At 38.8% G+C, this 72,089-nt stretch overlaps 2 protein-coding genes across 2 annotated transcripts; both read left to right on the top strand.

Annotated features, from left to right (window-relative positions):
• Positions 1-48,663: 48,663 nt before the first annotated feature.
• Positions 48,664-54,311, top strand: LOC110897432 (signal peptide peptidase). The gene is made up of 12 exons (XM_022144180.2): positions 48,664-48,860; positions 50,085-50,217; positions 50,326-50,441; positions 50,533-50,684; positions 50,776-50,861; positions 50,958-51,085; positions 51,311-51,361; positions 51,455-51,541; positions 51,626-51,695; positions 52,951-53,087; positions 53,370-53,447; positions 54,086-54,311. Exons 2-12 carry the CDS (start codon positions 50,178-50,180, stop codon positions 54,164-54,166), a joined length of 1,026 nt encoding a protein of 341 aa, XP_021999872.1. The 5' UTR covers positions 48,664-48,860; positions 50,085-50,177; the 3' UTR covers positions 54,167-54,311.
• A 1,289-nt stretch (positions 54,312-55,600) lies between these two features.
• LOC110900435 lies at positions 55,601-56,809 on the top strand. Its single transcript, XM_035985478.1, has 6 exons — positions 55,601-55,608; positions 55,692-55,801; positions 55,885-55,981; positions 56,239-56,366; positions 56,464-56,548; positions 56,650-56,809. The coding sequence occupies exons 1-6, from the start codon at positions 55,601-55,603 to the stop codon at positions 56,807-56,809; spliced, it is 588 nt and encodes a 195-aa protein (XP_035841371.1).
• Positions 56,810-72,089: the final 15,280 nt, after the last annotated feature.

Raw genomic sequence — 72,089 nt, 5'->3', positions numbered from 1 at the left:
CTGAACACGTCCCGTGCTCAGCGAGCACGGGGCCGTGCCCAAGAAGCAGCAGAAAAGACAAACCTGTAGAAGCTTCTATTGCTCACCACGGGGCCGTGCCCAGTGAACACGGGGGCGTGCCCAAAGTACTGCAGGCGCATTAATTGTAATTGCGAATTACAATTAATGAAGAGAGATAGTGTCAGACAGGCACGGGGCCGTGCCCAGCGGACACGGGGCCGTGCCCAGGCCTCTGTTCAGCCTATAAATAGGAGTGCTTGGATTCATTGCAACTCATCCCTTGGCACACTACCTCTCTCACACTTCATCCACCACCCACCACCATCACAACACCATCATCCACCACCATCATCCATTGTCCATCATAGAGTGTGTGAGTCGTCTCGGGATCCAAGATTGATCGTAAGAGTTCTTGACAATCAAGGCCATGTATGCATAAGTCTCTTACATCACTTGGTGAAGACAAGTGTTTAGTATAATACTTTTTATTTTTAATCTTTTGCACTTCTTAATTGGTTTTGTATTAATGACTTTAATAACTAGTTGCTTATGTTGAAGGTGATTCTTCCTTATTGTTTGTCCGTGGTGTCTTGGCATTATTTTACTGTCTATATAAAATAAAAGATTTTCACCATTCATATCTCCACGGTCTATATGGAGGTATGTTGGCTACCTGGTCAGGGGTTAAGGGAACGGTCTGGTAAGGGTCTTGCCCTTGTTCAGCGTTTAGAGGTCCTGCAAGGGACCTGGGTCAAATTTAGTAGGACCTCCTTCAATACCCAAAGGTATTGGATGGCGGGGGTCCAAACTCTTTGATCCCCGCATAAGTTAACTACTATTAATACTATAACCCGGCTATTTCGGACTGTATCCCTGCTAACTCAGACTACTTAGTCGAGGGTAACGTCACCTCCAAAAGAGGGGCCTACCATAATTTACATTAATAACTTAATTAATTATCTTTCAATAATCCGACCCTTTAGGATTGTATCCTTGCTGACTCAAACTGCTGGGTTGAGGGTAATGTCGCCTTCAAAAGAGGGGCCTACTACAATAACTAAGATAATCTTTTAAACAAGTGCAAAACTGCGAAAATAATCAAAGGTTATACTAACACACGAGTCGGATCCAAGTGATTCATCTTGTCTATCTGTTTTTATTTTTATTTTATTTTTCAGCATTTAGTTAGTTTTATTTTCTTAGTTTAAAAATCTTTTTCTAACATTTTGATTTGATTAGACGTTGAGGATAAACCGGTACTAAAAGCTCTTGTGTCCTTGGACGACCTCGGTATCTTACCAACACTATACTACGTCCACTATGGGTGCACTTGCCCATATGTGTGTTTAGTGTTAGTAAATATCGTGTTTTGTAAATTTAAAACTTGACTAAAAAGTGTAAAAAGGGCTTAAAATATATATTTAAAATATATACACACCAACGCACATCAAGTTTTTGGCGCCGTTGCCGGGGACACAAGGATTTTAAGAAAGTTAGGAATCAACGGCCTAATCATTTTTTTATTTTCTTTTAAATTTTTTAGGATTTTCTTAGTTTTTTCAGCTTATGCAGAGCTCAGCACGGGCCGTGCCTGCTGAACACGCCCCCGTGCTCAATCATTGGAACTGGCAATCTTGTTTTAAGTCAGACAGTAAGCTGAACACGGGGCCATGCTCACTCAACACGCCCCCGTGCCCAAGATTCAGTTACTGAAAACAGAACCGTTAGATCCCGGCGGTTGGTAATTTCTGACACAAACATGAGTGATGGTAATTCTTTTTACTTTCGGCACTCTTATGGTACGTGGTGTCAATTATGTGGAGGCAAACATAAATAATTAGAATGTTACTTTCTAAATTATAAGCCCCACTATATAGCCCACCGTCTCCCTATAACCTTAAGAGAGGCGAAAGTAAAAATAATCACTATCTCTCCCTCGAATGCGCCCAACCAGATATTCTAGGAGAAATGCTCCTTGACGAGTTATTTCAACTAAAAATTCTAGTCCTAAATTGGTTAAAAGAGCTTAGGAAGGTTTTCATTGATCCATCCCAAGACGATGACCAAGAAGAAATGTTGGGGTCGCATGACAACAACCTCGTTGTTCCCAATCCTACCTTCGTACCTAGCAAAGACATGGACGATAGTCGTCCCTGTGCCGATTGCGCCGTGAAGGACTCTCCATCGACTTCGTTCGGTGCATACATAGACCTGAGCGATTCGGCATATACCTTCTTTAACGAGAGCCCGGAAAAGGGTTGGACTTGTCCACCTAAAATAAAAATAGGAATTACCCTCACCGACAACCTCTTGCGTTCTCATCTTAGTCTAGGGCAATTAAGGTATCTTAGGCACTTTGGGGTTGTTCCATCCAGTAAGGAACCGCCCGATCCAAATAGATTCCTTAGAAATAGACGAACTTCATAATCAGCCCCTTGACACGGGGCCGTGTCCAGCCAACACGCCCCGTGTCCACCAAAAGATTCCCTTCTGACTTTTACGTCAGAATACGGACAAACTATGTTAGGATTCTATCTGCACACGGGGCCGTGTCCAGCCGACACGGGGCCGTGTCCAGCACGCTGTCGTTTTCTATAAATGAAGCCAAGAATTCTACACATTTGGACCATCTAGGGACAGAGATTTGAAGGAATCTTCTCTCAACTATCCTAGGTATGTTCTAAAAGAAGTTTCCAACAACCCTCTTGTCCTTTCCTCTTTTATCCATTTCCTCTTCTTCATCTTTCTCCAAAAACCTCCACTAAAGTTTGAGAATTCAAGCTTTATGGCAAGAAATATTGAGTTTTGTTCAAGGAATCTTGTTAAAAATAAATTGTATAACATTGTTTTAAGTTACTATTGATCAAAAAGGCTTCACAAGTTAGAAAAAATAACTTAAAACTCCAAGATTCCTTGTTTCAAAATTCTGCAGAAAGGTGAAAATGGGGCCGTGCTCATTGAGCACGGGGCCGTGTCCAAGATATTGTTTCATTAAATAAGCTGTTTTCGGTTTATTTTCACAGAATGTCAAGTGAAAACAGTGAAACATCGTCAGTGCATTCAAGAAACATAGAAGTGGAAGAAGGCCTTCCATTGAAGCTACCCTTGTACACTACGTCATGGCACTACGGGAAGCAATCGATGAGATGACTTCGGTAGAGGAGGTCCTAATAGACCGTATAAATTATCTTACGGTGGGGCTGGAAAATAGTTTCCAAGAAATTAACCTCTTGCACCAGAGGTTAAATATTCTTGTAACACCTCCCATGGAACCCATCCTCCCTCAAGAGGATTGGAACCTAGCGCTCGAAGTCAATAACCCTACCGGCTGGGATGATATTCTAGCAGAACCTCCCCTTGGAGATCTGCAAGAAGTCCCGGTGGAAGTCACACCTCCTCAAACCAATGCCAATGAGCCCTCCTTTCTCCTCCCAAGGGAGATAGAGGAATGGCTCGCCGACATATGAGGGGTCCATAACCGGAAGAAGGAGTTCTATGAAGCCACATTCAACCGAGACTACTATCTTCTCGGAAATTTTGCTAATTAAAATAACTTGTAGGCTAGGGGCTCCTTGGGTTAAAAACTTCTTGTGCTTACTTATCTAACTACTAGTATTTTAGGACTATGTAATTCTCTATGTATTTAATGAAATGATGGTTTTAAGGTTTGGATGGTGTCGTAATAAATAAAACACACTCATGGTGGTCAAGGATGAAAAGGGAAACGAGAAACATAACCCCATGCACGAAAACAAGGCCATCCGACAACAATTTCCCCATTACAGTAAGTTCAGCACGGGCCGTGCCCAGCCAACACGGCCCCGTGCTGAACATCCTGCAGACAAATGCCCAGTTCAGGTAACTGGACACGGGCCGTGTTCACCGAACACGCCCCCGTGTCCAGGCTTCTGTTTCTTTTCTTTAATTATTGTTACTGACACCTGAACACGGGGCCGTGCCCGGTCACCACGGGGCCGTGCCCAGACTGCTAGTAACATAAAAATTTTGCTTTTAACACCATTTTGCACATTCAATCAACCTAAAAATTTATTTTTGGGACACATTGAGGACAATGTGTAATTTAAGTGTGGGGGGGGGGGATACTAAAACCTTGAATTTTGCAAGTCCTAATAACAAGCCTTACACAAAACTCTATTGGAACCGCTAATCACCCCAAATTTTTTTCAAAAAAATCTTTCATTTTTTTTACTTGTCTAAGTTTAAGTTGGGAATTCCAAGACTAACAAGGTTATATTTTTATAAGTTTACAACTGATAGCGTCGTGATAAAAAGAACCAACATAAGAAAATTATAAAATGGCATGACAAGCTTAGTTAAAATTCGATTATATATACTTGATCACATAAAAACCCATTCCCACAAAAGTGAGTTTTGAGCCTTTATTGAGCATACAAATATATATCTTTACGCTAAATGCTCATTTTTCGTTTCTTGTGTGAATAGCCGCTTGGTTCTTACGACTCTAGAACTTGCCACGACAATGCATTCCCGGTCCTTACCAACTTAAACCCAAGTAAGTAAATGATGGAGGCATTAGGACTAACCCTTTTTCTTTCAGCACCATTATTTTTATTTTTCTTTTCACCTACCCGAAAAAAAATTCCCCCTAGTTAGCCCCTTTGAGCCCAAACCTTTTCATTTCTTAACCCAAAACCCTTTTTACCCACCAAAAACCCTTTTTATTTTTACCTTTTATTTTACTAACAAGCTCGGTTTTCGTGTGACAAAAATAAATAAATAAATAAATAAATATATTTTACAATGAAGTTAGAAATAAACAAACAAAGCTCCTCAAACAAAAGCTTGTTTGAATAAATACTTCATTAAATAAAAAGTCACAAAAACAAAATGTTTTACGAAAACCGACGCTTTTTACGACTTTCGTCTTTTCTACTAACCACTAACCCAACCACCCACCTTTAGCCCAAGCCTAACCCTTCACCCAAAAAGTCCTCTTGATATTTACAAAGGTATAAAGTTAAAAAGGAGGAGGATTGATTGCTTGGCAAGCTTATAGTAGGAATAAGTTCCATGCCGCTCTCGAGTGATTCACTAAAAATACACCTTCGGCCGAGTGTGAGTGATTTCTCCCGTGAGGTATGTGAACTTATATATAAATGGAATTTTAGAAAGGTATGTTATGCCTTAATAAATAATTTACCTTATGAAAAGTTTTTAATAAATCATGACAAATACGATTGTAAATAAGTAAAAATAAAACCTAAACAATCTTGGAAAATCTCGACACTCTATGACGAGCCCAAAACCTTCTCTTCTACCCATTCCATTTTGGGAGTGTAAGCCACATATTAAAGAGTTTTGCTTGAGGACAAGCAAAAATTCAAGTGTGGGGATATTTGATGTGTGTAAAATGCAACATATAAATTACAACAAATGAGGCATAAAACTAACCCTTTTTAAGTACTAATGTTGGAAAAAGTGTGTTTTTGTCTTCCTTTTGTATTTTTAGGATTAAATGAGCTCAAATTAACAAAAGAAGCAAAAAGACAGCTAAATCTAACATAAATACAAGAAAAGGAACATAAGTGGACTGCCCGACCCCGCGACAACATCCTCCCAAGCAAAACAAGGAAGACAGAAGGCTGAACTCGCTGAGCACGGGGCCGTGCCCAAGAAGCAGCAGAAAAGACAAACCTGTAGAAGCTTCTATTGCTCACCACGGGGCCGTACCCAGTGAACATGGGGCGTGCCCAAAGTACTGCAGGCGCATTAATTGTAATTGCGAATTACAATTAATGAAGAGAGATAGTGTCAGACAGGCACAGGGCCGTGCCCAGCGGACACGGGGCCGTGCCCAGGCCTCTGTTCAGCCTATAAATAGGTGTGCTTGGATTCATTGCAACTCATCCCTTGGCACACCACCTCTCTCACACTTCATCCACCACCCACCACCATCACAACACCATCATCCACCACCATCATCCATTGTCCATCATAGAGTGTGTGAGTCGTCTCGGGATCCAAGATTGATCGTAAGAGTTCTTGACAATGAAGGCCATGTTTGCCTAAGTCTCTTACATCACTTGGTGAAAACAAGTGTTTAGTATAATACTTTTTATTTTTTATATTTTGTACTTCTTAATTGGTTTTGTATTAATGACTTTAATAACTAGTTGCTTATGTTAAAGGCGATTCTTCCTTATCGTTTGTCCGTGGTGTCTTGGCATTATTTTACTGTCTATATAAAATAAAAGATTTTTACCATTCATATCTCCACGGTCTATATGGAGGTATGTTGGCTACCTGGTCGGGGGTTAAGGGAACGGTCTGGTAAGGGTCTTGCCCTTGTTCAGCGTTTAGAGGTCCTGCAAGGGACCTGGGTCAAATTTAGTAGGACCTCCTTCAATACCCAAAGGTATTGGATGGCGGGGGTCCAAACTCTTTGATCCCCTCATAAGTTAACTACTATTAATACTATAACCCGGCTATATAAGACTGTATTCCTGCTGACTCAGACTACTTAGTCGAGGGTAACGTCACCTCCAAAAGAGGGGCCTACCATAATTTTCATTAATAACTTAATTAATTATCTTTCAATAATCCGACCCTTTAGGATTGTATCCTTGCTGACTCAAACTACTGGGTTGAGGGTAACGTCGCCTTCAAAAGAGGGGCCTACTACAATAACTAAGATAATCTCTTAAACAAGTGCAAAACTGCGAAAATAATCAAAGGTTATACTAACACACGAGTCGGATCCAAGTGATTCATCTTGTCTATCTGTTTTTATTTTTATTTTATTTTTCAGCATTTAGTTAGTTTTATTTTCTTAGTTTAAAAATCTTTTTCTAACATTTTGATTTGATTAGACGTTGAGGATAAACCGGTACTAAAAACTCTTGTGTCCTTGGACGACCTCGGTATCTTACCAACACTATACTACGTCCACGATGGGTGCCATTGCCCATATGTGTGTTTAGTGTTAGTAAATATCGTGTTTTATAAATTTAAAACTTGACTAAAAAGTGTAAAAAGGGCTTAAAATATATATCTAAAATATACACACCAACGCACATCAAGTTTTTGGCGCCGTTGCCGGGGACACAAGGATTTTAAGAAAGTTAGGAATCAACGGCCTAATCATTTTTTTATTTTCTTTTAAATTTTTTAGGATTTTCTTAGTTTTTTCAGCTTCTGCAGAGCTCAGCACGGGCCGTGCCTGCTGAACACGCCCCCGTGCTCAATCATTGGAACTGGCAATCTTGTTTTAAGTCAGACAGTAAGCTGAACACGGGGCCGTGCTCACTCAACACGCCCCCGTGCCCAAGATTCAGTTACTGAAAACAGAACCGTTAGATCCCGGCGGTTGGTAATTTCTGACACAAACATGAGTGATGGTAATTCTTTTTACTTTCGGCACTCTTATGGTACGTGGTGTCAATTATGTGGAGGCAAACATAAAGAATTAGAATGTTACTTTCTAAATTATAAGCCCCACTATATAGACCCACCGTCTCCCTATAACCTTAAGAGATGCGAAAGTAAAAATAATCACTATCTCTTCCTCGAATGCGCCCAACCAGATATTCTAGGAGAAATGCTCCTTGACGAGTTATTTCAACTAGAAAATCTAGTCCTAAATTGGTTAAAAGAGCTTAGGAAGGATTTCATTGATCCATCCCAAGACGATGACCAAGAAGAAATGTTGGGGTCGCATGAAAACAACCTCGTTGTTCCCAATCCTACCTTCGTACCTAGCAAAGACATGGACGATAGTCGTCCCTGTGCCGATTGTGCCGTGAAGGACTCTCCATCGACTTCGTTCGGTGCATACATAGACCTGAGCGATTCGGCATATACCTTCTTTAACGAGAGCCCGGAAAAGGGTTGGACTTGTCCACCTAAAATAAAAATAGGAATTACCCTCACCGACAACCTCTTGCGTTCTCATCTTAGTCTAGGGCAATTAAGGTATCTTAGGCACTTTGGGGTTGTTCCATCCAGTAAGGAACCGCCCGATCCAAATAGATTCCTTAGAAATAGACGAACTTCATAATCAGCCCCTTGACACGGGGCCGTGTCCAGCCAACACGCCCCGTGTCCACCAAAAGATTCCCTTCTGACTTTTACGTCAGAATACGGACAAACTGTGTCAGGATTCTATCTACACACGGGGCCGTGTCCAGCCGACACGGGGCCGTGTCCAGCCGACACGGGGCCGTGTCCAGCACGCTGTCGTTTTCTATAAATGAAGCCAAGAATTCTGCACATTTGGACCATCTAGGGACAAAGATTTGAAGGAATCTTCTCTCAACTATCCTAGGTATGTTCTAAAAGAAGTTTCCAACAACCCTCTTGTCCTTTCCTCTTTTATCCATTTCCTCTTCTTCATCTTTCTCCAAAAACCTCCACTAAAGTTTGAGAATTCAAGCTTTATGGCAAGAAATATTGAGTTTTGTTCAAGGAATCTTGTTAAAAATAAATTGTATAACATTGTTTTAAGTTACTATTGATCAAAAAGGCTTCACAAGTTAGAAAAAATAACTTAAAACTCCAAGATTCCTTGTTTCAAAATTCTGCAGAAAGGTGAAAACGGGGCCGTGCTCATTGAGCACGGGGCCGTGTCCAAGATACTGTTTCATTAAATAAGCTGTTTTCGGTTTATTTTCACAGAATGTCAAGTGAAAACAGTGAAACATCGTCAGTGCATTTAAGAAACAGTAGAAGTGGAAGAAGGCCTTCCATTGAAGCTACCCTTGTACACTACGTCATGGCACAACGGGAAGCAATCGATGAGATGACTTCGGTAGAGGAGGTCCTAATAGACCGTATAAATTATCTTACGGTGGGGCTGGAAAATAGTTTCCAAGAAATTAACCTCTTGTACCAGAGGTTAAATATTCTTGTAACACCTCCCATGGAACCCATCCTCCCTCAAGAGGATTGGAACCTAGCGCTCGAAGTCAATAACCCTACCGGCTGGGATGATATTCCAGCAGAACCTCCCCTTGGAGATCTGCAAGAAGTCCCGGTGGAAGTCACACCTCCTCAAACCAATGCCAATGAGCCCTCCTTTCTCCTCCCAAGGGAGATAGAGGAATGGCTCGCCGACATATGAGGGGTGCATAACCGGAAGAAGGAGTTCTATGAAGCCACATTCAACCGAGACTACTATCTTCTCGGAAATTTTGCTAATTAAAATAACTTGTAGGCTAGGGGCTCCTTGGGTTAAAAACTTCTTGTGCTTACTTATCTAACTACTAGTATTTTAGGACTTTGTAATTCTTTATGGATTTAATGAAATGATGGTTTTAAGGTTTGGATGGTGTCGTAATAAATAAAACACACTCATGGTGGTCAAGGATGACAAGGGAAACGAGAAACATAACCCCATGCACGAAAACAAGGCCATCCGACAACAATTTCCCCATTACAGTAAGTTCAGCATGGGCTGTGCCCAGCCAACACGGCCCCGTGCTGAACATCCTGCAGACAAATGCCCAGTTCAGGTAACTGGACACGGGCCGTGTTCACCGAACACGCCCCCGTGTCCAGGCTTCTCTTTCTTTTCTTTAATTATTGTTACTGACACCTGAACACGGGGCCGTGCCCGGTCACCACGGGGCCGTGCCCAGACTGCCAGTAACATAAAAATTTTGCTTTTAACACCATTTTGCACATTCAATCAACCTAAAAATTTATTTTTGGGACACATTGAGGACAATGTGTAATTTAAGTGTGGGGGGATACTAAAACCTTGAATTTTGCAAGTCCTAATAACAAGCCTTACACAAAACTCTATTGGAACCGTTAATCACCCCAAAAATTTTTCAAAAAAATCTTTCATTTTTTTTACTTTTCTAAGTTTAAGTTAGGAATTCCAAGACTAACAAGGTTATATTTTTATAAGTTTACAACCGATAGTGTCGTGATAAAAAGAACCAACATAAGAAAATTATAAAACGGCATGACAAGCTTAGTTAAAATTCGATTATATATACTTGATCACATAAAAACCCATTCTCACAAAAGTGAGTTTTGAGCCATTATTGAGCATACAAATATACATCTTTACGCTAAATGCTCATTTTTCGTTTCTTGTGTGAATAGCCGCTTGGTTCTTACAACTCTAGAACTTGCCACGACAATGCATTCCCGGTCCTTACCAACTTAAACCCAAGTAAGTAATGATGGAGGCATTAGGACTAACCCTTTTTCTTTCAACACCATTATTTTTATTTTTCTTTTCACCTACCCGAAAAAAAAAATTCCCCCTAGTTAGCCCCTTTGAGCCTAAATCTTTTCATTTCTAAACCCAAAACCCTTTTTACTCACCAAAAACCCTTTTAATTTTTACCTTTTATTTTAGTAACAAGCTCGGTTTTCGTGTGACAAAAAATAATAAATAAATAAATAAATATATTTTACAATGAAGTTAGAAATAAACAAACAAAGCTCCTCAAACAAAAGCTTGTTTAAATAAATACTTCATTAAATAAAAAGTCATAAAAACAAAATGTTTTACGAAAACCGACGCTTTTTACGACTTTCGCCTTTTCTACTAACCACTAACCCAACCACCCACCTTTAGCCCAAGCCTAACCCTTCACCCAAAAAGTCCTCTTGATATTTACAAAGGTATAAAGTTAAAAAGGAGGAGGATTGATTGCTTGGCAAGCTTATAGTAGGAATAAGTTCCATGCCGCTCTCGAGTGATTCACTAAATATACACCTTCGGCCGAGTGTGAGTGATTTCTCCCGTGAGGTATGTGAACTTGTATATAAATGGAATTTTAGAAAGGTATGTTATGCCTTAATAAATAATTTACCTTATGAAAAGTTTTTAATAAATCATGACAAATAGGATTGTAAATAAGTAAAAATAAAACCTAAACAATCTTGGAAAATCTCGACACTCTATGATGAGCCCAAAACCTTCTCTTCTACCCATTCCATTTTGGGAGTGTAAGCCACATATTAAAGAGTTTTGCTTGAGGACAAGCAAAAATTCAAGTGTGGGGATATTTGATGTGAGTAAAATGCAACATATAAATTACATCAAATGAGGCATAAAACTAACCCTTTTTAAGTACTAATGTTGGAAAAAGTGTGTTTTTGTTTTCCTTTTGTATTTTCAGGATTAAATGAGCTCAAATTAACAAAAGAAGTAAAAAGACAGCTAAATCTAACATAAATACAAGAAAAGGAACATAAGTGGACTGCCCGACCCCGCGACAGCATCCTCCCAAGCAAAACAAGGAAGACAGAAGGCTGAACGCGCCCCGTGCTCACCGAGCACGGGGCCGTGCCCAAGAAGCAGCAGAAAAGACAAACCTGTAGAAGCTTCTATTGCTCACCACGGGGCCGTACCCAGTGAACACGGGGGCGTGCCCAAAGTACTGCAGGCGCATTAATTGTAATTGCGAATTACAATTAATGAAGAGAGATAGTGTCAGACAGGCACGGGGCCGTGCCCAGCGGACACGGGGCCGTGCCCAGGCCTCTATTCAGCCTATAAATAGGAGTGTTTGGATTCATTGCAACTCATCCCTTGGCACACCACCTCTCTCACACTTCATCCACCACCCACCACCATCACAACACCATCATCCACCACCATCATCCATTGTCCATCATAGAGTGTGTGAGTCGTCTCGGGATCCAAGATTTATCGTAAGAGTTCTTGACAATCAAGGCCATGTTTGCCTAAGTCTCTTACATCACTTGGTGAAGATAAGTGTTTAATATAATACTTTTTATTTTTAATCTTTTGCACTTCCTAATTGGTTTTGTATTAATGACTTTAATAACTAGTTGCTTATGTTGAAGGTGATTCTTCCTTATCGTTTGTCCGTGGTGTCTTGGCATTATTTTACTGTATATATAAAATAAAAGATTTTCACCATTCATATCTCCATGGTCTATATGGAGGTATGTTGGCTACCTGGTCGGGGGTTAAGGGAACGGTTTGGTAAGGGTCTTGCCCTTGTTCAGCGTTTAGAGGTCCTGCAAGGGACCTGGGTCAAATTTAGTAGGACCTCCTTCAATACCCAAAGGTATTGGATGGCGGGGGTCCAAACTCTTTGATCCCCTCATAAGTTAACTACTATTAATACTATAACCCGGCTATTTAGGACTGTATCCCTGCTGACTCAGACTACTTAGTCGAGGGTAATTTCACCTCCAAAAGAGGGGCCTACCATAATTTGCATTAATAACTTAATTAATTATCTTTCAATAATTCGACCCTTTAGGATTGTATCCTTGCTGACTCAAACTACTGGGTTGAGGGTAACGTCGCCTTCAAAAGAGGGGCCTACAACAATAACTAAGATAATCTCTTAAACAAGTGCAAAAGTGCGAAAATAATCAAAGGTTATACTAACACACGAGTCGGATCCAAGTGATTCATCTTGTCTATCTGTTTTTATTTTTATTTTATTTTTCAGCATTTAGTTAGTTTTATTTTCTTAGTTTAAAAATCTTTTTCTAACATTTTGATTTGATTAGACGTTGAGGATAAACCGGTACTAAAAGCTCTTGTGTTCTTGGACGACCTCGGTATCTTACCAACACTATACTACGTCCACGATGGGTGCACTTGCCCATATGTGTGTTTAGTGTTAGTAAATATCGTGTTTTATAAATTTAAAACTTGACTAAAAAGTGTAAAAAGGGCTTAAAATATATATCTAAAATATATACACACCAACGCACATCAGTTCACTTCGTTGTCCATCTGAATTTTAAACATTTACCACATATTAATGTCACAAAATAATATTTAATACAACCAATCATACGGAACGCATGTGGATAAAACACGTCGAGCATTGCGACTTACTCTTTTTATATATATTATATGCATCTAATACAAACCAGTACTGAAATTAAAAATTACAATACGACTGAAATAAAAAATACACTACTAGTAGGTATCCATAGCTATGATTTTTTTTCATACACACATATTATATATTATTATATTATTATTATAATTATTAATTTTTTTACTACCTCCACTATCACCTTCAAGGATATGGATTCATCCAGAAATCCATATTGCGCCCGTCGTACTTCCAGACGAGTCGCTCTCCCGCCTGTCTCATCCTCTCGTTACTTTCTAAAATTTCCTCACCGAATGTCATGAGTTCTTGCACATTTTCTGCACTCATTGGGGGTGCAGGTTCTGGGACTGGGTTTGGAATCTGGGGCATGGGTTCCAGGTACGGATAAGGATTCTCTAAAATTTCTCTAATGTACTGATCACTATCGTAGTAGGGATCTAGAGGGTCCAAACCTAGGTAAGCTCCTAGATTCGGCATGGGCATGTCTTCTAGTATCGGGTAACGTAGCACATAGTCCCTATTATCATCCCACCACGGGTCATAGTCTAGGTCTAAGGGATTGGGTACTGGTACCCTAGGTATCTCTTCTGGGTTAAAATCATGCATTTCTACTTGATTTTCTGGGTTTTCTATTACCATTGGCTGGTTGGGAAATAGTGGTAGTGGTTGGGGTGCTATCAATTGCTCCAGGTTAGGGTCGGCTGCTGTGGTTGCTAGGATATGAAAATTGGCTAAACTTCTATTAAGCATATCCTGTGTGTGGGCATCTGTCTCTCTTTTTGCGGCTGCTAGGGCACTCTGCTGTTACAACTTTTTCATTCATTTCCTACACTCATGTGCTCCCCTACTGAACCATCCTCTCTTTTTAGGAGGGAATGGCTTTTCAGACTGAGCCTTAAACACGAATATTCCTTCTTCATTATCAGCATAATACCCTGAGAGGGCAGGCTGTGAAGAGGCGCCTTCACTTCTAGGCGAACCAGACAATTGATGGTACGCGTCGGATGGTCCTTGGTCGCTCATACTGTACCCTAACAAATAGTCAAATAACACACAACAATAAAATACAATTATGCACGCATTTTCGTAATTTATTTCCTAACACTTTGGATAATATCTTGGTGTCAGCAGAACACTTCTGTGGCTGAATCAGTGGCTTAGCTCTGATACCACCTTCTGTCGCAACCCTCGTCCCCTAACAAACCCGGGAACGGGCGGCCACGGCCAGTTTTGGTGGTATCTGTTTTTATCCATTTTGGCAGCGGAATTTACATCAGGACCATAGTTAGGAAATATTTTATCAGAGTAAAATACCATGCTTTTACTCTATTAAACACATGGGAAAAAACCCAAGTTTCAAGTACACACATTTTCATAGGGATAAACCCTATTTTATTTAATAAAAACATCTATTTATTTTAGGTAACTTTATTGCCACTTTTCCAAGCCTTCAGTGCTATCCAGCTGGATTCTATTTGGCTTTCACATTTTGTTACCTGAAACACGTTTAAAAAAATTTTGTCAGTGGGAAACACTGGTGAGTGAATCCCAGTTTAATCAACTTTAATAATGACTATTGTACAGTATTGAGGACGGTCGCGCAATTACATTTGTTTCCATCTATTCAATTACCACCCACGGTACTTCAACCCGACTTGTGGTCATGTTACTCCTCGCAAGGTAGTAACAAATTTTGTATACAAAACCCCAACATACCGACGATAATTGTAGAATACAAATACTCAATAACTATTTAATATATTATTAATTGTGTGAGGTTTTGTAAAAACAATTTGCAAAAGGGAGATTACTCACATTGTTGTCTTAGGTTTTCTATAAAGGTTTCCTGGTGATTATCTATAAATTACACAAATGCACACGCGTTAGTATAATAACCCATTTTAACATTAGTAATACCCTACCCGAGACGGCATTCCAATGACTACGTCGGGCAAAACCTCGACAGCCGTTACGGAACCCTAGATCAATCGGGCAACGTATCTAATACGTATCCACGGGTTATGATGCTTACAACGGAGCAGAATTTCGTTATTTGGGGGGTATAATGCCTGAGAATAGCTTATACTACTTAGAAATTCGAGAGAGAAAGTGTGTGTGAGCGTCGAAAAATGAAGGCTGAGGTTCCCAATTTATAGGGCTGTTCAGCGAGTTCCTCGCGGCCCGCGACGGAGTCAAGGCGGGCTTTCGCAGCCCAAGAGCTAGGTGTGTAGGGCCTTAGGGTTGATTGGTCACGGGGTAGGTTCGACAGCGAGTGAGACACGTGGCGGCCTAGGGCTGCGCCTACTGTCCCCCTGGTCGCGGCCCGCGACGACTAAAGACAAGGGGGTCGGGCCCCGCGACGGCCTAATTAATTTTGTTTTTATTTAATTTTTGTAAAAATAAATTCGAGGCCCGTTTTCGCATATGGGGTGTATTTTACGACATATTAGTGTATATTAAATATTTTAGGGGGTCGAAAATATTTAGGAGGGTTGTTATACTTTCACTCAAAAACCCTCACAACTATCTATGCACACTTGAGAAAACAAGTCAAAACACAGATTTCCACTCCGTCATTGATGCTCTTTCATCATCAAAGTACAAAACTTTGTTGACTTGCAACGCACCTATCTATCAAGAAACCCTACGTGAATTCTGGAAAAATGCCAAAACTGAAGTTCAGGACAAAAAGCCTTGGGCTATCATATCAACAGTAGGAGAAATTCTTGTTTCCATCACACCACAAACAATATCAGAGGTTTTTGAGATGAATGATCTCACAGGTAAAAATTCTTTCCCTAAAGATGAGTATCAGACAGATCTAATCGAAAGAGGGTATGTGGGACAAATGACAAAAGCAACTTTGCAAAAAGGGAATTTCTCACCTCCCATGAAATTTTTATTCCATACCCTGCTCATGTGTGTTTCAAATAAAAACAACTGCTTTCAATGAAATACCATTGAAAATCCAATACTTGGGATATGCTATCATGGCAGAGGTTGATTTCAACTACTCCCAAGAGATTTTCAATGATATGGTCAAAAATATATATAATATAAAAGAAAAGAAGAAACCATTTTTGATGTTTCCTAGATTTTTAAACTATTACTTACAAAATAAAACCCCAATGGATAATGCACAAGTGCTTATCCAGGATGCTCTTTGTCAAATAAACAGCCTTTCTTCTGAAACTTTTACAAGGCTGTCAGAGTCAAAAGATTTGAAAACACAAACATAGGAACCTGAGCAAACTTTGGATGAGTCCACATCTGCTCCTCAGGTTTCTGCTGTTGAGCCTACTACTCATGATGACCACAGCAGCACAACCACTGCTGTGCAACCCCCACCATGTAACACCCCGTGTTTCGAAGTCAAAGTCAAAGTCAAGATTGAAGTCAAAGGAACAAAAGATTGCTAATTGCAATCTGTCTCTCCTTGCTCAATTCCTGTTTTGACTTCTTTGACTTATAGTTAGCATATTTTATGTTTTACGTCAGTTGTATTATGTGGAGTAATTAATTATAATCATAGTAATCGATGAATATTTGTCGCTAAGAATCGCCTTACGACTGTGAACAATAGGAAGTAACAATGCGATAAAGTTAACCAAACGCTAATCGAACTAATCTAATCAACATCGCGCTCGCAACTCGAATTATACATTTTGGTGAATGTATATGTTTGTGTGTGCCTTATGTGTTACTTGTGCATGTTTACTTATGTTATGTGTGGTAATCAATCGAAACGCAATCGAACTCAATCGCAATCGAATCGCAAACGCTAAACGAATACGAAATAAGGATGATTGTATGTTGATATAGTATGATAATTAGTGGAGAAGAGATAGCGCGAGATATGAGTAGTTGGGATTAAAAGTAATTTGACTAAGAAACTCTATCGCATCGCAACGCTCGTAATCGAAATCGAAACAGCAAAACTCGTCGCATCGAACACTCGAATCAGGCGACCGATCGATCAGGCAACCAGCCGATCGACCAGCCATCCGCGCGGACTGCCGTCCGATCGGACAGGCTGTCCGATCGAGCTGCCTGGCCGATCGACCAGCCCCTTTCCTCTTTTGGAACTCTATAAATACCTCTTGTCACTTTCATTCTTTCTACTTTTGGCAACTCTCTGTCCGAACAGCACGCTCTCCTCGCTTTTTGTCACACCCCCAAAATCCACACGCGGAGTATCACCGCTTGGGAGCGTGACATGACCAGGATCAAGCCATCAATCATATCAAACATAGCATTTAATAATAAAAGTAGATAAAGTAATTCATCACGACATGATTGATGTTTCAAAACCAAACTTTGTTTAAGTAGCGGAAGCATAATAATGTAAACCCAAATAAGTTATAAGTTCAAATGTCGTTCACGATCCGTATCCCACAACGACCTGCTTCTCCCTGTGCAAGCTCCATAATGTACCTAAGGTCCTGCAAGGCATGCAGCAGAGAGTCAACAACTAGTTGAGCGAGTTCACAGAAAGTAAATGCGTAATAGTACGTTCATGAGTATCAGGTGGCTCTACTGGGCCAGTATAGGTTCCTATTGGAGGGGGCTTCCCATGTTATTTATCCAATTAGACTATGCGTATCCATAAGTGTTCTTCACAACCGAGAACAGTAATACGTACAAGTTTACGTAGGATTTACGTAAGTATCCTTCACAACCGAGGATAGGGTACGTGGGGGTTTACGTAGGTTTTACGTAAGTGCCTGACACAACCGAGGCAGTAGTGAGTATCCGTTCATGCAGGTTTTACGTGAGTATCCTTCTCAACCGAGGATAGCGAGTAGCATAAGTGTACATAGGTTTTACGTACGTGTCCTGCACACCCGAGGACGATGGTATGGTAGTCTAGTAACGGTGTCCGTATGAGTCTATTCAACCTTATCCTTATCAAACCCATTCCCAACACCCCGGGAATCCCATGCCTTGGTAAGAGTGTGAACTCACCTTGGGTTGCTCGGCAGATACACAGAAAGTACAGGTAAGCTAGTAAGTGGTCAACCACGTCCTATCATGGTTATTGCACAAGTAAGGTTTTGACTTCAAATGATACACGTATATTTACACATAGTCCAACAAGTCACAAGCACGTATAAGTCATGGTAACACGTATTCAATCAAACACGCTTTAATAGTATACCGTATGCAAGACTTGGACTCGCACAAGCCCAACACCCTTGTGCGGTCCAACCGATGAGATCCCATAGTTCCCGGCCCAAATAACATAACAGTCCAATTAGCAGTCAAGTACGTAAGCCCAATTACTTGGCCCAATCGGTTGGGCCCGTGACAGTGTAGGTCCAAAACAGTGTACGTGCTTAACTGGTCTCGAGTCGCAACCAGCGATCTCGAGTCGCAACAGGGGGTTTTGAGTCGCAAGAGCTGGTTTCGACTCGTCATGGTCCGGTCTCGAGTCGCAACGGGACTCGCAACCGTGGTCTCGGCTTGTCATGGTCTGGTTTCGAGTCGCAATGGGATTCGAAACCGTGGTTCCGGTTCGTGCTGCTGTGTGAGGTTTCGAGTCGTAACGGGACTCGCAACCATGGTTCCGGGTTATGCTGCTTGTGGTCTCGAGTCGTGATTGTGAGGTTTCGACTCGCAATCTATGTCGCAACCGGATGTGTAACTAGTTTCCATAATTCATGCAACAATTATTCCGTGATTCAAGCTAACAACTTAGGCAGTTTCGGAAACAGATCAATCAACGTTTATTCAGCATTCAATCATATTCATAACACCTTCAAATCATCATCATTTAGCATGTTCATAACAGCATCAAAACAAATAATCGGATTATCAAACAAACCTAAACCGAATCATAATCATATCATCAGACTAGCATGCAACCTAGCCGGTTATCATTCATACAAAATCTGATTATATTTATCATCATAACAATCAATCCGAGGACCAAGCATAACAACATAATCTAATCGGCCCTAGTTTATTATCATGCAACTCTAATCGGTTTAATCTAAGCATGTAATCATAACATCACTTAACACGAAAGCATAAACAAAACACTAACCGATTTCGAGTAAAGAAGTGTAACCCGAACGAGAGGGTGATCTTGTGCCGTCGGGTTCCAAGCAAAACGAGAGAGAGAGAGCTTCTAGGGTTTCTTGTGTGTGTTGTGATTTGATAAAAAGTGAGGGATGGTTACAACACCCCTATGTGTTAATCGTGTAAAATGGGTGGGCCGAACTCCTACATGGGCCGCCCTAATGGTTCGAGTGTAGGTAATGTGGCCCAAAAGGCCTTGTGCGGTCAAGTGGGTGTTGTGCGATCGATTTCATTAACATACATACACATTATATACACAACACACGTAGCACGAAACAACATAGCGTTCATTTAAATCAAAGCTCGTATAATCATAACACGTTCACATACGTTACACAAGGTAAGTCTAAAGTTCGAGTTGTCACATTATCCCCAACTAAAAAGAAATTTCGTCCCGAAATTTGGTATGCACTCACTGCGGAAGCTAGGTAAGTTCAATCGTTCACTGGTTTTCCTGGGGTGTCACATCCTCCCCCCGTTGATCTGGAATTTCGTCCCGAAATTCCGAAGTAGTAGCTTCAGCCTCAGTAGTGGTTGCATTGGTTTCGAATAACTGGGGGTACTTTTCTGTCATCCTGTCTTCGCGTTCCCAGGTATACTCTGGACCACGTTTGTAGTTCCAACGAACTCGAACAAGAGGGATTCTCTTGTTTTTGAGGACCTTCACATCTCGGTCCGTGATTTCAACTGGTTCCTCGACGAACTGCAACCGCTCGTCGATAGTGAGTTCTTTGAAAGGAATGATGAGGGTTTCATCTGATAGGCACTTCTTTAGATTCGACACGTGAAAGACATTGTGAACTGCCCCGAGTTCAGCTGGTAGGTTCAACTTGTAGGCTACTTTGCCGATCTTTTCTATGATTTCGAATGGTCCGACGTACCGCGGATTTAGTTTGCCCCGTTTGCCAAAACGAACCACACCCTTCCAGGGTGAGACTTTTAGTAAAACCCGGTCCCCGACCTGAAATTCCAAAGGCTTTCTACGCTTGTCCGCGTAGGCTTTCTGACGGTCGCGTGCTGCCGCCATGCGTTGTCGTATCTGTGCAATCTTTTCTGTGGCGTCCACTACAATCTCTGGACCCGTAATCTGACTATCCCCCACCTCTGCCCAACAGAGAGGTGACCGGCATTTACGCCCGTACAATGCCTCGAATGGAGCGGCTTGGATGCTGGTGTGATAACTGTTATTATACGAGAACTCCACCAAAGGGAGATGCTTTTCCCAGCCGTTGCCGAAATCAATAACGCATGCCCGAAGCATGTCTTCGAGAGTTTGGATCGTACGCTCAGACTGCCCATCCGTCTGAGGATGATATGCTGTGCTCATGTCTAGTCGTGAGCCGAAAGATTTGTGCATCGCTTGCCATAGCTCTGACGTGAATCGTGCATCGCGATCCGAAATGATGGATGTGGGCACCCCGTGCCTCGAAACAACTTCTTTAAGATAGACGTCTGCGAGAGTGGAGAACTTATCCGTTTCCTTTATAGGTAGGAAGTGTGCAGACTTGGTGAGTCGATCCACGATCACCCATATGGTATCATTCCCACGTTGGGATCTAGGTAGGCCTGTAACGAAATCCATGGAAATTTCTTCCCATTTCCATTGAGGTATCTTAGGCTGCTGAAGTAGGCCAGCTGGTTTCTTGTATTCTACCTTGACTCTCGCACAGGTCAAGCATTTTCCAACGTATGTAGCGATATGGGCCTTCATGCTAGGCCACCAATAAGTAGTTCTGATGTCGTGGTACATCTTATCCGACCCTGGATGTATCGAGTAGCGAGACTTGTGAGCTTCATCCATTACAAGTTCGCGTAGACCGCCATAAAGTGGGACCCAAATACGCCCCGTTACATAGTAGGCGTCGTCTGTCTTCTGTTCTAATCGTTGTCGTGAACCGCGTAAGGCTTCAGCCTTGATGTTTTCGGGTTTCAATGCTTCTACCTGAGCATCTCGTATCTGTGCAGGAAGGCTAGACTGAATTGTAAGCTGTAGCGCTCGCACGCGCCGAGGTAAAGTGTCTTTCCGACTGAGGGCGTCAGCCACAACATTGGCCTTGCCTGGATGGTACTTAATGGCGCATTCGTAATCGTTTAGTAATTCAACCCATCGCCGTTGACGCATGTTCAAATCCTTCTGCTTAAGGATATGCTCAAGACTCCTGTGATCGGTGTAAATCGTGCACCTGGTACCGTACAGGTAGTGTCGCCATATCTTAAGCGCGAAAACAACAGCTCCCAGCTCTAAATCGTGCGTCGTGTAGTTCCGTTCATGAATCTTGAGTTGGCGCGAAGCATAAGCAATAACCTTGTCGCGCTGCATTAACACACATCCAAGACCCTGAATGGATGCATCACAATAAACCACGAAGTCGTCTGTGCCCTCTGGCAAAGAGAGGATAGGTGCACTGCAAAGTCTATCCTTTAGGTACTGAAAAGCAGTTTCCTGCGTGTTGCCCCAACGGTAGGTGACACCCTTCTGTGTCAGTAGTGTAAGTGGTTGCGCGATCTTGGAGAAGTCTTTGATAAACCGTCTGTAGTAACCCGCCAAGCCCAAGAATTGGCGTATTTTCGTTGGCGTACGTGGTGCAGGCCAGTTTCTGATCGAGTCTACCTTGGATGGATCGACATGGATCCCATCCTTGTTCACTACGTGGCCTAGAAAATGGACTTCACGAAGCCAGAAATCGCATTTCGAGATCTTAGCGTATAGCTGTTCCTTCCGAAGGAGTTCCAAAATAAGACATAGATGCTGCTCGTGCTCCTCCTGACTCTTGGAGTAAATCAGAATGTCGTCGATGAAGACAATGACGAACTTGTCAAGATAGGGTTTGCACACCCTGTTCATAAGATCCATAAATACGGCAGGCGCGTTCGTTAACCCGAACGGCATGACAAGAAACTCGTAGTGGCCGTAACGAGTTCTGAATGCGGTTTTGGAGACGTCCTCATCCCGGACTCTCAGCTGATGATAACCAGACCTCAAGTCTATCTTCGAATAGTAACACGACCCTTGCAACTGGTCGAATAAGTCGTCGATGCGCGGAAGAGGATAACGGTTCTTCACCGTCACCTTGTTGAGTTCACGGTAGTCAATGCACATTCTGAACGTACCGTCTTTCTTTTTCACAAATAGCACTGGAGCTCCCCAAGGCGAAGAGCTTGGACGAATGAAACCCTTTTCCAAGAGCTCTTGTAGCTGCTTTGGCAGCTCTTCCAATTCTGATGGAGCTAGACGGTATGGTGCGCGAGCTATGGGTGCTGCTCCTGGAGCGAGCTCGATTTGAAATTCGACCTGACGATGAGGCGGTAAGCCAGGTAAGTCTTCAGGAAACACCTGAGGGTAGTCGCGTACAACTGGAATATCCTCCAGTTTCTTTTCTTTCACTGATGCATCTGAAACAAGTGCCAAGATGGCGGTGTGACCCTTTCGCAGACATTTCTGAGCCTTCAAGAAAGAAATGATGCCAACCACAGCACCACTCTTGTCGCCTTGAACTTCGAGAGGTTCCTGACCAGAACGGGGAATGCGAATAATCTTCTCGCAGCATAAGATCTCTGCCTGATGTTGGGATAACCAATCCATCCCAATAACGATATCAAAACTTCCCAAGACTATGGGAATAAGGTCGATAGAGAAGGCTTGACCAGCTAGGATAAGATTACAACCCTGAACTACGTGCGTGGCTTCTAGACTTTTACCGTTAGCTAACTCTACTACGTGTTTGGTGGGTAAAAGTGTTGGTGCACGTTTTAGTAGTTGACACATTTCCACAGACATATAGCTTGTATCCGCACCCGAATCAAACAAAACAGTAACGTAAATATTGTCGAGGAGAAACTTACCCATAACTACATTGGGATCATTCCTGGCATCACCCTGCCCTAACACAAATGCACGACCCCTTGCCTCGTTTCCGTTGTTGTTTCCCCCATTGTTGTTGTTGCCATTGCCCTGATTGTTGTTATTGTTGTTATTGTTGTTATTGTTATTGTTCCTGTTCAGCTGAGGACAGTGCCTTTTGAAGTGCCCTTCTGCGCCGCAATGAAAACATCCTTTGTTGCCCTGTTGCTGATTCTGCTGTGCTTGTGGCTGCTGTTGGTTCTGGTTCGCAGGACGAGGGCTTCTACAATCCTTAGCCTCATGACCCATCTTGAGGCATCTTTGACAGCGACCCTTGTTACACTGGCCACTGTGGTGTCTACCGCAGTTATTGCACTTTGGGAGGTTCCCTCGATATCCGCCCTGCTTGTGACTACCTGAGGAATGCTGACTGGGACTCTGATAACTGTCAGTCTTCCGCTGCTGGGCCTGAGACTGAACTGAAGCTGATCCCTTGCTGGAATCCCCATCCCATTTTCTCTTACTGTCACTGGGAGTAGCAGGAGTAGCTGAAGTGGTAACGGTGGCAGTAGCGCTGATACGTTTAGGCAGTTTGTTCTGATCCACTGCCTGATCTGTAATGCGGTGAGCGAGGCGTTGAATATCCTGGATGTTATCAAGGTTAGCCGAAGTAACGTGGCTCTGGATCTCTGGCGCCAACCCCTTGAGATACAACTCAATGCGCTTAATTGGAGGGTCCACCATAGTTGGACACAGCACTGCCAGTTCGTTTGACCTTTTGGTGTAAGCTTCAATTTCCGATCCAGTCATCTTCAGATGGTAAAACTCATCCTCCAGCTTATGGATGTCTTCCTGAGTACAATACTCCCTCTTGATCAGTTCCTTGAAATCATTCCAGGGTGTGGCGTTAGCAGCTGCCAACCCTAAAATCTGAACTTGGGCGTTCCACCAAGTTAGTGCTATTCCTTCTAGCGTGCCAGTGGCGTATTTCACCCTGCGAGCCTCAGGGCATTCACACATCTCGAACACAGACTCGAGCTTCTCAAACCAGTGGAGGAGTCCAACTGCTCCTTCAGTGCCACTAAAGGTACTTGGACGACAGTCCATGAAGTTCTTGAAAGTGCAAACAGGTTGCTGCGCGTGTTGACCTATTGTGTACGAACAGGACGAGATTAAATACGAGAGTTAATGCAGGATCTAAGGATCCTAGTATGAGTCTATACTACAGGGTATACTACCTGCTTGAGCAGCTGCAAGTGCCGCAGCAACTTGAGCTTGAACGAGAGCCTCTAGCTGGGCTTGAGTCATGTTAATCCGTCCAGACATGATCTTCATAGTAAAAGTAACGTAAGTGAGAGTGGTTCGCGAGTAGGGCGATGACAGAAAAGCGTAAGCACGTAGGTATTCTCATGTAATAGTATCACGTGTATCTAAACGTAATGCGAGCAAAGTTCTATATAGTTCTAGCATGCAGGTAATAAACATAAACCTTATTACCTAGGATATCGAGTCTTGCACGTGGAGCGAAGCGTCGTTGTGGATCGTTGAGAGCACTGTTCTGGTTATAGTCTGGTTTTAATAAAAACGCTTTCCCATATTAAAACCAAGTTCTCTATAACCAATGGCTCTGATACCAATCTGTCACACCCCCAAAATCCACACGCGGAGTATCACCGCTTGGGAGCGTGACATGACCAGGATCAAGCCATCAATCATATCAAACATAGCATTTAATAATAAAAGTAGATAAAGTAATTCATCACGACATGATTGATGTTTCAAAACCAAACTTTGTTTAAGTAGCGGAAGCATAATAATGTAAACCCAAATAAGTTATAAGTTCAAATGTCGTTCACGATCCGTATCCCACAACGACCTGCTTCTCCCTGTGCAAGCTCCATAATGTACCTAAGGTCCTGCAAGGCATGCAGCAGAGAGTCAACAACTAGTTGAGCGAGTTCACAGAAAGTAAATGCGTAATAGTACGTTCATGAGTATCAGGTGGCTCTACTGGGCCAGTATAGGTTCCTATTGGAGGGGGCTTCCCATGTTATTTATCCAATTAGACTATGCGTATCCATAAGTGTTCTTCACAACCGAGAACAGTAATACGTACAAGTTTACGTAGGATTTACGTAAGTATCCTTCACAACCGAGGATAGGGTACGTGGGGGTTTACGTAGGTTTTACGTAAGTGCCTGACACAACCGAGGCAGTAGTGAGTATCCGTTCACGCAGGTTTTACGTGAGTATCCTTCTCAACCGAGGATAGCGAGTAGCATAAGTGTACATAGGTTTTACGTACGTGTCCTGCACACCCGAGGACGATGGTATGGTAGTCTAGTAACGGTGTCCGTATTAGTCTATTCAACCTTATCCTTATCAAACCCATTCCCAACACCCCGGGAATCCCATGCCTTGGTAAGAGTGTGAACTCACCTTGGGTTGCTCGGCAGATACACAGAAAGTACAGGTAAGCTAGTAAGTGGTCAACCACGTCCTATCATGGTTATTGCACAAGTCAGGTTTTGACTTCAAATGATACACGTATATTTACACATAGTCCAACAAGTCACGAGCACGTATAAGTCATGGTAACACGTATTCAATCAAACACGCTTTAATAGTATACCGTATGCAAGACTTGGACTCGCACAAGCCCAACACCCTTGTGCGGTCCAACCGATGAGATCCCATAGTTCCCGGCCCAAATAACATAACAGTCCAATTAGCAGTCAAGTACGTAAGCCCAATTACTTGGCCCAATCGGTTGGGCCCGTGACAGTGTAGGTCCAAAACAGTGTACGTGCTTAACTGGTCTCGAGTCGCAACCAGCGATCTCGAGTCGCAACAGGGGGTTTCGAGTCGCAAGAGCTGGTTTCGACTCGTCATGGTCCGGTCTCGAGTCGCAACGGGACTCGCAACCGTGGTCTCGGCTTGTCATGGTCTGGTTTCGAGTCGCAATGGGACTCGAAACCGTGGTTCCGGTTCGTGCTGCTGTGTGAGGTTTCGAGTCGTAACGGGACTCGCAACCATGGTTCCGGGTTATGCTGCTTGTGGTCTCGAGTCGTGATTGTGAGGTTTCGACTCGCAATCTATGTCGCAACCGGATGTGTAACTAGTTTCCATAATTCATGCAACAATTATTCCGTGATTCAAGCTAATAACTTAGGCAGTTTCGGAAACAGATCAATCAACGTTTATTCAGCATTCAATCATATTCATAACACCTTCAAATCATCATCATTTAGCATGTTCATAACAGCATCAAAAAAAATAATCGGATTATCAAACAAACCTAAACCGAATCATAATCATATCATCAGACTAGCATGCAACCTAGCCGGTTATCATTCATACAAAATCTGATTATATTTATCATTATAACAATCAATCCGAGGACCAAGCATAACAACATAATCTAATCGGCCCTACTTTATTATCATGCAACTCTAATCGGTTTAACCTAAGCATGTAATCATAACATCACTTAACACGAAAGCATAAACAAAACACTAACTGATTTCGAGTAAAGAAGTGTAACCCGAACGAGAGGGTGATCTTGTGCCGTTGGGTTCCAAGCAAAACGAGAGAGAGAGAGAGAGCTTCTAGGGTTTCTTGTGTGTGTTGTGATTTGATAAAAAGTGAGGGATGGTTACAACAGCCCTATGTGTTAATCGTGTAAAATGGGTGGGCCGAACTCCTACATGGGCCGCCCTAATGGTTCGAGTGTAGGTAATGTGGCCCAAAAGGCCTTGTGCGGTCAAGTGGGTGTTGTGCGATCGATTTCATTAACATACATACACATTATATACACAACACACGTAGCACGAAACAACATAGCGTTCATTTAAATCAAAGCTCGTATAATCATAACACGTTCACATACGTTACACAAGGTAAGTCTAAAGTTCGAGTTGTCCCACTTTTTCTCCGATTTCTCTCAAATCCGGTAAGATCTCGTCCTAAATCTTGTACTTCCTTAATCTACACGCACTCCTACACCTTTCTATCTTTTGAATCTTAACTTTTAACAGTGAAATCACCAAGATTCAAGGTGTTCTAGGATGACGTCATCATGAGTTCTTGAAGAACTTCATGTTTTGGCCTCAATCCATCAAGAACAACTTAGACTAACCGATTTCCACATAAACTAACAAAGATCTTTCCTGGATCTAAACATATTCACAATAAAAAGGATTGAAAGATGGTTTTCTAACCTTCTTTCAACTCTTTTACACTCAATGCACTCAAAATCGGTAGAATCGGAGCTCGTGTCGACGTACTACTTATTCTTGTGGTTGTGTTGGTTCAAGATCCGTATTCTATCCACGAGGTTTACCGATTTCGGGTTAAACGTGAACCACCGTCTCTAACAGTTCACTAGTTGGAGTTGGGTGATTCCTGTCTGATCAGGTGAACCAAGTATTGACAAGGTTTCTGTTGCTTAACTCGTAAATGGATAGATCCAATGTCGCATTCAGTAAAGATTTGTGATACATGTATCAGGTGTACTCAATGTGTCCGAGCCTGTCCTACGGATGTATTAGAAATGATACCTTGGGACGGATGTAAAGCCAAACAAATAGCTTCTGCTCCAAGAACAGAGGATTGCCTGATACGAGAGAATAAAAAGGAATCCAAAATTTCTGCTAGATCTCTTCTTATTTCCCTGGGATTGTAGTTCAATAGGCAAGAGCACCGCCCTGTCAAGGCGAACTGATTCCAAGAGAGCTCGGATCGAATCGGTATTGCTATCCGATCAATGGCTTTTGCGAAAAGAGGAAGGCACTTTTTTCGATATTCTTTGATTTCAAAGATGCATTATCAATCATGTAAAACATCGAATAAAATAAATAGAGATATCTTTAGTATTTTCTTATTAGTTACCTGCGTCCACTATTTAGGCAGAATACCGTCACCCATTTTTAGTACTAAACTGAACATGCTCGAGAAAATGGAAGAAGAAGAAGAATTTGATAACAATGAAGAAGAAGAATTTGATAACAATGAATAAAACAACAAACGAACCAAGTGTAAGACGAACAGGTCGACCAGGACGGGGTGTCGCCCGATCGGACTGCTGTCCGATCGAACAACCAATCTGATCGACTGGCCAAACCGAACGACTTACATCGTGGGACACACACTTAAACTATTCATCGACATTCAAAGTCTGATCGTTGAACGAGTTGTTGTTCGATCGAACTACCATCCGATCGGGTTAACCGCCCGAACATGTGACCATTAGACTTCAACACTTAAACAATTTTCAACATAGGAATGTCACACGATCGAACTGCTGTCCGATCGAGTGACAACCTACTGTGAACTTGTTCTCACTGAGGTGCCCAACCGAACGGGTTGCCGGCCGATCGAACGACCGTCCGATCGACCGACCTGAAAGGGAGAGGTACTTCAATGTTTTCAAAATGCTACAATAAAAACTTCAAAAGTCAAGCCATAATACACAAACACATCCTTCCCAAAGGAAGAAACAATCCACTCGAACAGTCATCCGACCGGACTACTGTCCGACCGGACCACTGTCCGAACGGATTACCACCCGCACGACCGGCCGTCCGATTGGATTACCATCCGATCGAACTGATGTCCGACCCACTTGTACTTTGCATCGTTTTACGCATCGCTTATCGTTATACTATCAATCTGTTCAGGCTAACCTTACTCTCTAGCGCTCCCTTCAATCCATCAACCGCTGTGAGTATACTCGATTCCTTTTTGCTTTATGCACTTTTGGGTGTTACATACGTTACTTATACGAAATCACATCGAACACACTACGCAATACTTTTAACGCTAACCGTTACCGCATGTTATACGTGACTTAATGAATGCGTGTTTGTTATGTTTACACATGGAATGTTGTCTACCTGCTTTAGCAACGATAGTACTATAGTTTGGACTCATCACCCGTTCACACGGGGGTTGTTAAGGACAATTATTTGCATGGATTACAGTGGTGATCATGTATTATGAACTGCCTTGGGCAGTCAACCCGCAGTCATTGGTATCGATAGGTTCAAGTCGATAACTAACATGCTTCGTTTTACTCAGTGTACGTGCTGGTTATGCGTAAACTATTTCGAACTCTATATATGCTATTACCAAACTTGTATACTTGCCTTTACACTATGTGTATTGACTTTTATTTTAACGTATGTGACAGGTGCTTAAGGTGTCTATTTGCTTGGAAATCAAGGCTAGGAAAGAGTCTTAGTAACCAACAAATAGTTGTCTGTACTAATGAAACCTGAGTTGTCGAAACAGAAAAATTTGCCTAGATTTGTCTGTAATAATTTGTTTGCCTTTTGAGACATGGTATGGGATATGTTACTTTAAATTGATTGGTAATGATAATTGTTATGGAAACTTCTGGACAATCTGTTTCGCTCAGTGCCATGCCCCGATGTTTCCGCCATCGGTTAGGGTGTGACACACCAAAACCCACCAAAAAGACCAAAAAGAAAATTACCAAAAAGCCCACCAACCCTCCTAAAAAGGATCTTCTGGAAGATGAGATCATAGAAGTAACTCCTGTGTCAACACAAAAGTCACCAATAACCACTGTTGCTACTTCCTCACAGCAGATGGTAGAAAGATCTCAACCTGAGCTTAAAACTCCTCCTGCATCCTAACAAAAGGATCAGGTTGTAACCACAGGGACACCACATTATGAAGCTCTCGCTCCACCTGAATCCATCTTCCACAGCCCTCCTCCCAGGGCAAATTCTCTTTCAACTCCCATTCCCACATCTCTCATCTTACCATCAATACAACCTCTATTTGATGCCATTGAGCTTCAGACTTAAAACATCCCCTCTCACCAACACATTACTGAGAGTACAACCACAACATTGGCTGTGTCTGAAATTCCTCAATTGGTTATCCCACAAACAGTTGAGGAGGTTACACTACCGGAGTTACATGTAATTCCTGTCAGTAGTTCAAGTGGAGCAGCTACTACAGGTGTTGAATCAACTGATTTACACCTGGACAGTAGTTTCATCAGTAAGCCTCCCTTGAAGGCAACCACTGCTGATGCTATAAAATTACCCACTGGTGTGTTTCATTTACCCACTGGTGTGTTTCATTTACCTACTGGTGTGTTAAATAAAATAGCTAATGTAGAGGGAAGTCTCTAGTACAAAGAAAAAGGGGCATCAGTGGTTGAACCATTGGAAACTTCTTCTGGTCCAACTGCTGATACAACCACTGCTAGTGGGAAATCAGATGATCCCATTAATTTGGGTGATGATTTAAAATACAGAGAATTGACGGAGAGAGCTGACAAGATTGAAACATCTGTGGCAGATATAAAAAATATGCTGCAACAGTTGTTACAATCCTCAAAGGTTCCATCCACTGCTTCATCACCTGCTCCAACCACCAATGAGCTATGGCAGCTTTTTCAACCTTTGCTTCATCAACAAAGGAAATATGCTGATCAACAGCATGAGATTCGGCTACAAATGATCAGAAATGTGATGAAAAGCAAGGTACAGGGATACTCAAGCTGACATTAAAGCAATCAAAGCTCATCTGCTCCAAACCACTTGTACTTCTCTCCTACAATTGTCTATGTTGAAAACCCTGATGATGCCAAAAAGGGGGAGAAAGGAAAGAAAGGAAATGATGGTTTACACTTGGAACCTGATCCAAAAGCTAAACCGGTTGTGGAGATTCCTAAGCCAGATGGTTCAAAGAAGGTTGATGTGACTCTTAACCTGTTTGCTAAAGAAAAAGCAAAGAGAAAAGAGAGAATGGAAACAAAGGATGATAAAAGATTTGCAGAGGATAAGAAAGTTTTTATGGTAAAGGAAGTGTAGGGTACCTCAAACAGAAGAAAGACTACCAGAAAGGTAAGCCAACCCAAAATCACACCTTCTAAAACCACTAAACATATCCCTGAAATCCCCAAAAATTCCTCACCTCAAACCACAAAATCAACAGATGTTAAGATACATGTTATATCAACAGCTGTTGATACATCAGTGGTTTCAACAAATGTTGTTTCAACAACTGCTCTCGTCACCTTACCAACCACCACTCAATCCACTGCTACACCAAAAACTACATCTCCTGTCATACCCCGATTTCCACATGTTTCACCGGTGGGCCCGGTGGGGGATTACCGTGACGTAGTTGGCAACAATATAGTCAAACAACACAATATTTAAATGCACAGCGGAAGCAAAAGATAGGTATATTTCAACTGAATATAATTGTAATATCGTGTATCACAAGTAGTTGAAATAATCCACAGGGGATCAAAATAAAATAGGAAATAATGTTCGACAGTTTGACGTCCAAGCTTGCGAGACTTATTGCGGACGCTAGGAGAAAGCCAGCCTAGTTCGTTTAGTACCTGCAGTTAACCTTTTGGGAAAAATACGTCAGTTTACACTGGTAAATACATTCAACCGACACTTTTGTAAAAGGTTTAATAAAATTGATTTGAATGCACGTGGCACAAATTTTTATAACTTGGGATAATTATTTTAATATAATACTTGTAAACGAATTACATGTTTCTTTGCGTTCAGTAGCCCGTTCCGTAGACCGGGTTAAAGACTAATAGACACACCACAGGTATAATGCCCACAAGGTTAATCCTTAAGTGAGATACCATTTTTCATATGCAGCTGTCAGGTGTACGCCTACACCCCGTGCTTAGGTCGTGGCCATCTCGTAAGATGATGCCAGGGATATCCGGGACATGGTCATTAACCCCCCAAAGGCTTTAAGCAAACAAATCAAATTTTTAACGGGTCATCTTGATAATACTTAACCACTAATCGATTAAGATCAAATGCCCGACCAAGCGGTATTTTATATACCGTACCCCAAGCCCGTATAGGGAAATAAGTTAAAAGTATTTACCTTTGCAAGTATAATTCACAAACAGCTAATGCAAGTAGCTTTTACCGGGTCACCTATTCTGGAACGAAGGTTTATAACAACCTATTAGAATCCTAACGGGTCTTTGATTAAGCTTAAACTTAGACCGGTTAGTTTTAACGAAAGATACGGTTCGAACGCACGATTAAGCGAAGACCAGAATAAAATGTGATTTACACCCGACAAGTTTGAAGACTTGTTTAATATGGGTAATCCAATCACATTCTGGATTTTGAGATAAAAACGACAAGGTTTGACCCGTTTCGGCTAATTTATGTAAGCTAGTTACATAAACTGAACCGAACGCGCAAATGGCGTAACGGGTAACCGTAAGAGTCCTACACAGGTTTCCTAAGTTAATATGATCTAAAGAGGTTGTGATATCAGTACGATACCTTCCATTATGCCCATAACGAGTTTAATCCCAATATACGCCCCGTAGGGGTATTTTGGTCGTTTTAAAGATTATTAAAAGACATTTCCGGGTTATACAGGAAATCTGAGTTTTCTGATCAGGTTATAAAGTTCAAAATACTTTATTTATTATATGAAATCAGTAACAAATGGATTCGGGTCAATATACCATGTAGAACTCATTTTAGGTCCGAAAAGTGTATATTCGGTATTTACCGAATCAACGTCATAACCGCAGGTTATGAGCAGGTTAAAAATATTAAAAATCTTTAAAAATTCCAAAATATTATTTTACATCAGTGTGTAAAAGGTTTGGTGTCGAAATCTGGGTTTAGATAGGCTTTATGCTAATTGCGCTGTTTAATTACTAAAGTTTTCTTAATTGCGTTATTTAGCATAACTCCTATTCTAGACCTCGGATTGATATGAAATTTTAGGGACATGTTTAGAAATCAGTAACTAAGGTTACTGTCCTTTCACATATCCAAAATTCTCGTTTTAAGATCAAAAAGGCATTATGGTCAACTTTAAGCATATAACGGAAATGTGCAAACGACTCGGACAAACAACGAACCAGCCACAGAGGGTTATACCATCATGTAACCTGGTCCTAAGAGAGTCCTAAGGCATATCTAAGTCATAGCAAATCGGGTCAGAACTGAAGTCAAAGCAAAAGTCAAAGTTTTGCGACTTTCGGTTCCAAACCGGGTCAAAACAGTAAATGGTCGGATCAAACAAGCTTAGACCAGTTATAATACTTATTATCAAGTTATATGAGTGATAAAACAGGTTACATGCCATCTACATTGTTAATTATGCGTTAAATCGAAAATTAGCATTCTGTTGACTTTTTCTAAGCAACTTTGACCCGAGGACATTTGGACTAGTTAGAGTCGGAATCAGAGGGTGCCCTTCTAAGGGTTTAATGCCCACGTAATTACCAACATATAACTACCTTTGATTCGACTAATCACTGGACCATTTGTGATTTATTGTTAAGTCAATCGTTAATTACGACGGATTGACTTTTAAGCTATAACTAAGCAAAAACTTAACTAAGAAGGGTTAAGCACACTTACTGAAGTCTAGTGAGCGACCAGAGATGCTTAGAGAGTGCTCTTGTGCTCCAGAGATGATCCAGGAATGAAGAAATGAGGTGTGAACAATTGTTGCACAAAGTGGCCTTTATATAGTAGTTTTTGATGCATAAGATCATTACAACCAAGCCTACAATGTATCCCAGATCATCAACAAGTGTCCCTGAGTCCTAGGGGTCGTTTAGGGGGCGCCCATGCTGATAATAATGGCTTCTAAGTCGGTTAAAACACCAAACATTGCTTCTGTCCGCATTTTCTGTATCTGGGCGTCTCACGCGGCCCGCGTAAGACTTTAACAAGGCTTACGCGGCCTGCCTGAATCTCTCTGATAGAACCCATATCTTTTTACTGTCCACGCGGCCCGCGTAAGCTCTAGGTAACTCTTACGCGGCCCGCCTGAGACCTGCTGTAAGATTTTTCAAATCTTTTTTACATTATTGCAGCTGGCTCTTGGCGTTTCGAAGGGGTAACTTTGCACTTTCGGCCTTTCTTATTTACGTATAAGGGCCTCGTGACTTTTACCCAACTTATTAATCCTCGGTTAGTCTATTACTACCCGAAAAGTCATAACTTTCAATGTTGACGCTTTTAACCCCTTATGTACGAAATCGATCATAACTTTCTCATTTTATAACGGAACTTGATGAAATTTATATCGTGCATTCTAGTGAGTATATTTTACCGTTACAAAGCCTCAGGTTTGTTAAAGGGTCAATCAGATGTATAACTTAAACATGTTGACACATTTAACCCCTGCAGTTTGTAATCTCTCACTTTCTTCCACGTTTCGTTCCGTATGATCCATGATTAATTCGTTTGAAGGTACGAGCATCAAGTAGGGTTACTGTAAAGTATATTCGTCCCTTATTGACATTTTGAACCCTTGAATTCACATACTTTCTATGTTTGTCAACTTTAGTCCCTCTGAAGTATTTATTACCACGTGCAAACTTATGACACGTGTCATTACTTTATAGGACGAAAAATTTCGAGGTGTTACATCTCCACTACAAAAAACCACCTGCCAAAAAGGAGAAGACAACAGTTGACACTTCAACAGTTGTAATGACAATAGTAGTTGAGACACCAGTTGTTTCAACAGCTGTTAATCAGTCACCCATCACTTCAAACACTTCTTCCCAAGCCATGATCCTTTCTGTTCCAAAACCTCAAACAAAAACACCTTCTCCCAAAAAGGTGTATACAAGAAAAAGAAAGTTTCAGGTGCATGATGATGACATACCAGCACCTGATCCTGTTTCATCTGCACCCTACAATCAAATCAAACCTCAACCATTCATCCCACCAAAATTAGCCAACCCATTCACTGGTCCAGCATTAATTGAAGGACATGATCATGCAAGGGTTGTGCCTTTAGCAGCAAACTGCCCACTGGAACTGCCTGCTATTAAAAATGAAATGAGGCAGTTCTACACAGTGGATGACCTTGCCAAAAGATAATTTCTATCTCTTATTGGTTTCAGACCTCCTAAAAACTTGCATGAGTATTTAAAACTCAAAGCAAAGCAGGCTGAATTGCAAGCCAAGTATGAAGGTCAGGGAGAAAGTGATAATAGCATCTCAAGTCGATGCAACTTTTGCTGAGCAAAGTCAAGAAACTGGAAGATTATGCAAGAGACTTACGCAAAGAGATGTCTAATTTGCCACTAAATCCTAACCTACAAAAGGAGATGAGACAAGATCTCTTGGAGCTGATCATGAGAGACGAGTTCTATCCTGCCAAGGTTGAACAATTCAAAGACTGGCCACTCATTGCCATGGTTGCAAAAATCGCGACTAGCGGGCGATTAATCGCTGACTAGTCGCTAGTCGCCCATCAACTGAGTAATTTTCAGCTAATCAGTAAAAAAATCGCTAGTCGGCCCTAGTCGGCCCTAATCGCGACTAGTCGGTCAGGAAAAATCGGAAAAAAACAAAAAAAAAACGGAAAAAATCGGAAAAAACACATATTCCGGCCAAAACCTCCCAGATTCCGGTCAAAACTTGACCACTTAAAAAATTACGTATAAAAATATATGTATATATGTATAAAAACTTAAAATTATACATAAAAAGTCCGATCCGATTAATCCCGAGTAATCCTGAGTAGTCGCTAGTCCCTACCTCACCGATCCGCTAGCGACTAGCGAGTTCTCCAACCTTGCTCATTGCACTTAAAGCTGAAGCAAACAGAATTGAAAGAATCAGAAATGATCCAGGTATGAAAAGATCTGCACCAGACTGGAGCAAGTATAAAAAGAAAATTGCAGATCTTACCTTGGAATACTAAAGAAAGAAGCAAGAGTTGGTTACAGCCAAATAGGTACAGCAAAAGCCATATCAAAATGGTCAAGGCAGTACACTGATATGGTATATGCAAAGCTTGAAAAGAGAAGAGAAACAGATCTCACTGTTCCAAAGAAACCAGCATACAGAGACAAGAAAGCTGATGAGCCACAGCAGCATGCCCTCTCTTTGAAAACCTTGTTCACATCATCTGATACCTCCATCATAGCCTTAGATCATAGAAAAAGGCAAAAACAGATGGAAGAAGAAGAAAAGGCACAAGAAACTGACATTATGAAAGTGGTTCTTCAGCAAATGATTGCAGAAAATCCTAACTCAACAAAGCTTCAAGACCTTGCTAAAAGAGTCATGATCAGGCCTTCATCTCCAAACTCCTCAAAAATAAAAACTCTCCCAAGAAACCCACTGAACTAAAAGATAATAAAGTGGAAATCTGATCAAAAGACCCACGTATTGACCTTGCTCAAGTCCAGTGGAGAAGTTAAGCACATATCAAAGGAAGATGCACTAGGCCTGAGTGTAGCTGATCTACAAGATCTCCTTGAGCTTCAACTGTGTAGGGATGAGGATGATGAAGATTCCCTAAACTTTGAATTACAATTCAAAAGGCAAATCAGGGAAAGACTAATGAGGCAATAAAGATCTTGAATAATGAAGCGTTTTGGCATCATCTGTTCCAGGGGGAGATTGTTGGGATTGAACCCTACAAAGGAACATATAATATAAAGCCAAAACTGGTTCTAAACAGTAGATCATCATAAGCAGTGCATGTACAAAGACTTTCCCCTTGACAGTGGCCCTAACAACTAATAGACTCCAAGTACTGCTGTTTACAACTGCTGACAAGCCAAGCACTGATGAAGATTAAAGTACTGAAGCGCTATCTACTGATGTCTCCTAAGTACTGCTAAAGACTAAAACACTGCCCATTCAAGGACTGTTCAAGCTTTGAAGAAAGCAATGATACTCAACATCAGTGCTTAGACTACATCAGTGGAAAGTGAAACAGTAGTTTACTTATGTATTGTCTTATGTAATCAGTAGTTTAGTAATCAGTGGTTGTATAGATCAGTGGTTGTAGTTTGTTAGGAAGTTAGATGTCACTTTCATGGTGACGTTAGCCGAAGATGCTCAGTGGTTGTGTTGTACTATAAATAGAACAGTACCCTGTACTGTTCTGTGAGCTCTTTTCTTCTAAGTCATTCTGTACGAACAATTAGTGAGCTCAGGCTGAGGGGGAGATTTATGCATGCATGCAATTGTAATTGATTATTGTAATAAATACAATCATTCGGTTCGATGTTAAACATGTTTGCTTAAACTTATTCTCCCATTGATTGTGTTATTGAAAGTTTATTTCATTATTCCCCTGCAATTCATCTCTGTTTCATCTTCACTTTAATTAAACAAACACAATCTAAGAAACTCAGATCCTAACAAATTGAAAAGCAGTTCATGATAATATCTCTCTATTTGCGAATTATATTGTGTTTATCAGTATTTGTTTGCAAATATCAAACTTAGATCCTAACAAATTCCTTCAATGTCCATAATTTTCCAAGCAATAGCTTGCTTGTGACTTTTTAGAACAATTAGGAGTTTATTCTTATTCGCTTCGAACTTAGAGGAAATAATGAGTGGGAGTTTTCCAGCATCATCTAGAAATGCATATTCTAAACGAGAAGGTAGCTTCTTCAGCTTTAATGTAGGTGGTTCCTCTAACGAAGTTTTTGACTCTGACTCTTTGACACCCAAAAGCTCAGATTCTGAAGCCTCAGACAACTCTGTATTATCATCCATATCAATAAATGATGCATCTTTAATATCAGCATCTAATAATTGCGTATTAGATGGATCTCAGCCACATATCTCATGTAAGAACTCTCCAACATGAGCCATGATGGAATCTATAAAGTAAATCGAATCACCTTGCTCCGTAACATGCTTCATTGAATCTTTAACATCGAATGTAAAATTCTCCTCATCAACTCTCAAAGTAAGTTTTCCTTCAAAAACATCAACCATTGTTTGGCAAGGGAAAAAATGGTTTTCCCAATAATAAGGGGTACTTTTTCATCTTCGTACATATCTAATATAACGAAGTCGACAAGAAATACAAATTTATCAACCTTGACTAACATATTTTCCATAATTCCCCTTGGTTACTTGATCTTACGGCCAACTGACTGAATACTCATACGAGTGGGAGTAAGTTCCCCCAAGTCAACCTTAAAGTTAACTCTTGCACCTAGATCAACTAATGCGGTGCTTGTAGAAAGATTTCCTATTAAGCATGGAATAGTGAAACTACAAGGATCTATGACTTTCTGTGGTAACTTGTTTTGAAGATTGGCGAACATTCTTCATTATGGGTAACAATAGATAGATCTTATCACTTCCTCTTATTAATAAGTAAGTCCTTCAAAATTTTTGCATACTTAGGCATTTGGGTAAAGGCTTCCGTAAATGGAAAATTAATATGCAACTTCGTGAACATCTCAAGGAACTTACCATAGTGTTTCTCGAATTATACGGTCCCGTATACGGTATTCAAATTAATTAACAAAAACTTTTATCAGATTCATAAACAAAAAAATTATAAAATTCAAAGGTATAAGATTCTATACGGGTTGTATAACCTTATACGACCCGTATATAGAGTGTGAAATTAAGATTTAGAGGTGTGACTTTATTAACCAAAGATAATCAACTTAAATCATTTGGTTAATCACATGGATTAACTTTCCATGAGTAAAGACTCTTTATTTACCTAATTTGCATTGGCCGATAAATCAAAACATCTAACTTCTTAACAGTAGTGGTTTAGATAAGTGAAAACTAATCACCTATAGAGCTTGATTATATTGTTAAATTGTCAAATTCTCTACTGGCATCTCTTGACCCCTTGTACAATGCAACTTAGACTGTTCATCATTAACTTGTTGAGTTGTTAATCAAGTCGAATTATTATTTTTCAATGTTACTTATTCAACCCTATAGTTTATATATGTACTTTATATGTTTGAGTGATTATTAAATGTGTTTTAAAAGGGGATATTGGCCTCTAATAATCCCTACTAGACGTCATTGGCCATTGGCAGTCCCACATTTTTTTAATTCCCCCTGCCAGTTCCACCTTTCAACTATTTTTCCTCCACCGATCCTTAATTAAAAAAACTTAACGGATTTAAGTTTTTTTTTCTGAGTTACAAACTGACATTTTAGGGCTTTTGATCAGAATGAGGATACGAGTTTATTGATGTAAAACATACCTCGAAACGGTGCTCCAAATGACTTGATTTTTGTTAATTGGAAGTTTAAACACCCGAAGTGAAACACCGTTTTCGTCATTTGGAACACAATTTCAAGGTAAGTTTTACATCATTCGACTCGCATCCTCGTTCTGATCTCAGTTTGTAATTCGGAAAAAAAAACTTAACTCTGTTAAGTTTTTTTAACTGGGGACCGGTGGAGGAAAAATAGTTGAAAGGTGAGACTGTTGGGGGGAATAAAAAAGGTGGGACTATCAATGGCCAATGACGTCTAGTAGAAATTATTAGAGGCCAGTATCTCTTTTTAAAAGTGTAAATTTACATTTAGGTTGTCCAGATGATTTTAACGATACTAGTAGGGAACCCGCGTTGCAGCAGAGTCGACAATATGGGCTGAGAACATAACTCAAACCTAAAAACGTTAAAAAAATCGTATATACATTGTGTGTGTACATATATGAATGCACTCACACTTCGCGGTTGCAACACATGGGAAATCTTTATGATAAACATTATGTAGTATACTGCAACATTATGCAGAGTCGACAATTTACATCTAAATTATTAACTAACTTCTCTAAAAATACGAAACACATTTAATGTTAAATTTGATTAATTTTGATTCACTGATTAGTCCTTTAGTCCAAATACACAAATATAATAGAATGTATTTTTTAATATATGTTCTTGATTATTTGATGAGTTTATTATAAAGCTTATTTTTTATTACTTATAAATAATCTAATATATAGTATCTAATCTAATACTAATAAAAGAATACTTCTAATGTCATATGGCATTTTCTCCTTTTACATCCTTCCAATTAATGGCACATGGTATTTTCATCTTTAATTCATTTATATTTATAATATATAATAATTAAATCCAAATCTAGTTTATGATAATTCATTAATAGTATATAATAATTAATATCTATTTCTAATTTATGATAAAAAAAATACAAAAATGATCAATAATATTTAAAACTATGATTTTAGTAATTCTTAAAATAAAATAGTTTAAATTACAAAAGAAAAAAAAAACAAAAATTGTTATCCATAATCTGAGATTATCTATAAAATCAGTGAGTTTTACTAAAATCAAATAAAAGCTAAAAAAGAGTAACTAACTAGATGACTATCTCGCAACAAGACTAAAATTTTATTGAACTCGGTTTTAAAATGATAGACAGAGAGAACTTAACGTTTTGAAGTTTTATAGATGAGATAATATTAAGATTTGTAGCTAAATTGATTTATGATGTGTTTTCAATTTAATAGAGCTAAGAAATATGTTAATTTCATTTTATACCCATTTATGACATAGTCAATTAACCTTTAATAATGAAAAGATTTTATTCATCATATATAAACCTTTAACTTATATCATAACTTTACAAATACTATTTATTAATTAAATCTGCATAACAATTATTAGTAAGAATAACAAATCTAATTTATGTCATATCAATAAAATTGGTTTTTACCAATAAATAGAAAAAAAAAACAACTTAAATAATGAATTTGGTAAACCAAATTGAGGTCTTAGAGATTTGTTTTAAATAAAAGTTATATTTAAAAGATACACAATGATAAAATTATTATTATTTATACATTGTTATATATGTAACGTAATACATAATTTCATTCATATTAATAATATATAAATTTGTCTATTACATGTTTTTCAGTATTCAACTTTTGTAATACACGACTATTATGGTATTTTCAGTATTACTAATTAAGATGGGCCAGTTTTTATGATAAATTCAAGTTAGTTGTGTGAACCACTATATGGTAATAGATAATCGTATATATAAACTTTCGTTACTAATTAACATAGGTCGTTAGTAATATAAAGTTTTTTAAAGATTATATAACTATATCATTTATATTGTACAAAAATCTAATATATAGTATAGATTTAATATAGTATAGATTTAATATAGTATAGATTTATTAAACATAAATATCATTGATCAAATATAGTATAGATTTATTAAACATAAATGTCATTGACAATGTTTTAAAAACTGGTTTTTAAATCATACCGGGATGGCCTTAAAAATGGTTCAACATGTAGAACTGGGTTGTACCGGGTGGTTCAACCGGATGAACTAGTTAACTCTATAATTTCATAGAGATACATACATAGATGAATTATACTGACATAACTTATCAGTTTTAATTTTTTCAGTAGCCTAATAAATTATAATATACTTATTATCATGTTCTCTTTCTTTTTTCAAGTTTCAAAATATAATCTTTCACATAACATTGCTTTACCCGTATAGACGTACATATATATATATATATATATATATATATATATATATATGGAGAGAAAGATACATCGAATTGCTTCAAGTCTTTCACTTTTTGACCCACTTGTATATCTATTTACTCTCAAGTTATTTTACTGAAATAAGTAAAACTACCGATGAAGATGGAACTGGAAGCATGACGAAGATGGAGTGATGAACCGATGAAGATGGAGCTCAATCTTGTGGATGAAGTGATGAACCGTAAATGATGATGGTTTTCAATGTTGATCGATGGTATATGTATCTAATGAAACTCTAGAATACTAAAAACCCAAACCAAAATAACCATGGGCCAGTACCGGTGTAACGGTTCAAATCGGTATACCGGATTTTACCGCCGGTACGAATCTTATGCTGTTTCACATATTTACCGGGGTGTTTCGTAACGGATTTGAATCCGGCACCGGTAATACCGGTATAACTGGCCGGTATTTAACAGTTTTTAAAACACTGGTCATTGATCAAGGGAAGAGGGGTATGAATGGAAGAAAATGACAAAAAGTTAGGCATTTTAACTTGACGCTTCATACATCATCTTAAAATTTGATGGGAATTTACCATTTTATACATATAAAATGTTTTATATAGTAATGTATAAATACACTCACATATAATTTATGTCGTAATTGGCTATAAAAATTTAATGTAACACTATAACACGCTATCAACACATGATATTATATGATATGGAGAAAGATAATCCCCCTACTAATACATTCACATATAATTTATGTCGTAATCTGTTATAACAATCTAATATCACACCATAACACGCTATTAACACATGATATAATAATATAATATAATATAATACGGAGAAAGATAATACCCGTGCTGATAGTTTAGATGAACCAACAACCATGGGATAATAATAATAATGGAAAAACACACTAAAATAACTAACACAAGTGGGTACCACCAGTGGCGGAGTTTGACAAAAATTTATGATGTGGCGGAAGTAATGGGACCCAATTTATATATTGTATAAATATTTAGGCAAAATAATTGGGAGGACAATTCTATATAATTTTAAAATTTTCGGACAAAAAATAGAAAATTTTACAATTCTAACCAATTCCGGGGGGGGGGGGGGGGGCACCCCCCACTTTACACAAAGCTCCGCCATTGGGTACCACAAGATATGACAACTTAATCTTTTATAACAATCTAATGTAATACCATAACCAATGAGGTAGTGGTTTAATAGCAGAGACAAAATCTTTAAACATCTAAATTTGAAAGAAGGATGTCTTAGGTTTAAGTCCCATAAACGACATAAATCAAAAGAAATTTGCCTTTAAAAAATATCCTTTTCGTGGTACAAATCACAAAGAAGCATGCTTAAAAAATATAATTGTTTACTTTATAATTCTCATACATAATATTTCATTTTAGAATCGAACAGGAAATTTACATGTTTGGAAGCCGGTTTGAATCCATAAACACATTTAGAAATGCATAGTATTTTTAAAATACCATGTTTTTCATTAACTCTCTAAATGAAAACTATATTGAAATATAAGATCATTAGTCAACAAATTGCGTCGTTACCTTTTTTAATAACATTTTTTAATAACAAAACAAAATTTATGTCATAACTTAAACTAGCCATTTCACATCAAAGTTTAAAATATTGGTATGAATATTAATATATTATGTTTTATGCTCTAAACATATTATCTTGTATATATTTGTATTTTTACTGTATACATAAAAAAACTTGGGCTAAACAAGTCGTGCACGCGTCATATTCAAGTTCACATGCATGACACAATTTTCAAATTTATGTCGTGTTTGGTTCGTGTCACGTTTAATCCTTCAACTTGCGAATAAGAGTGTTCAATGTACATGTTCAAACCAATTGAACCAGAAAACTGAACATTAACCATTTTAAAACCAAACCGACTTACATATTTCATTTTCGGTTCTCTGTTAAATCGAAATCAAACCAGTTTTCAGATTTAAAAAATCTGAATCCAATTCAAACAGAAGAAACCGAGTAACAAATGAAATTAATACTGTTTAAGTCTTGTCATTTTGCCCAAACAAATTAAAACTTTATCCCAACCCTATAACATATATGTTTACTCGATCAAAATCATGGTTGTAGAAATCGCTAGTCAGCCGATGGGGTAGAGAGTAGCGATTAATCGAGATTAATTGTAATTAATCGTTGACACCTAATCAAGATTTTTTTACAATCATGATCAAAATCAAAAACCAAACTACAAACACCTCTACCCGCAAACAAGACTCATTTGTGACATCCGGGTGAAGGCTCGGCTCGGGATTCAACTCGGGTTCGAGTCCAACGGGGGCGAGGGTTTACCCATTCCACGGGGTTCCCGCGCATCAGGGGTATGCTACGCTTTCTAGCGGTGGTCGAGTAGTCGGTCTTTGGACATAGCTCCGAAAGGGTGGGTTTACACGTGGAAAGAAGTTAGCCGTTAAAAAAAAGTGTAGATACTTTTTGTATTATGTTTTTAAGTTATTTAAAAAGGGATTTTCTAATGGCACACCCCTGTCTATCTGCACACTTTTTCAATTCAATACGCATCGTATAGGCCTATACGATGCGTATTGAAATAAAGTAAAAGACATGACAGACTCACAGGTGCAGGTTATGTCTGGCGGTGGGCTTGATACGCATCGTATATGCCTATACGATGCGTATAAAGGCACTATTTTTTTACTTTATTTTTTTGTTGTGTTGTGTCGAATGCGAACCCGAGAAACGAAAGGGATTTCAAGCAGTTGGTCGATGACGTGATAGATAAAGATCTTGACACGATCATATCCATTTTCAAGTATTAGACTAGATAGTCCAAGATGAAATATATTAAAACCATTCAAGCCCACCAGTCTGCAATGTGTTATGGTCAGATTTTTCAAGTTTGCACAGTGGGAGAAAAGACCAGCACCCCTGTCAGTGTTATCATAATGCAATGAGACATAACTGAGATTTAAGCGGCGTGTTAAAACGAAACATAATCCCAGATTGTCTAAAGAAGCGCTTTTATCATGTGGCATCTGCTAAACAAATACCAAGGGTGTATACAGATCTATATTCAGTCATCTTTCCAAGCTTTTACACACGAATATGTGGTTCCCAATTTGCGGAACATAATCCCAGATTGTCTAAAGAAGCGCTTTTATCATGTGTCATATTAGATGTGTATCACGTGGGAGAAACTAGCTAGGACTAGACCCCTCAAGTTGTTATTTGATAATCACACGTGCCAATCACACGTGACAGTTCATTTGATAAAATACGTGGGAGAAAAGACCAGCACTCGAGAAACGAAAGAGATTTCGAGCAGTTGGTCGATGACATGATATATAAAGAGCTTGACACGATCATATCCATTTTCAAGTATTAGACTAGATAGTCCAGGATGAAATATATTAAAACCATTCAAGCCCACCAGTCTATAATGTGTTATGGTCAAAATTTTCAAGTTTGCACAGTGGGGGAAAAGACAAGCACCCCTGTCAGTATTGTCCTTTAAATTCACATAAAACATATATTCGTTTCATAACCTCCTCCTATAAATCAACCACAACTCACCAGAGACCGACCTCTGGATCACACATGATAAAAGTGCTTCTCTAGACAATCTGGGATTATGTTCTGTTTTATGACACATGATACGCACGCTCACCTTAATTACATCTTCCATGGAGTCACAGATCCGACAATAGGGTCCACGGATCTTATGCCCACCCGAGACCGACCTCTGGATCACACGTGGGAGAAAAGACCAACACCCTTGTCGTTCCGTATTTTCTCCTTTTCTAATTCTCGAAGAATCTCGTAACGTATTCTATGTTTCTCTAAATCGTCTGTAAAATTATAAAAAAAAAACAAACTAGTGGTTTATCACCCTGTGTGAGCATTAGAAGCCCGACAAACAGTCTTGCAATTACATCTTAAATCGAGACCGCATTATTAATTATAATGAAGCAATGAAGATTGAATGTGCAAACCGCAACCGTTTTTTACTACGGAAACAGTGGCTATGGGAAATACAAACCCGGCACGTCTTCTATGATGATTTGAAACATTCACGAACCACAAATGGACTCAGACTCATACTACTCTAATATTACACATGATAAAAGCGCTTCTTTAGACAATCTGGGATTATGTTCCGTTTTATGACACATGATACGGCACGCTTATCTTAATCACATCTTCCATGGAGTCACAGATCCGACAATAGGGCCCACGAATCTTATGCCCACCCGAGACCGACCTCTGGATCACACGTGGGAGGAAAGACCAGCACCCTTGTCGTTCCGTATTTTCTCCTTTTCTAATTCTCGAAGAATCTTGTAATGTATTCTCTGTTTCTCTAAATCCTCTGTAAAATTATGTTTCCCTAATTATGACACATGATAAAAGCGCTTCTTTAGACAATCTGGGATTATGTTCCGTTTTATGACACATGACACATGATACGGCATGGTCAAACCTTTCTAAAAGTAGAAAAAAAAATAAAACATAAGAAAGTGTTCCTGTTTGTTACCAAGCATGTCATCTGAAACAATTAACAGGACATTGTTAATAGGGAGAATCTATTGGAACACATGATCGAGATAAACTTCTTCGAGCTAACTGCCGATATCTCATCATTCTTATCTTGCTATTAAACGAGGTATAATAGCTAATAAAATATGTCTAACTTTTGAAGGTTCTTTATATGCTTCTTTCCTGATGCATGTCTGTGTCGAGCAGTTTCTTCGTCGCTGATTTCTCCACTCACCGTGAAATCAAACAGAAATAAGGATTACGAGTGTTCTAGACTCGTTCAAGGCATGCTTATTTGTGCGATTTACATAAATAAGGATACATTCCATGGTAAACGATGCAATTGATGAAATCGAAGCTGATATTTCGGTTGTTCAGTACTTCGATTCAAGTGAGTCCTATGAAGCAAGTGTCTGTCTATTCAATTGAGAGGAATTATTGCATTACATCCCCGTTGAAAACAAGCGGTTGTAATGATGGAACCCTTGATTTGAAACACATTTTTGAGAAATTTATAGTTCAATACGCATCGTATAGGCCTATACGATGCGTATTAATCGATGAATTTACTGAAATACCCCTGTTTTCTAATAAATTCAGGGGTATTTTTGAGAAAATTGAAAGTTTAATACGCATCGTATAGGCCTATACGATGCGTATTATGCCGATATACGATACGACATAGGCCTATACGATCGTATATGGCATTATTTCAAATTTAGTTTTATCGTGTTTCCCTCGGTTCGACGCGTATACGTGTCATTTTTTGCCGAACTTTTGCATTGTCGTTTTATGACGTATAACTTCAACATAAGTCGTTTCGGTGTGTTCGGTTGCGTGCGAATATCGTATTCTATGATTACGTACAGTTTTGTTTGAATCCACTTGTACTCCACAGTGTCGTGTTGTATGTATACATGTGTGGAAATATCGTTAGTCGCGTATTTTGACTTATTTTTGCGTATTTTGACGTATTCTAACATATTGTTGCGTATTTAATAGTATTTTTGACGTATTTGAGCGTATTCTAACATATTTTACCTTATTTTAACCTATTTTAGGGTATTTTACGTATTCCGACGTATTTTAACGTATTTTCATGTATTTTTTCGTAATATGACGTATATTAACATATTGCAGCATATTTTAGCGTATTTTTTTTTTTACGTATTTTGGCGTATTTTAGCGTATTTTAGAGTATTTTACCTTATGTTGAAGGATAACGCAAACAAGTTCTCCACAGTTTGTTATTCAGATGTCTATTCGGTCATCTTTCCAAACTACAACACATGATATGTTTAAACTTTATAGTGTGTGATTTGACCAGGAAGGATTGGAGGTGATTTATACTTTTAATAAGCTGTCACGGTTGTCAAATTCGTTGCGTGCATTCATATTGTTTAGACAACAACAAATAATGAACGGATTGTTGGACTTCTTGTTCCAAAGGCACGCCTCAATTCATCTTTTTTACTCTTTTCTTCGATTTCAACAAATCTTTTTTACTACGGAGTTGGAGCATGAAGAAACGAAACCCTAACATTCGTTGAGTGAGTACGTGTGCAAACTGAAACATCTTGACACGATATAATTGCAAGACTGTTTGTCAGGCTTCCAATGCTTACACATGGTGATAAACAACGCTGATATGAACACATACCAACTAATTCACATTTAAACAATGCACGCCTCAATTCATCTTTTTTACTCTTTTCTTCGATTTCAAAAAATCTTTTCCTTTTCCTTCAATTTCGAGAACATTCTCCGTAACATGAAGACGTGTCGGGTTCTTCTGCTAGTGGTTTCTGTAACCAACTGGGAACCACATATTTGCTTCAAGATTTATGTATCTGAATCAGGTTCTCAAACAAACACTACTAAAGATGAGTTGGTATTGAACCAAGAATATGAAGATCACGGTGCAGACAGACCGCCTTGTTAATTTTAATTAGGCAATGAAGACTGAATCTGCAAACCTCAACCGTTTTTTACTACGGAAACGGTGGCTATGCGAAATACAAACCGCAATCTGTGTGTGTCACATCCATCCTGTTATAGCAATCGATATCGTTTAATTTTACAGATTTGTTTCTTATTGGCCATTATTCGACCGAATTTATTTCTTAGTGGACTGCCGCAGATGAAGTCAAATGTGATCAAACATGGACATCAAACGTAAATCTTGAAGCAAATATGTGGTTCCCAATTTGCGGAACATAAACCCAGATTGTTTAGAGAAGCGCTTTTATCATGTGTCATATGGTAACAAGAGTATGTTGTTCCAAGATCAATTCCAATTGCTGTTTTTTCAACTCTCTTGTTCCAAATGCAGCTGATGAAACCGGAGCTGTTATCTCGGTTGTTCAGTACTTTCGTGATAAATACAATATTCATCTTCGTTATCCTTTGCTTTCTACAATTCAAGCAGGCACGGATGCTAAACGTACTGTTATTACATCCGAGACGATTCAAGCAAGTCATATGAAGCAAGTGTCGGTCTATTCAATTGAGAGTAATCATTGCATTACATACTGTTATTACATCCGAGACGATTCAAGTGAGTCCTATGAAGCAAGTGTCGGTCTATTCAATTGAGAGGAATCATTGCATTACATCCCCGTTGAAAAACAGAATCGATAACAGTGGAGGATCTCATTCTACAGCTTCGATAAATTCAGGGGTATTCTCAAATAATGTTTCCTAGATGTTTGAAGACTGACAAATGTCCAAAGTGCTGCTTCTTCGTTCGCGTGACGGAAAGCTACCGCGTGACAGGAAGCTACCTTGCAAAAATTAAAAAAATTAAATCGACACATTCAATACGTATCGTATAGGCCTATACGATGCGTATTACTTTTTGGTAAGGGGACATTGGCAGCATTTGGCAGATATAGAAGTTTGAACCCACCCCAATACACATCGTATAGACCTATACTATACGTATTGAGGGTATCGATTTAATCCCCATGATGCGCTAATAATACGACCATTTAAAAAATAAAAACAAATAAATATCTGATCATAAATGCAATTATTTTCCGTTACGATTTAGGTTAAAAGAATCATAAATGATAAAACAAGGGGTTCACGCCTGTTTCAAAGCTTTGACTAGACGAAGACATACACGCATCAACACAACGAAGAAATTTGCTAAAACCTTTGAACTTTGAAGATAACCACCATCGCCGGCGAACAACTCTCCGGCGACCGTCGATTCGCAGTTTCTTCCGCTCTCTACGGTGGTAATTTCTCAATTCCTGATTCATAGTCTCCATTAATTACATTATTACCCAAAATTCAAATGTTTTTTGCCCTAATTTCTTCAATTCCAGACCGAAACAGAAATCAACGTCGATCGATCGATCAATCGACCAATCGGTTAATCGATCTACTTTATTTATCTCATTTACTGATCTTATAGTTCGGATTTTTAGTGTTACAGTTAGTTACGGTTGGTTAATTACACTTAGGGTTTGTTAATTGAACTTGATTTAGGTAAATTAAAATGTTACGTTCTTGTTGTTTGATTTTGTGTTTGGATCTGAATGTGTTTATAATAATTTTGCTTGCTAGAGGGTTAGAGTGTGTGTAAAATGGTAATTTTATGTTTGTGTTAATGTTCGGATATCGGTATGACGGTATTGGATTTATCGGGCTGATAAGCAATGTTGATGTGTACAGTAACTGTTGATTTTCATGTGTGTTATTGTAAGTGGAGTAGTGGTGGACTGAGCATGTTATTGGTTATGTTTTGTGGATAAGAAAGCTCTTAGATGGATTCTGTGGTCATGTGGCTGAAGAGTGGGTGTATTGTTTAAGCTGATGTTTATTTAAAGGAAAATTGTCGAGAAAGATCTCAAATTTGACCCGGTGAAAGCCCAATTTCGACCATCTTTGGTGGTCAAATGTTCAATGCAAGTATAATTTATGAAAATTTAGGTTGGATGTTCAACCTTTACAGATACATGGAACCAAAACTGTATATTTCTTGGCTGTTTTCTTTCTAAAGTTTTAAGTGAACTCTTATTCCTATCGATGAGAGAGGAATTTTAAAGTTCTCGAAATTGTCAGATTTGAGAACTTTGGTTAAGTTTGTTGGCAGTTTTCCTTTTGCTTAACTGTTATATTGGGAATTCTGTGATTAGTCAAATTTACATGTCTGATACATATGTTAAGCTTCAGAAGACAGTGGAATGAATTTTGATGCACCAAAGTTGCTTTTGAATGCATTGCATTGCATAGACTACTGCCTGCCTTGAACTTGTCAACTATACAGTGAATCAAGTTATGCTGTAAATAGTTTATGGTAGATAAGTTCTTAGAGGAGTAAATTTTTCCAAGTGTAACTTTTAATAGTATTTCTTAATTTTGGTAGGAGGATGATTGTTTACAATCTTAAAAGTGAGTTTTTTGTTTACATACAATATTGTTTATCTTTTTTACCTTGTGTAAAATGTATGTTGCAGATTCTGCGTTCAGCTAGCTTGCTAAAAAAGAAATAAATAAATAAATAACTGTCAGTTTGTCTTGTTCTCTACCAAACTCACTTAGTTTTGACAATGAAGAGTGGAGAGCGAGCTGCAAATATCGCACTAGCAGGTTTTGTTTCTTTTCCCAATTAAATTACACCTACGATGTAATTATTTTTCTGATTTTTTTTTTGTTTTTAGTTATTTTCTGATCTACCTTAGTATATTGGGATTGCAGGTCTAACGCTAGCACCATTAGTTATGAAGGTTGACCCAAATATAAATGTCATTTTGACTGCGTGCCTCACAGTTTTTGTGGGTTGTTACCGTTCTGTCAAGCCAACACCTCCTACTGTAATTATAAAAGCACCCTGTTCAGATTTTTTTTCAAGTTTTGCCATTTTTTTTGCTTAAAAATATTTATTTTCTGTATCTTTTTTCACAGGAAACAATGTCTAATGCACATGCCATGCGTTTTCCTCTAGTTGGCAGTGCAATGTTGTTGTCTTTGTTCTTACTCTTTAAGTTCCTGTCAAAGGACCTGGTCAATGCCGTCTTGACTTGCTACTTCTTTGTGCTTGGCATCCTCGCACTCTCGTATGTTTTTTTATTTCTGTTAGGGATTGTAATTCTTTTTTACTACATTAAGCTAGTCAGTCAATCAATATCTGTTAAACTTTTATTGTAGGGCGACACTCTTACCTGCAATCAGGCGGTTTTTACCTACCAAGTGGAACGAAGATGTTATTCATTGGAGTTTCCCGTATTTTAAATGTATGCTTTCTGTGTCCATTAACTTCCTATGTCGTCCACATATTTTTTATATCTAAATAATACATGATGTATTTCTCTTAAACATGCATTATACAGCTCTAGATGTTGAGTTTACAAGGTCTCAAGTCGTTGCAGCAATTCCTGGGACCTTTTTCTGTGTGTGGTATGTTGCACAGAAGCATTGGCTTGCTAACAATGTTTTGGGACTTGCATTCTGCATTCAGGTTTGATCACATGTTTAATTTCTCGAAGAAAAAAACGTTGAATAGTTGTTTTCTGTATTTTCCAATTTTGTATAAGAAAGACCGTTCATCTTTATTTTTAATAAAGTTGTCATCTTTTGTTAATCTTTTGTTCTTTTTTCTGTTTTTCGTCTTGATGTTAGACATACCCTTTTAAAACATCTTATTTTTACATTAAATCTCAGATTAATATTATAACCTTTGCAGGGAATTGAAATGCTTTCTCTTGGTTCATTTACAACTGGTGCCATTCTTTTGGTAAGGAAGTTTTTTTTTTTTTTAAATTATTTTGCTTTCGTGTTCCCTGTGAAGAATACTAATATTAGCATGATACATGATCAAAATCTGCAGGCTGGACTCTTTTTCTATGATATATTCTGGGTCTTTTTTACCCCAGTTATGGTTAGCGTAGCCAAATCATTTGATGCACCTATAAAGGTAATGTATGATTTTTTTTTTGTTGGAACTGCGTTGTTCATATCGTACCTTTTAAACTCAGAATAGTTTATATTTCGTTTCCAGCTTCTATTCCCAACAGGAGTCACTGCACGTCCATTTTCTATGCTCGGTTTAGGTGACATTGTAATTCCAGGTATGCCATTACATTAGAGTTGACTGTTTTCAAACAATAAGTTCCATTCAGTGGTCAGTTTTTACATTTTAACTTGTTATAAATATTTCTACTCGATAATTTTTTAGAAATAATGCAATTATTTAATCTAACTTATAATAAAAGACTACAAATAATGCCACATGGCATTCTCTTCTTCAACCTCATCAATTTTATTTATAATTATTTAATAAATTTCTTTTAATATTAGTATTAATAACTAATATATAGATATCGTTTATTTTTATCCTTATCTTTATCTAATATTAATAAATAACTTCAATTTTGCAATTTAGACCTTTGTTCTTTACTTTTAACCCAAAGTTTTTCATCTTTTGCAATTTAGTCCCAAATCTTTTTTATTTTCAATTTTGGTCCACCATACTTATCATCTTTCCCATGTTTTTCGTTTCGTTCTAAATTTTGTGAGTTAATGCACCGCAACGTGCATGTGGGGTTCAACATTTTTTCGTATATTTTTCCCGTTTGACTGGCCCGTCTCAGCACATCTATTTTTCTCCGTTTAACAAGTTGGACCCACGCGCGGGTCCTGGATTGACTTAGTTATTTTTTTTCTATGTTTTACGTTTCGGTTTAATTTCTCTTCAACGAGCGTTTGTGATTCAAAGATTTTACGTCTGCTTTTCGCTCAGCGTTATTTTTTTCGTTTTTATTTAATTTGTTTTACGAGCTTTTCCGGTGTTGGTGGTCGCTGACACTGACAGTGGTACAACATTGGTACTACTTGACACAGTTTTACAACAACCGCTGCAATGCAGGGGCTTAATACTAGTGCATAATTAAATACTAAGCAGTGCATAAATAATTGTTTAAGCATTATGTAAGAAAGAAGTCCAGTCTATAATATAACATAAATGTTAGATAATAAAATATTTATTATTCTGGACTCGGACCTATAATTGTATATTTGTATTGACAGGCCTTGGCAGTTGATCCTTTAGGATTCTCGTGTTACCTTTTTACTATTATAGTTGATAAAAATACAGTTATCCCTATGGGGTTTTCATTGTTAAACTTCCATGTTTGCAATACAGATCGTGTCAATTATGTATGCTTTATCTGTTTACATATAAGATAGGTACAATGAGTAAAATGCAGAAATGTTTAACTGCTTAAGTTTATCAATTATTTGGGCTATTGACCATAGTTACTAGCAATTGCTATTTATAAAAGCTGTATGCTTTATCTGTATACATACTCATATGTTTGTTATCAGGCATTTTTGTAGCATTGGCACTGAGATTTGACGTGTCAAGAGGAAGAAATAACCAATACTTCACGAGTGCCTTCTTGGGATATGCAGTTGGTGTGGTGCTTACTATTGTTGTCATGAACTGGTTTCAAGCTGCACAGGTTGGTAATTTTTAGCTGTTTTGGATAAACAAATTACACCTCAAACATAGACTAAAATTTATTTTGTTTCTCTGGGAAACTGTTGGAAAACCTGTATGGACTGGTCAAATATACACATAGGTCCCTCGACTTTATTTTTATTTTATTTTATTATTATTTTTTTTAATTTTTTTTACATGATTATGTTCATATTCAGTGGAAGTCCTTGGGGTTTTTTCAACTTTTACATTTTTTTTCGAATGAATGCTTGTAATCCAATGTTGTTTTTTTTTCCTGTTACAGCCTGCTCTGTTATATATTGTACCAGCTGTTATTGGGTTCTTGGCTGCTCATTGCATTTGGAATGGGGAGGTCAAACCGGTAAGCCGCTGATGTGTACATAAAGCTTATTTTTTGCATGTGCTTCTAGAAGGTTCGTATCTGAGGGAAGTGGCAAAATGGGCGGGTTGGGCTATATGGTCAAAGCAGGTTCAAGTCATAATAGACAAAAAATGAGTGACTAAGACTTAAATATAAACGGACCGTATAAGTTTCCGGATCATAGCAACTAACAGTAAATTGCTGATGTCGTAGTGGTTGATGCCATCCAGCCACTTCACATTAGATGTCTTGTGTAAAAACTGTTTTTGAAAACAAAATAATTAATAACTGATAGATTTATTTAAACGTTTGAAAAAGGTGATATTTTTTAATAATCTGTATTTAAAGTAATAATTAGATGTGATGTCAACAAATTTGAAAAAAGTTGGTTACCAAAATTGTAACAATAGTAAGTTGATGTCTGGTAGTTCACCCTTATAAGGACCATACTATTACAATTTGAAATTATATATTTATTAATTCAATTGATTTAGAATGTTATATGTAGCAAAACATTTGTTGACTTTGATCCGTAATTGATAAAACATTATGAAATCTACCCAGTCATGAGTAAACGGGTCGAAACAGCAGGTTGCAAATTTGCAGTATTCTAATATGACGGTTTTGATCTTTGGCAGTTGTTGGAGTTCGACGAGTCTAAAACGGCTGTTAGTAGTGATGGCGATGCAGATGAGAATACAAGCAAGAAAGTAGAATGAGATATGAAAATTAGGTTTACAAAATACAGTTGGAGAAACTATGTTTTTCCTTTTTCTTTTTTAAATGCTTTTTTTTAATAGCATTGTAACCCTAATCTTTTTGGTTAACTTATGCTAGACTTTTCAAGTTCATGTTTTTCTGGCATTGTAATCTGGCTGTCCACTCTAAGCCAATGAACTTGGGGTGACTCATGACTGATTCTGATTTAGGTTAATCGGGTAGGTTACAAATGACCCAATATGTGTCTTAACCAAAATGCCCTGGACCCAAAAGTCTGTTTTCAAAGATAGTTGAAATAGAGTACCTCAGTACCTTGAGAACCCTAATAAATACTAAAATACCTGCAAGTGATGATGTGGTGGAAGGGAGAATGATAAGTTGTAACGTGGTTACATAGCCATCTTATATATTATAAATTAATGTTAGGATTGAACACGAAAGCAATAAACGACACGTGGTTTGGTTGATGTTGACCTACGTCCATGGCCCACGAGTGACAACTAGGTATTTTATTATTGAGGTCACAATCAAGTTATAAATCTATCTATACTTACTATAAAAGGAGAAATTTAAGTGACATAAGAAAAGTTGATGTGTCAGCAGGAGAGGGTGTCCAACAAGGCTTTTCTTATCTTACTATTACATCATAAAACCTAATATTAAAAGACTTGAAAATTCAAAGTTGGCCTACATCAAACCACTGCCTTGTGTATTTTCAAATTTTAAAGGTCTGGCCCACATTCTAAAGGGCAACCGCTGCCCATCTACGAGAAAGTAGCAGCTGGTTCCTTTGGCAAATGTATACTTAGCAGCAGCAGATGTTATCTTCCGTAATACTTTTAGACCAGCAGATGTTTAACGCTAATTACCGGGAAATTCAAATTTAAATATCCATGGGAATAAGTAATTAGCAAATAATGCATGTCACTCAGATTCAAACTCCTGTCAATCATCCTTCTTATATAAGGCTTTTCTTCTCATTTCCCTCTTCATATTTCATCACGCTTTCATCTTCTCTGATTTTTGAAATTTGAAATTTAATCACAACCCGAATTCCGAATTAGAAGCATGTCAATATCAGTTGACAGTAATAATCTTAGTTTTGTTAACGATTTGAATCCTGCTAAGGATATGTGGAACATGAAGGCGAGAATTATACGAAAATGGAATCAGGGTTACAAAATGGAGATCATCTTCATTGATGAGAAGGTAATTTATATCTCTGCTTTTCCGTTTTATTTTAGAAAATGTAGTGTTGTATGCTAGGAACATAATTTCTTTAAATGTAGTGTTGTATGCTAAGAACATAATTTCTTCAAATGTAGTGTTGTATGCTAAGAACATAATTTCTTTAAATGTTCTTCAGGGTGCTAAGATTCAAGGAGGTATTAAGAGTCATCTGATATCTGTTTTTGATGGACAGCTGCAAGAAGATGCTGTTGTGATTCTTTCGAAGTTTGGTGTTGGTGAGAATAAAGATTTATATAAAGTAGTAGTGCAGCCTTATAAAATCAACTTTTATAGATGCACAACTGTTACTCGTGTGAGAGATTGGCAACGTGTTGAGTATGGTTTCAATTTCAGAGCTTATGAAGATATTCTTCAAGGAGAGGCGTTAAACGCTTTGAGTGTTGGTAATGTATATTTTTGTAATCATGTCTTGCTTGTATAATATTAGAAAGTTTTACTTATATTCTTGTATAGTGTGATCATGTAGATGTTGCTGGATCTGTGATTTCTTGTGGAGATCTTGAAATCTTTGATCGACCTCCAAAGGAGACTAAGAAGATGAATTTCGATATTGAAGATTTGGAGTAAATTGTTGTTTATATGTTCAGTCATGTAGTGATCATAAAATGTATTTAAAGATGTTAATAAATAAGATGAAGAATGTTTGTATTTTATGTGGGATCATGTAATGGTAATAAATGAGGTCTACAGTTTATTCTTAGTGAATATAACACTGAAATTGAAACCATTTGCTACTTTAATAAATGTTATAGTTTTCCTAATTTATTTTCTGTTTTTATTTATTCAGTGTTGTTTTGATATGAATATTCTTTTCATGTAGTGGTAAGGTTTTGCGGTGTACTGTGTGGAATGGTTATGCTCTGCAGATTAAGGACTTCATTTCTAAAATCCCACCTCATGAGCATGTGATGGTTGTTATACAGCATGGAAAGTGTAAGGAATGGAAAGGTATTTTTGTTACTTTCTGCAAATCATAACTACACTGTTTATTTCTGGCAATATAAAGACATGTATACATTAAATATCTATATACTTTTCCGTGTAGGTGAATATACTGTTCAAGTTGACAAGTTTGCAACACGAATTTTCCTGAATCAAGAAATTGATGAAGTTGATGAGCTAAGGAGGAGGTAATTCTTAATATAATTTCTATTATATATAGATGGAAAAGTCAAATACTTGGTTTCATGTCATTTATATACTAATTCTAATCATTTGTGGTATTCAAAAGGCATATATTGAAGTTTGGACAAGGGAGTAGTTCTACTTCTCAGACGATACTATCGTCTCAAAGTATTTTTCCATTACATAAAGAATTTGTAACTGAAGGTGTGAAGAAACATGTTGATGAGATTAGCGAGATAGAAGAGGTTTCACTTCTTTGTATATAGTTTGGTTATTTGTTTGTGTAACATTTGTGCTTGAAATCATTGCGAACAGTTCAGTTATCAATAAAACAATGTTATTTGATCCCAATGTTTGTTTGGTTATGTTTTACATTTTTCATGTTTTGACTTTTGTTCGATTTTAAACTCTACATCGCTTTCTGGAGAATTATACGCAAACTGGTGCGTAAACGTACTCAGTTTAATGCGACAAATACTCCAGAACATCAACATATACCTAACATGCCGTAAATAACCTTTACATAACTTAGAAATAAGTTTTGAAGGCTTTGGTATGACAAAAACAAGTTAATTCGCCTACAGGGACTAAATTTGACAAACTGCGAAAGTATGCCAATTTGAACTGTAACAGACATTCTAGAACATGACCATAAGTTAAACATACCATAAATATCCTTTACATAGCTTAGAAATAGGCTTTGAGGTGTTCGGTGTGCTAAAATAAACTTTTGGGTCATTCAGGGACTAAAAGTGTCAAAAAGTGCATAAGTTTGCACTTTCGCGCATAACTTACGTTCTGAATACATCCAGACATCCAAAAATTTATGTAAGCATCATAATATTATGCCTTAGTGTTTGTCATGAGAAAAATCCATTCGTCACGCATTTTGGATCGTTTTTCGCGCTTATGCGCATTCCGTCGTAATTAACCAAACATCGCGATCGTACGACCAAACGAACCGACATCCGGCATATTTTTGAGCATGTTTCATGTCCACAATGTTTAAGCATAATTTTAGGGCCTTAAAGTTGGCTTAACGGGCCTTAAACATGTCGGAAAAGGCTTTAAACGCCAACAGGGACTGAAACTGTCATTTTCCAAAGTTGGCTGCAGATCAGGACACCCAGGCGGGGCGCGTAAGCCCTGTCTGAACCTTACGCGGGCTGCTAGGCCTCCCCAGATATGCAGAAACTCGTTTTCACAGCTGTTAGCAGCCTTTCAACACTCCAAAGGGCAATGCCTTTTGCAAATCTCTGGGGTTGGGGTCATATTGTGGTACCATAACATTTTGACACTTGTACGGATGAGATTCAAGCACGTAAATCGATAAACGATCCTAACGGTCTTGCATATCCTATAAATACCCCCCCCATTCTTGCAAAAACCCACAAATCTAATCTAAAAGCTCTAAGTTGAAGCCATTGCTTTATACCTGAGCTCCTGGATCAAGATTAGCTTTCGGGGACCCTTCGTAAGTGTTCTTTCGTTCTTTTATCGCTTTTCGAGTCCGAAAGTCAAACTTTGTTTGACTTTCTACATTGACCAGTTTATGGTCAATGCGAAGTTCGTTTGAACTTCATAACGTGAGCGTGATCACGAAGGTTATAGTCCATAGTGACTATACCTACTGATTACCACGTTATCTAGGCTCAGTGACGAGTCGTAGTTTCGGTCAAAATGTGCATTCTTGCGTATTTTGTAACCAAACTACTCATAGGTATCAAAACCGTTTGTTTTGATACCAAACCTGTTTTCTAAACTTAGTTAAGCATGTTTTAACATGCTTAGCTCGTCACTTTTAGTTTAGTGCTTATATAGGGTCGTAAGGTAAGCGGTCTAAACAATCGCTTATACTTTCGAACCCGACCCATTTGGTCGATCATTAGGATCCGACTAAACGCATTAGGTGACCGTAGTTGTATAGGGAATAACCTTCCGAGGTTATACCTTATGGTCACATCATTTGAGTAGTTGTATGATGGGTAGTATATATGCCTTAGGTAAATTACCAAAATGCCCTTTTTACGCCAAAATTCATATTAAGCATATGTAACATAACTTTTGGTATCTAAACTGATTTGGCAACAATATTAGACATGTTAAGGCATATTTTACTTATCATAGGGCTAGTTAGGCGTTCCGAGCGCGTTTTACGCGAACGACGCATTAAAGTAGCATAAGCTACCTAAACGGGTCGTAATGGGTCGTAAGCACTTAGGTTAGGTTTCATTTTAGTATGTGGGCTTTGTTAAACCATATTACATGAGTTTCCATACTCATTTGGTTTACGAACCCTCATTCTATCCAATCCTCCAATTTTAGGTCCAGTATATTAACATAGTTACCTATATTAGGTGTCGTTTGATATCCGTGATCTCTAGCATTGTTTGGTTGTTACACAAGGACTTCTAAGCAATCTCAAGTGAGTACATAGACCCCTCTTTTACTGTTTTCCAAACTGTTTTGGGGTGAAACACATGTGCCTACTTGTTACTTTCGTGCTTTCCTGTTTTCACATCATATACTGCTATGCTCATTAGTACACTATTAGTACATGATTTACATTACATTGTTTCGCTTTGTATGTTAACTTAGCATACTTAGTACATTGTTTTACTTTACATTTCTGCTATGTATGTTGACTGATAGCATGCTAGCACATCGATTTACATGACTTTTCTGCTTTGTATGTTAACTTAGCATACATAGTACATTGTTTTCATATAACATGTTTACATTTGCTATAACATTTGGTTTGCACAAACGGGACTTATATACGTTCATTAACATTAGCTACGCCGCTCGGTAGTAAGTAGTGGTACCATAGGACTTGACAAATCCCATTCCTGACATCCCGGGTTTGTTTGGATGTAAGGAATGACTGAACCCGAAACATTTCTTTTGATAACCCTGACTTAGGGTTATCCGACTGTCTCAAGGCTTGAATGTATGCGTTAACTTACCACATAAATGTATGTATCAATGTAACATGCTTTTACTTTGCGAAACATAACTTTTTGATATATTCAAAATACTCTGTTTTGTACATTTTTCTACATTTGGTTATGTGACAATACTTTACTTACGATACATAACATTTGTTACACATAACATGACTACATTTGGACTTTTTAACATTTGCCAAGGTTTATACAAGGACTTTTGACAATTGGTTTAAACATAGACATTATACATTGTTGGTTGGTTTGAGTGACTTGAGTAACGAGATGTGAGTAGTATAACACAAACATGGTAAATACGCCGCTGGTACTTTTTATATATAAGTGTTTGTATTATATTATATATCATAGCGTTACTTAAATTATTCATTTTTGACTTATACATTTTACACAAGTAGCACGTTTTCACAAGGCTTTGGTTTGCAATACAATTTATTTTATACAACTCATTTTACTTGGTTATTCATTTAACCATCCATTATTCTTTTATCTATACGTATCATTTGATCTTATCACTTTTAAATGATTTACAAAACAAGACAATTTACAAGGTTCATGACTGAATGTTATTAAACAGTTCTTAAATCTTAAGTCATGAATCCTATTTTCACAAAACCTATGTATCTCACAGGCATTTTTATGCTGACGTACCTATTTTCACATGTGTTTTCAGGAGCTTTTGCGTAGGACGATGATCGTGACACTAGGGCGGACCTGTGCCTTAGAGACATAAAATGAAGATAGACTTAGTTTAACTATGTTATGTACTCTTGGTTTTCATGTTTAAGACAATGTTAGTCTATTGTTGATAAATAAAACGTAACTTTGCATGCCATGGTTGTGAAACAATTAATTCTGTTACAACACTCCCCGACGTTTCCGCCACGTTTGATTGTTCCACGTGGTCGGGGTGTGACAGAAGAGTTGGTATCAGAGCCAATGGTTATAGGGAATTAGGTTATTAGTAATGCTTTGACCTAGACTATAACTTTCTAGACCCTAACACAAGTTATCTTGTGTTTAGATTTTAAAACATGCACTTCACCTATCCTTAGGTGATAACCGCAACAAGAACATAAATTTCAAAACTGCTTTGAAAACAAATCATCTGTTCTAGGATGATTGATTACTGGGTCTTTAACCCTCTGTTATATGGTTTCGAAACCTCGTCAAAGTTTTGGATTTTTAATAGTGTTAACACGTGCAAACTGGAAGAGCGAATGCCTGTACCCTGGGTTTTCTGTCTAAGGCTAGAGTGTTCGTACAAATCCACATAATCGGACCAGTCACTCTTACCTGGGAACTCTTAGGGTGAGTGTTCGCTTATAGGCGAGCATGTCTTCGCGATACATTATTTTTGATCCATTTACTTTGATTAGACACTGTGTGTCGCTTGTTTGCTTTACGATGCGAACGAATGACCACCATCTTTGCTTTTGTTGATTTTGCTTCATCTCATTCTCTTCATCCAATCATCTCACTCGTTTCCTTTCATGTTTTCCTCTTTTAGAATGCCTCCTCGATGCGAAAACCAGATAGCGACTGCCAAACTGGCAGAAATTATTGCGCAGCAAATGGCTGCTCAATTCCCAAACCTCTTTGCTCAATGGAACCAAGCCAACAACAACAACAATGCTCCATGCAATTTCAAGAATTTTAACTCGGCTAAACCACTCAAGTTTAGTGGTTCTGAGGGAGCAACTGGGCTTCTTCAATGGTTCGAGAGCTTTGAGAATACTTTCCGTCACGTGCAGTGTCCTGACAATCGCAAGGTCGAGTTTTCCTCAAGTGTGTTTCAGAAGAGGGCTCTTACGTGGTGGAACGGGGTAATGAGAGACCGTGGTGCAGAAGTTGCTCTAGCACAGACATGGGCTGAACTTAGGGCCCTTATGATGAGGGAGTTCTGTCCTCGTCATGAACAGCGAGCTTTGGAGAAAGAGTTTGACGACTTAAAACAATACAGTGGCGAACACCGGGCATATATTGATAGGTTTGAGGAGTTGAGTCTGCTTTGCCCAACAATGGTTGCCCCACTCGACAAGGCTATCGAAAGGTACACCGATGGCCTACCTGACTCGGTACAAGACATCATTACTGGTAGTAACCCTACCACACTCCGTCAGGCGATCGAGTTAGCAGCGACATTGACCGAGTCGCAGGTTCGAAAGGGAAAGCTGCACAAAAAGGGTGACAAGGGTAAGAAGCAGGCGTCTGACAAAGAGGATAGCAAGAAAGGTCAAAACAAGAAGGGAAAAGATTTTGGTTCTCCAAGGGGGTCTAGGAAGCGAAAGGCTTCCCAAAACTATGTCGTTACTGCACAGGCTCAAGCTGAACCAAATCAGCCTGCGTAACCACTAGCCAAGAAGCCTTATCTTGGCAATGCACCTTTGTGCAACAGGTGTAACGGCCATCACCCACCACATCTTCAGTGTCGTCAATGCACCAACTATGGAAGAAATGGTCATCTTGCTGCCACCTGCCGCATTCCTGCTAACCAGAATCAGGCAGTTCAGAACCCAGCCCAACAAATTGCTCAGCCTCTTGCTCAGCAACAAGGTCAAGCTGCACGACCACATTTTCCTCCTGGTTCGTGCTACAATTGTGGGGATCTGACCCACTACAGAAACCGGTGCCCAAGGCTAGCCAATCAGAATCAGAATCCAAATCAGAATTAGGCTCAGGCTCGAGGTCGAGTCTTCAACATGAATGCACAAGAGGCACAAGCAGATGATAATGTGGTGAATGGTACGTTCTTTATTAATAATCAGCCAGCATCTGTTCTTTTTTATTCGGGTGCCGATAAGAGTTTTGTGTCGTTATCTTTTGAACCATTGCTTCGCATGTCTAGAACAAAACTAGGTAAACCATTGACAGTAGAAGTGGCTAGTGGTGAACCCATTGTTCTTGATTCTGTTCTCCGCAACTGCCAGTTGAACCTTAACAACCATCTTTTTCCCATTGACCTCACGCCTATGCAACTTGGAAGCTTCGACGTTATTGTGGGTATGGATTGGTTAGCCAAGCATCGCGCAGAGGTAGTTTGTTTTGAGAAGATCGTTCGTGTGCCGCTTTCGACAGGTGAGATCCTACAAGTTCGTGGTGAGAAACCTGCTGGTGGTCTCCAACTCATGTCTTGTTTTAAAGCTCGGAAGTATCTGCGAAAGAACTATGTGGCCTTTCTGGCACATGTTGTAGCAGATAAGGGCAAAGGTAAATCTATTCAAGATATTCCTGTTGTTCGGGATTATTCTGAGGTATTCCCTGAGGATTTACCTGGTCTACCCCCAGCACGCAAAGTCGAGTTCCGTATTGATCTCGTACCTGGTGCAAATCCCATTGCCAGAGCTCCATATCGTCTTGCACCGTCCGAGATGCAAGAGTTGTCTAAGCAGCTGCAGGAGCTCTCTGACAAAGGTTTTATCCGTCCTAGCTTTTCACCTTGGGGTGCTCCCGTTCTTTTTGTCAAAAAGAAGGATGGATCTTTCAGGATGTGTATCGATTATCGTGAGCTTAACAAGCTCACCATCAAGAATCGATATCCCCTACCTCGCATCGATGATCTCTTTGATCAGTTACAGGGTGCTTCTTATTTTTCAAAGATTGATCTGCGATCTGGATATCATCAACTTCGTGTGCATGAAGAAGATATTCCCAAGACAGCGTTCCGCACTCGTTATGGGCATTATGAGTTCACAGTCATGCCATTCGGTTTGACCTATGCTCCTGCTGTTTTCATGGACTTGATGAATAGGGTCTGTAAGCCTTATTTGGATAAGTTCATCATTGTTTTCATTGATGACATTTTGATATATTCTAAGACGCGAGCTGATCATGAGCAACATCTTCGTCTTACTTTGGAACTCCTAAAGAAAGAGCAACTTTTCGCCAAATTCTCCAAGTGTGAATTTTGGCTTAAAGAAGTTCAATTCCTAGGACATATTGTCAATGAACAAGGTATTCATGTAGATCCCTCCAAGATCAGTGCGATTAAGGACTGGGATACGCCTACTACTCCTACTGAAGTTCGTTCTTTTCTTGGTCTCGCGGGTTATTATCGCCGCTTCATTGAAAATTTCTCAAAGATTGCAGTTCCTCTAACTGCTCTAACTCAGAAGAACAAGCCATTTGATTGGGGATTCAAGCAAGAGGAAGCGTTTCTGACTTTGAAACAAAAACTTTGCGACGTGCCTGTTCTAACTTTGCCTGAGGGCAATGATGATTTCGTTGTTTATTGAGATGCATCTAAATTAGGTCTTGGCTGCGTCCTGATGCAAAGAAACAAAGTCATAGCATATGCATCAAGGCAGTTGAAGATACATGAGAAGAACTACACCACTCATGATCTTGAGTTGGGTGCAGTTGTCTTCGCTCTTAAAATATGGAGACACTATTTTTACGGTACAAAATGTGTGGTTTTTACTGACCACAAAAGTCTTCAGCATATCTTCAATCAGAAAGAACTCAACATGAGGCAACGACGTTGGGTTGAGCTTCTAAACGACTATGACTGCGAAATTCGCTACCATCCTGGTAAGGCGAACGTCGTAGCCGATGCTTTGAGTCGCAAGGAACGTGCTAAGCTTCATTGCGTTCGTGTTCAACCTGATATTCAAGCTCAATCCGATATCCAAGCACGTATTTCTTAGGCTCAACAATCTTGTGTTTCACAAGGTTTGACGGATAAGGAATTTCCTTATCACATAACACCTGCTCTTGAACTGAAGGACAATGGATCATATTACTTCATGGACCGGTTGTGGGTCCCAAGCCAAGATAATCTTCGTACCTTGCTTATGGATGAAGCCCATAAGTCTCGTTATTCTATTCATCCTGGCTCAGATAAGATGTATAAGGATCTTCGTATTCAGTATTGGTGGCCTGGTATGAAGAAAGACATTGCCTTATATGTATCAAAATTCCTTACTTGTCTTAAGGTTAAGGCTGAATATCAGCGTCCTTCTGGTTTATTGGAGCAACCAGAGATCCCAGTTTGGAAATGGGAAAACATTACTATGGATCTCATTACTAAACTCCCGCGCACAAAGAAAGGTCATGATGCCATCTGGGTAGTTGTTGATCGTCTTACTAAATCAGCGCATTTCTTGCCAATCCGTGAGAATTTTTCAGCTGACAAACTTGCTAAAATCTATGTGGATGAAATTGTAGCTCGACATGGTGTTCCTTTGAACATCATTTCTAACAGAGATGCTCGCTTCACTTCTCATTTTTGGAGAACCATGCAATCTGCTATGGGGACCCAACTTAATCTAAGCACAGCTTATCATCCGCAATCGGATGGTCAGTCTGAAAGAACAATCCAGACTCTGGAGGATATGCTTAGAGCTTGTGTGATCGATTTTGGTGGTAGTTGGGATTCACATCTTCCATTGATTGAATTCTTCTACAACAACAGTTATCACTCCAGCATCAACATGGCTCCTTTCGAGGCTCTCTATGGTCGAAAATGTCGTTCACCAGTCTGCTGGAATGAGATCGGTGAGGCTCAGCTTACTGGACCTGCCCTCGTTTTAGAGACAACAGATAAGGTTAAGAAAGTTCGTGATAACCTTCAGACAGCTAGAAGCCGTCAAAAGAGTTACGCGGACCTAAAACGCAAGCCTTTGGATTTTCAAGTCGGTGATCGTGTATTACTTAAGGTCTCACCTTGGAAAGGTGTGATCAGATTTGGAAAGAAAGGAAAACTTGCACCTAGATACATTGGGCCATTCAAGATCGTCGAAAGAATCGGTAAGGTAGCCTACAGACTTGAGTTGCCTCCTGAACTTGGAAATGTTCATCCAACCTTTCACGTGTCCAATCTCAAGAAGTGTTTAGCGGATGAAAACCTCCACATACCGCTTGACGAAATTCGTGTTGATAAAACACTGAAATTTGTTGAGAAACCGGTGGAAATCATGGAATGTGAAGTCAAGTGGCTTAAACACAAGCACATTCCTTTGGTCAAGGTTCGCTGGGAATCTAAACGTGGACCCGAGTTTACTTGGGAACGCGAAGATCAAATGAAGGCAAAATATCCGCATCTTTTTCCACTAGTTTCCTCTAAATAAATTTCGGGACGAAATTTCTGCAAGTAGGGGAGACTGTAACATTTGTGCTTGAAATCATTGTGAAGAGTTCAGTTATCAATAAAACAATGTTATTTGACCCAATGTTTGTTTGGTTATGTTTTACATTTTTCATGTTTTGACTTTTGTTCGATTTTAAACTCTACATCGCTTTCTGGAGAATTATACGCAAACTGGTGCGTAAACGTACTCAGTTTAATGCGACAAATACTCCAGAACATCAACATATACCTAACATAACCTTGAATAACCTTTACATAACTTAGAAATAAGTTTTGAAGGCTTTGGTATGGCAAAACAAGTTAATTCGCCTACAGGGACTAAATTTGACAAACTGCGAAAGTATGTCAATTTGAACTGTAACAGACATTCCGGAACATGACCATAAGTTAAACATACCATAATTATCCTTTACATAGCTTAGAAATAGGCTTTGAGGTGTTTGGTGTGCTAAAATAAACTTTTGGGTCATTCAGGGACTAAAAGTGTCAAAAAGTGCATAAGTTTGCACTTTCGCGCATAACTTACGTTCTGAATACATCCGGACATCCAAAAATTTATGTAAGCATCATAATATTATGCCTTAGTGTTTGGCATGAGAAAAATCCATTCGTCACGCATTTTGGATCGTTTTTCGCGCTTATGCGCATTCCGTCGTAATTAACCAAACATCGCGATCATACGACCAAACGAACCGACATCCGGCATATTTTTGAGTATGTTTCATGTCCACAATGTTTAAACATCGTTTTAGGGCCTTAAAGTTGGCTTAACGGGCCTTAAACATGTCGGAAAAGGCTTTAAACGCCAACAGGGACTGAAACTATCATTTCCAAAGTTGGCTGCAGATCAGGACACCCAGGCGGGGCGCGTAAGCCCTGTCTGAACCTTACGCGGGCCGCTAGGCCTCCCCAGATATGTAGAAACTCGTTTTCACAGCTGTTAGCAGCCATTCACACTCCAAAGGGCAATGCCTCTTGCAAATCTCTGGAGTTGGGGTCATATTGTGATACCATAACATTTTGACACTTTTACGGATGAGATTCAAGCACGTAAATCGATAAACGATCCTAACGGTCTTGCATATCCTATAAATACCCCCCCCCATTCTTGCAAAAAAACCCACAAATCTAATCTAAAAGCTCTAAGTTAAAGTCATTGCTTCATACCTGAGCTCCTGGATCAAGATTAGCTTTCGGGGACCCTTCGTAAGTGTTCTTTCGTTCTTTTATCGCTTTTCGAGTCCCGAAAAGTCAAACTTTGTTTGACTTTCTGCATTGACCAGTTTATGGTCAATGCGAAGTTCATTTGAACTTCATAACGTGAGCGTGATCACGAAGGTTATAGTCCATAGTGACTATACCTACTGATTACCACGTTATCTAGGCTCAGTGACGAGTCGTAGTTTCGGTCAAAATGCGCATTCTTGCGTATTTTGTAACCAAACTACTCATAGGTATCAAAACCGTTTGTTTTTGATACCAAACCTGTTTTTCTAAACTTAGTTAAGCATGTTTTAACATGCTTAGCTCGTCACTTTTAGTTTAGTGCTTATATAGGGTCGTAAGGTAAGCGGTCTAAACAATCGCTATATACTTTCGAACCCGACCCATTTGGTCGATCATTAGGATCCGACTAAACGCATTAGGTGACCATAGTTATATAGGGAATAATCTTCCGAGGTTATACCTTATGATCACATCATTTGAGTAGTTGTACGATGGGTAGTATATATGCCTTAGGTAAATTACCAAAATGCCCTTTTTACGCCAAAATTCATATTAAGCATATGTAACATAACTTTTGGTATCTAAAATGATTCGGCAACAATATTAGACATGTTAAGGCATATTTTACTTATCATAGGGTTAGTTAGGCGTTCCGACGCGTTTTAACTTGCGAACGACGCGTTAAAGTAGCATAAGCTACCTAAACGGGTCGTAATGGGGTCGTAAGCACTTAGGTTTAGGTTCATTTTAGTATGTGGGGCTTTGTTAAACCATATTACATGAGTTTCCATACTCATTTGTTTACGAACCCTCATTCTATCCACCTCCAATTTTAGGTCCGGTATATTAACATAGTTACCTATATTAGGTGCCGTTTGATATCTGTGATCTCTAGCATTGTTTGGTTGTTACATCAAGGACTTCTAAAGCAATCTCAAGTGATACATAGACCCCTCTTTTACTGTTTTCCAAACTGTTTTGGGGTGAATACATGTGCCATATTGTTACTTTCGTGCTTCCTGTTTTCAAACATCATATACTGCTATCTTATTAGTACACTATTAGTACATGATTTACATTACATTGTTCGCTTTGTATGTTAACTTAGCATACTTAGGTACATTGTTTTACTTTACATTTCTGCTATGTATGTGACTGATAGCATGCTAGCACATCGATTTACATGACTTTTTCTGCTTTGTATGTTAACTTAGCATATATAGTACATTGTTTTTCATATAACATGTTTACATTGCTATAACATTTGGTTTGCACAAACGGGACTTATATACCGTTCATTAACATTAGCTACGCCGCTCGGTAGTAAGTAGTGGTACCATAGGACTTGACAAATCCCATTCCTGACATCCCCGGGTTTGTTTTGGATGTAAGGAATGACTGAACCCGAAACATTTTCTTTTGATAACCCTGACTTAGGGTTATCCGACTGTCTCAAGGCTTGAATGTATGCATTAACTTACCACATAAATGTATGTATCAATGTAACATGCTTTTACTTTGCGAAACATAACTTTTTTGATATATTCAAATACTCTGTTTTTGTACATTTTTCTACATTTGGTTATGTGACAATACTTTACTTACGATACATAACATTTGTTTACACATACATGAACTACATTTGGCACTTTTAACATTTGCCAAGGTTTATACAAGGACTTTTGACAATTGGTTTAAACATAGACATTATACATTGTTGGTTGGTTTGAGTGACTTGAGTAACGAGATGTGAGTAGTATAACACAAACATGGTAAACACCGCCGCTGGTATTTTTAATATATAAGTGTTTGTATTATATTATATATCATAGCGTTACTTAAATTATTCCTTTTTGACTTATACATTTTACACAAGTAGCCCGTTTTCACAAGGCTTTGGTTTGCAATACAGTTTATTTTATACAACTCATTTTACTTGGTTATTCATTTAACCATACATTATTCTTTTATCTATACATATCATTTGATTCTTATCACTTTTAAATGATTTACAAAACAAAACAACAATTTACAAGGTTCATGACTGAATTTCATTAAAGTTCTTAAATCTAAGTCGTGAATCCTATTTTCACAAAACCTATGTATCTCACAGGCATTTTTATGCTGACGTACCTATTTTCACATGTGTTTTCAGGAGCTTTTGCGTAGGACGATGATCATGACACTAGGGCGGACCTGTGCCTTAGAGACATAAAATGAAGATAGACTTAGTTTAACTATGTTATGTACTCTTGGTTTTCATGTTTAAGACAATGTTACTCTATTGTTGATAAATAAAACGTAACTTTGTATGCCATGGTTGTGAAACAATTAATTCTGTTACAACATCCCCCGTTTCCGCCACGTTTGATTGTTCCACGTGGTCGGGGTGTGACAGTGAGATCCAATACCATCCAGGTAAGGCAAACATAGTAGCAGATGCTCTAAGTAGAAAAGTGAAACCTCAACCAATAAGAATTCGTGCAACCAGAATAGAGGTTAAAACTAGTCTCTTAGATCAAGTTAAGAATACACACACAAGAAGCCTTAAACGAGAATCATATTGTAAAAGAAAGAATGATTGGGAGACTGCAGCTACTGACAATGGGAAATGATAATATCCTTAGGTTCAACAATAGAATATGGGTTCCTAATTATGGAGGACGGCAGGATACAATCTTAGAGGAAGCTCATAAGTCTAAGTATTCCATTCACCCTGGCAGTGACAAGATGTATAAGGATTTAAGGAGAGATTATTGTGGCCAGGAATGAAGCGATCTATTGCCCATTATGTGGAAAAGTGCCTTACATGCCTTAAGGTGAAGGCAGAACATCAAAAACCCTCTGGATACTTGCAACAACCAGAGATTCCAGAATGGAAATGGGAGAAAATCACCATGGATTTTATCACGAAGCTCCCATGGTCAAGTCACAGTTATGATACTATTTGGGAATAGTGGACAGACTGACCAAGTCTGCACACTTCGTGCCAATTCGTGAGGACTATAAGATGAACAAGCTAGCTCAAATTTACATCAAAGAAATAGTCTCATGACATGGGGTGCCTGTATCGATCATATCAGACAGAGATAGTCGTTTCACATCTAAATTCTAGCAAAGTTTCCAACAAGAGTTGGGAACCAAGCTTAATCTAAGCACTGCATATCATCCTCAGACGGATGGGCAGAGTGAACGAACTATTCAGACATTAGAAGATATGCTTCGGGCTTGTGTAATTGATTTTTGGTGGAAGTTGGGACACTCATTTAACACTCATCGAATTCGCCTACAATAATAGCTATCACGCCAGCATCAAAGCTGCACCTTATGAAGCTTTATACGGAAGAAAGTGCCGAACTCCTATCTGTTGGACGGAAGTAGGGGAAAGTCAACTATCAGGACCAAAAAATCATTGTGGAAACCACAGAAAAGAATCCAGCAATAAAAGAAAGGATGAAAAGTGCTCAAGATCGACAAAGAGTTATGCAGATCAGAGGCGTAAACCCTAGAGTTCTAACTAGGGGATAAAGTAATGCTTAAGGTATCACCTCTGAAAGGAGTGATTCGGTTTGGAAAAAAGGGAAAGTTGAAACCCCGATACATTGGGCCGTTTGAAAGTAACAAGCAAAGTAGACCAGTGGCTTATCGGCTAAAACTTCCAGAACAGCTGGCAGGAATACATAGTACTTTTCATGTAATCAAATTTAAGGAAGTGCCTAGTGGACGAAGCCCAACAAATACCCCTAGAAGACGTACAGGTTGATGAAAACTCAACTTCATTGAAGAACCACTACAAATCGAAGATAGGAAGGTTAAAAAGTTACGCAAGAAGGAAATCCCGTTAGTCAAAGTCAAGTGGAACGCACGTCATGGACCCAACTTTATATGGAACTAGAAAACATAATGAAAGATAAGTACACTCATCTTTTTAAGTAATGACAAATTTCGAGGACGAAATTTTGTAAGGAGGGAAGGATGTAATACCGAACCTTAATGCGCTGGTTATAACATGTGAAATATGTAATTTTAATATTTCATATATTGTTAAAAGAGTAAGATGATTGTGTGAAAGGTGAAATATCTTGACAAACCTTGGCTAATATAGGAGACCTTTAATATTAATAATTAAATATATATTTTATTTACCCTTTACTTTCTTTACTCCGTTTTTAATGAAACTTAGGTTAAAACGTAGATGAAAATATGCTTGTTTCTAATGACATATTCATCGTTTTATAAAACGTCATATTTAAAAGTTATACAAGAAAAACGAGTGAAGCACTTGAATTTAATATAACTAAGCTAGCTAGCTAGCACGTCAATTGTCCCACATCGCCCAGATAGCCATTGAGGTGCTTGCTTGCTTCACATATATATAGGAGTTAAATTGTAGAATTTTAGATACAACAAAATTTTAAACGGGAACGCTCTATTATTGAGAATCCCGAGTATACGATACCCCGTTGGGTGTTGTTAGTAGTCGTTTTTTGGAGCACGAGTAGGAGCAGGAGTAGGGAAACTCTACATCAACGTGTCGTAGATAGTTTTGAGGTATACTCTCGTTTAAGTTTATGTTTAGTTATTTATTATTTATTTTTAGTACTTAATACTAGTTTTATTATTAGTAATAATATATTAGTAGTAGTAGTGTTAGTATTATTCTTAGGTACTAGGGTTATTGCCAGGGGCGGGTATTGGGTAGCCTAGCCTTAGTTAGGCATGGACTGATCACCCCATGCTTAAACAAGGTAGGGTTAACCAATATCCAACCATGATAATGGCTAGTTAGGTGTACCATTACCTAACCTAGGATTATGTAATTGTGTCAGGACCTTGAGACATAACCCAGTCGTACTAGCGGCAGTTAAGCAATTGCTAATCAGGTGAGTCATCATACTTGTCTTTTAAACTGTGATAGTATACTCGTCCATAACTGGTAATAATGAGAAGTTGCAGTATGCATGTGTCAGTAGGGGTATATGGGATCCTATTATGCTTAATGAGGTGTGTCACTCTAGGAAGGGTAATAAGGTGTTGTACCCACAGGCACTTCGTGCTTATAAGGTCCAGCGACACACCTCATACCTATGTGACGACCGTAGGGGAACACAGCTGGAGGCCAGTATGTTCTCTTGTACGGTGGTTTGTGACAAGTCAATGTGACCTATAAGGTTCAATGAGGCCCAAACCTGACCTATAATGTGGTCACATGCCCATATTGTGGTATGCATATAATGTAAATTGTGGTCTGTCTTTATAAAAAATTGT

Source organism: Helianthus annuus, chromosome 16 (assembly GCF_002127325.2).
Source record: "Helianthus annuus cultivar XRQ/B chromosome 16, HanXRQr2.0-SUNRISE, whole genome shotgun sequence".
NCBI classification, from domain to species: Eukaryota; Viridiplantae; Streptophyta; class Magnoliopsida; order Asterales; family Asteraceae; genus Helianthus; species Helianthus annuus.
Note: the sequence above shows the minus strand (reverse complement) of the source record. Positions and strands in the feature narration are given on the sequence as shown.

What these genes read in the sequence shown, in the direction of transcription:
- LOC110897432 (XM_022144180.2), top strand. Translation starts at nt 50,178, where the DNA reads ATGAAGAGTGGAGAGCGAGCTGCAAATATCGCACTAGCAG. An exon ending in CTTGGCATCCTCGCACTCTC is followed by an intron (nt 50,685 to 50,775) that starts GTATGTTTTTTT and finishes CTTTTATTGTAG; the next exon opens with GGCGACACTCTTACCTGCAA. An exon ending in GGAATGGGGAGGTCAAACCG is followed by an intron (nt 53,448 to 54,085) that starts GTAAGCCGCTGA and finishes GATCTTTGGCAG; the next exon opens with TTGTTGGAGTTCGACGAGTC.
- LOC110900435 (XM_035985478.1), top strand. An exon ending in GTTAAACGCTTTGAGTGTTG is followed by an intron (nt 55,802 to 55,884) that starts GTAATGTATATT and finishes GTGATCATGTAG; the next exon opens with ATGTTGCTGGATCTGTGATT. An exon ending in TTCGATATTGAAGATTTGGA is followed by an intron (nt 55,982 to 56,238) that starts GTAAATTGTTGT and finishes CTTTTCATGTAG; the next exon opens with TGGTAAGGTTTTGCGGTGTA.